Source organism: Coregonus clupeaformis, unplaced genomic scaffold (genome assembly GCF_020615455.1).
Source record: "Coregonus clupeaformis isolate EN_2021a unplaced genomic scaffold, ASM2061545v1 scaf0031, whole genome shotgun sequence".
Taxonomy (NCBI): domain Eukaryota; kingdom Metazoa; phylum Chordata; class Actinopteri; order Salmoniformes; family Salmonidae; genus Coregonus; species Coregonus clupeaformis.
This window is the reverse complement of record NW_025533486.1, coordinates 1123061-1195149: the sequence shown is the minus strand read 5'-3', so window position 1 is coordinate 1195149 and position 72089 is coordinate 1123061. Positions and strand designations below refer to the sequence as shown.

Below are 72089 nucleotides of genomic sequence, written 5' to 3'. Positions count from 1 at the left end.
ACTGTATATCTGTATACCAACTGTATTCCCACTGTACTGTATATCTGTATACCAACTGTATTCCCACTGTACTGTATATCTGTATACCAACTGTATTCCCACTGTACTGTATATCTGTATATCCACTGTATACCCACTGTACTGTATATCTGTATATCAACTGTATTCCCACTGTACTGTATATCTGTATACCAACTGTATTCCCACTGTACTGTATATCTGTATATCCACTGTTCATTCTCTTATAGCTCTATGCTCACTCTTCCTAGTTGTGTATAATGTTGTACAGACATTTGTGTAAACTCTTCTGTCTGTATTCTGTCCCTAAATGTTGTCTGTCACTATCACCATGTAAAATTATGTGTACGGATGTAGGATCTTAATTTGATCACCCTCCACCGCAGAATAACTTTCCAGCATTGCAGGAAATGTAAAACTTGTAGTATATTTGAGGTTTTAAAAGGCTTCTGAAGTTTGTAATTTCCACTTAGAAATGCCAGACTTGAGTTTCTCTTAATAAAAATGGATCAACCGCTACAAAAATGTCCATTAATTATAATTCACATAATAATTCACATTTCCTGTTGCTGCAGTAATATTTTCCTGCTGTAGCAAACTGGCTCAAATTAAGATCCTACATACAGTGGGGAAAAAAAGTATTTAGTCAGCCACCAATTGTACAAGTTCTCCCACTTAAAAAGATGAGAGAGGCCTGTAATTTTCATCATAGGTACACATCAACTATGACAGACAAAATGAGAAAAAAAATTCCAGAAAATCACATTGTAGGATTTTTAATGAATTTATTGGCATATGATGGTGGAAAATAAGTATTTGGTCAATAACAAAAGTTTCTCAATACTTTGTTATATACCCTTTGTTGGCAATGACACAGGTCAAACGTTTTCTGTAAGTCTTCACAAGGTTTTCACACACTGTTGCTGGTATTTTGGCCCATTCCTCCATGCAGATCTCCTCTAGAGCAGTGATGTTTTGGGGCTGTCGCTGGGCAACACAGACTTTCAACTCCCTCCAAAGATTTTCTATGGGGTTGAGATCTGGAGACTGGCTAGGCCACTCCAGGACCTTGAAATGCTTTTTACGAAGCCACTCCTTCGTTGCCCGGGCGGTGTGTTTGGGATCATTGTCATGCTGAAAGACCCAGCCACGTTTCATCTTCAATGCCCTTTCTGATGGAAGGAGGGTTTCACTCAAAATCTCACGATACATGGCCCCATTCATTCTTTCCTTTACACGGATCAGTCGTCCTGGTCCCTTTGCAGAAAAACAGCCCCAAAGCATGATGTTTCCAACCCCATGCTTCACAGTAGGTATGGTGTTCTTTGGATGCAACTCAGCATTCTTTGTCCTCCAAACATGACGAGTTGAGTTTTTACCAAAAAGTTATATTTTGGTTTCATCTGACCATATGACATTCTCCCAATCCTCTTCTGGATCATCCAAATGCACTTCAGACGGGCCTGGACATGTACTGGCTTAAGCAGGGGGACACGTCTCGCACTGCAGGATTTGAGTCCCTGGCGGCGTAGTGTGTTACTGATGGTTGGCTATGTTACTTTGGTCCCAGCTCTCTGCAGGTCATTCACTAGGTCCCCCCGTGTGGTTCTGGGATTTTTGCTCACCGTTCTTGTGATCATTTTGACCCCACGGGGTGAGATCTTGCGTGGAGCCCCAGATCGAGGGAGATTATCAGTGGTCTTGTATGTCTTCCATTTCCTAATAATTGCTCCCACAGTTGATTTCTTCAAACCAAGCTGCTTACCTATTGCAGATTCAGTCTTGCCAGCCTGGTGCAGGTCTACAATTTTGTTTTTGGTGTCCTTTGACAGCTCTTTGGTCTTGGCCATTGTGAAGTTTGGAGTGTGACTGTTTGAGGTTGTGGACAGGTGTATTTTATACTGATAACAAGTTCAAACAGGTGCCATTAATACAGGTAACGAGTGGAGGACAGAGGAGCCTCTGAAAGAAGAAGTTACAGGTCTGTGAGAGCCAGAAATCTTGCTTGTTTGTAGGTGACCAAATACTTATTTTCCACCATAATTTGCAAATAAATTCATTAAAAATCCTACAATGGGATTTTCTGGATTTTTTTTCCTCAATTTGTCTGTCATAGTTGACGTGTACCTATGATGAAAATTACAGGCCTCTCTCATCTTTTTAAGTGGGAGAACTTGCACAATTGGTGGCTGACTAAATACTTTTTTTCCCCACTGTATGTACATGCAAATGTACTTGGCGAATAAAGGTGATTCTGATTCTGCAAAGGTTGAGTCTCTAGATTCCCTTGCTGCTCTGGGGAAATAAAAATTGACAATATGGGCGATTTAAACTGGGACTGATTATCTCCAAACTCTGAGACCATGTCATTTGTTATATTTCACCCAATGGATAAAGGAAGCTAGAAGGCTGAACCCAGAAGACAACTCTAAATAAACACTAACTGATATTATCCTAAAATCCTTTCACTCATATTGTTGTGTCTCTTTGTTCAACGGACGTTTGGTAGCCTGTGATATTAATATTGTATCAAACAGCAAGGCAGGGCAGTGAACCCAGGTCGCTGGCCAATACTAGGTTAACCCTATTGCTGCGATGGGAATTGTAACCTGTCTCACACTGCCCCCTATAAAAGCAAGTCCCGTGCTTCGACTACTCAGACCCCTCACACATCCGGGCCGTGCAATCTGATGGCCTCACAGACACCATACTACTTCTGACACCAATGTAGCAAACAGCGGGGCAGGGAAGCGAACCCAGGTTGCACGTGTAAAAGGCAAACAACCTACGCATCGCACCAATAGGGTTAACCCACATGGTGGGAATTGGAATGTGGCTCACACTGCCCCCTCCGACCAGGAAGTCGACTACTCACACGTCCGGGCCAGTCTGATGGCCTCACAGCCGCCATTCCACTTCTGACACCAATGTAATTCTCTGGCAACAGCTCTGGTGGACATTCCTGCAGTCAGCATGCCAATGGCACGTTCCCTCAAAATCTGAGACATCTGTGGCATTGTGTTTTGTGACAAAACTGCACAGTTTCGAGTGGCCTTTTATTGTCTCCAGCACAAGGTGTACCTGTGTAATGATCATGCTGTTTAATCAGCTTCTTGATATTCCTCCCCTGTCAGGTGGATGGATTATCTTGGCAACAGAGAAATGCTCACTAACAGGGATGTTAACAAATTTGTGCACAAAATTGGAGAGAAATAAGCTTTTTGTGCATATGGAACATTTCTGGGATATTTTATTTCAGCTCATGAAAAATGGGACCAACAATTTACATGTTGTGTATATACACTGCTCAAAAAAATAAAGGGAACACTAAAATAACACATCCTAGATCTGAATGAATGAAATAATCTTATGAAATACTTTTTTCTTTACATAGTTGAATGTGCTGACAACAAAATCACACAAAAAATATCAATGGAAATCAAATTTATCAACCCATGGAGGTCTGGATTTGGAGTCACCCTCAAAATTAAAGTGGAAAACCACACTACAGGCTGATCCAACTTTGATGTAATGTCCTTAAAACAAGTCAAAATGAGGCTCAGTAGTGTGTGTGGCCTCCACGTGCCTGTATGACCTCCCTACAACGCCTGGGCATGCTCCTGATGAGGTGGCGGATGGTCTCCTGAGGGATCTCCTCCCAGACTTGACTAAAGCATCCGCCAACTCCTGGACAGTCTGTGGTGCAACGTGGCGTTGGTGGATGGAGCGAGACATGATGTCCCAGATGTGCTCAATTGGATTCAGGTCTGGGGAACGGGCGGGCCAGTCCATAGCATCAATGCCTTCCTCTTGCAGGAACTGCTGACACACTCCAGCCACATGAGGTCTAGCATTGTCTTGCATTAGGAGGAACCCAGGGCCAACCGCACCAGCATATGGTCTCACAAGGGGTCTGAGGATCTCATCTCGGTACCTAATGGCAGTCAGGCTACCTCTGGCGAGCACATGGAAGGCTGTGCGGCCCCCCAAAGAAATGCCACCCCACACCATGACTGACCCACCGCCAAACCGGTCATGCTGGAGGATGTTGCAGGCAGCAGAACGTTCTCCACAGCGTCCCCAGACTCTGTCACGTCTGTCACATGTGCTCAGTTTGAACCTGCTTTCATCTGTGAAGAGCACAGGGCGCCAGTGGCGAATTTGCCATTCTTGGTGTTCTCTGGCAAATGCCAAACGTCCTGCACGGTGTTGGGCTGTAAGCACAACCCCCACCTGTGGACGTCGGGCCCTCATACCACCCTCATGGAGTCTGTTTCTGACCGTTTGAGCAGACACATGCACATTTGTGGCCTGCTGGAGGTCATTTTGCAGGGCTCTGGCAGTGCTCCTCCTGCCTCCTCCTTGCACAAAGGCGGAGGAAGCAGTCCTGCTGCTGGGTTGTTGCCCTCCTACGGCCTCCTCCACGTCTCCTGATGTACTGGCCTGTCTCCTGGTAGCGCCTCCATGCTCTGGACACTACGCTGACAGACACAGCAAACCTTTTTGCCACAGCTCGCATTGATGTGCCATCCTGGATGAGCTGCACTACCTGAGCCACTTGTGTGGGTTGTGCTACCACTAGAGTGAAAGCACTGCCAGCATTAAAAAATGACCAAAACATCAGCCAGGAAGCATAGGAACTGAGAAATGGTCTGTGGTCACCACCTGCAGAACCACTTCTTTATTGGGTTGTCTTGCTAATTGCCTATAATTTCCACCTGTTGTCTATTCCATTTGCACAACAGCATGTGCAATTTATTGTCAATCAGTGTTGCTTCCTAAGTGGACAGTTTGATTTCACAGAAGTGTGATTGACTTGGAGTTACATTGTGTTGTTTAAGTGTTCCCTTTATTTTTTTGAGCAGTGTATTTTTGTTCAGTATAGATAAAAACACAAAGCTTCCAGCAGAGGTCAGTGCTCTTCTGACAGCTGTCAGATGGTAGTGTGATGTCCGAAGCTTCGACAGTCATCATCACGTAGTATTGTTACTTTGATAGAAGCATTGATACGTTGTGTCGAATCAGTAGTGCTTTGAAAACTGCAACGGCGCATCAGACCTCCGGTTTTAATCGTCCAATCCCTAGTGTCCACTGAATGTTGACTAGCAACAAGAAAGTGGTACCTAAAAGACTCCCACCATGAGTGCCCATTGAAGTGGCTCCAGACGAGGACATCTGAAATAAAAATCCTCCAACTTACAAAATGGAGTAAAAAAACAAGTGGAACCAAACCAAACCAAACCAAACCAGACCAAACCAGACCAAACCAGACCAAACCCTGTGAGATACAAGACAGAAAGACTTTGTTCATCAACTTAAAGAAGCAGAGCTACAAAGAGGTGCCAGTCTTCTAACATCTCTAAGGCCAACCAGAACACTGGACCAGCTGCTCTTAAATATCACATAACAGATGGAAACCTTCTGACAAGCCAGCACAGGCATAAGCTTACTGTCTATTGAGGTGGCGCCAAGAGGTGTGGCCAACGTGCTAACGTCCAACCTCAAAATATAAATGGAAATACCAAAGCCTGTAACAACATGTAGTCGTGTCTGATATCTTTCACCTCATCTCCCTGTTACTGTTTGTTTAGGTAGTTATAGACAGTGCAGCAACACAAGGCCACATTCCTCTCAGCCCTTCCACTCTCTCAGGCTAATGTGTATTGATGAAAAGTAGACTATTTCTTTCAATCTGTTCTTTTCTAAACGTATCTGAGAATGTAGACAGAAGGGCTAAAATGGACATGATTGATCTGAGGGGGATCAGTGATCCGTACAGAAAGGTTTTTTGCAACAAGTCAGAGATTTTATATTATGTAAAGTAGGCTAGGTTTTACTGTATAATAGCAGTTTGTTAGTGATATGCAGATCAAGGTCTATACCTTGGCTATAGCCTACAATATCCTAGATGACCAGCCTAAACCTGTTCAGATCAGTTCACATAGGTTATCAGTAGCAGGTTTGATCACCTACAAATCGGTTTTAACCAGTATATCTAGCTTGCGTCATAGTCCACCCCTCAGGCTACGTTCAGGTTTCAGCATGAGGCAGACATCAACAGCCGAGTTGTAGGCTACTACCTGGGTCATATTCATTAGTTTACACCACAGCCAACAGTTTTAAAATGTTGCACAAACAGTTTACTCCAAACGCTGTACAACGTGACCTAAACAGTTTCCGTTGCCAAACGTTTTTCTACGGTGGGCACGAATTAACATACAAAACCTGTTTTGAGGAAGTGTAAGTTGTTGTTAGTCTTTCCACAGTATTTATTTGTCTCTCTTTCACACAAAATACCTTCCTGAGTGAAAAGAGTTAACAGTAGATTAGAAAGAGAAAATGTTTGTTTGTTGCTTGTTGTGTTTTAAGCCTGTTTTGAGAAGACAAGTCTATAGACCTATGATACAGTACACTCTTAGAAAAAAGAGTTCCAAAAGGGTCCTCTGGCTGTCCCCATAGGAGAACGCTTTTGGGTTCCAGGTAAAACCCTTCTGGCTTCCATGTAGAACCCTCTGTGGAAAGGATTCTTCATGGAACCCAAAAGGGTTCTACCTAGGACCAAAAAGGGTTCTACAAAGGGTTCTCCTATGGGGACAGCCAAAGAACCCTTTTAGATTCTAGATAGTGTAGGAGCGATCACCCTGGGGCACACAGATGGAAACAGAACGAATTCACCCCACGCATCTAATTTATATCCAAAACATTTTAAGGAGAGTAGGCCTATTATAAAACTGTCCACAAAACATATCATCAACTATATGAATACACATAACAATATCATCAACTATATTAATACACATAACAATATCATCAACTATATTAATACACATAACAATATCATCAACTATATGAATACACATAACAATATCATCAACTATATTAATACACATAACAATATCATCAACTATATGAATACACATAACAATATCATCAACTATATGAATACACATAACAATATCATCAACTATATTAATACACATAACAATATCATCAACTATATTAATACACATAACAATATCATCAACTATATGAATACACATAACAATATCATCAACTATATTAATACACATAACAATATCATCAACTATATGAATACACATAACAATATCATCAACTATATTAATACACATAACAATATCATCAACTATATGAATACACATAACAATATCATCAACTATATTAATACACATAACAATATCATCAACTATATGAATACACATAACAATATCATCAACTATATTAATATCATAACAATCGTCGTCTTACCTTTTATATGTCTCTCAATAGAAGTAGAGTCTGGAATGATCATTCGGTGGTGGAAAGTTCCTTTAGTTTGTTCTGCTCATTTCCATATCAGGATCTACCTGTTCTCTCTCCCACTCCCTGTCTCTTTATAGCTCTTACAATGTGCCTTGGCACACATTTCTACAAGTGTCTGGAACTAGAAATTCCATTATTTAGTGTTTTGTTGATGGTTGTCTTCAACTGGGTTGAGACCTGGTGACTGAGACGGCCATGGCATACTGTGAAACATCAGCAAGTTCAGCAGTCTTCATCACTGAAGCTCCTGCCAAACGTGCCCAAACAATCACCAATCGTTAAGCTCTTCCCGAGCAGGGTCGCAGTCTCTCTTCGTTGCAGCTCCTCTCTCCCCAGGGGTATCATCTCCTCTCTCCCCAGGGGTATCAGCTCCTCTCTCCCCAGGGGTAACAGCCCCTCTCTCCCCAGGGGTAGCAACTCCTCTCTCTCCAGGGGTATCAGCTCCTCTCTCCCCAGGGGTATCAGCTCCTCTCTCCCCAGGGGTAGCAGCTCCTCTCTCCCCAGGGGTATCAGCTCCTCTCTCCCCAGGGGTAACAGCTCCTCTCTCCCCAGGGGTAGCAGCTCCTCTCTCCCCAGGGGTAGCAGCTCCTCTCTCCCCAGGGGTAACAGCTCCTCTCTCCCCAGGGGTAGCAGCTCCTCTCTCCCCAGGGGTAGCAGCTCCTCTCTCCCCAGGGGTAGCAGCTCCTCTCTCCCCAGGGGTAACAGCTCCTCTCTCCCCAGGGGTAGCAGCTCCTCTCTCCCCAGGGGTAGCAGATCCTCTCTCCCCAGGGGTAGCAGATCCTCTCTCCTCTAGGATTTGAAGACATCGGTGGCTTAGCCCATAGCAGTAGGGGGGTCCGGGAAGGAATTTCAACAGCTAAATCCATTAATACATCTACAGTGTATTGCCAAAAACCACTCAACCTATTCAAACATAGACTCTGACCTGTCCAATGAGCCAAACTGATTAAAGAATCCCACAGTACCTAAACTCTCTCTCTCTCTCTCTCTCTCTCTCTCTCTCTCTCTCTCTCTCTCTCTCTCGCTCTCTCTCTCTCTCTCTCTCTCTCTCTCTCTCTCTCTCTCTCTCTCTCTCTCTCTCTCTCTCTCTCTCTCTCTCTCTCTCTCTCTCTCTCTCTCTCTCTCTCTCTCTCTCTCTCTCTCTCTCTCTCTCTCTCTCTCTCTCGTCTCTCTCTCTCTCGTGTTATGAGATATTTTTGTCAGATGTTACTATGGTATACTGAAGTATAATTACAAGCATTCCATAAGTGTCAAAGGCTTTTATTGACAATTACATTACGTTTATGCAAAGAGTCAATATTTGCAGTGTTGACCCTTCTTTTTCAAGACCTCTGCAATCCGCCCTGGCATGCTGTCAATTAACTTCTGGGCCACATCCTGACTGATGGCAGCCCATTCTTGCATAATCAATGCTTGGAGTTTGTCAGAATTTGTGGGTTTTTGTTTGTCCACCCGCCTCTTGAGGATTGACCACAAGTTCTCAATGGGATTAAGGTCTGGGGAGTTTCCTGGCCATGGACCAGAAATGTCGATGTTTTGTTCCTCGAGTCACTTAGTTATCACTTTTGCCTTATGGCAAGGTGCTCCATCATGCTGGAAAAGGCATTGGTCATCACCAAACTGTTCTTGGATGGTTGGGAGAAGTTGCTGTCGGAGGATGTGTTGGTACCATTCTTTATTCATGGCTGTGTTCTTAGGCAAAATTGTGAGTGAGCCCACTCCCTTGGCTGAGAAGCAACCCCACACATGAGTGATCTCAGGATGCTTTACTGTTGGCATGACACAGGACTGATGGTAGCGCTCACCTTGTCTTCTCCGGACAAGCTTTTTTCCGGAAGCCCCAAACAATCGGAAAGGGGATTCATCAGAGAAAATGACTCCACTTGAACGGCTCTCCAACTGGTAATTACTAGTGGGAAACTGGTCTATCATCCTGAGCGCCCACTTCTCCCACATGGTGACCTCTGACCTCACCTACTAAGGAAATGGTTTCTATAACCGCATTTTTGGCAGTTAAATGCAACAACAAAACATTATTTATAAAAATCTATCTGTTTTTGAACTCTAGAATTTGGTTACAAACATGATAACTGTACTTTTAGTTCATGGTTGACGATGTTGTTGGCCATTAGCCAACCACCGAATATCAATGAGTTCAAATTAAATGAATGCATCCAACTGCTTTTTACAACTTCAGAACTGGTAAATTCCCAACTTCCACATGGTTACAAACGCAGCATCAGAGTGGAAACTTGAGAGACCAAACATAACAATCCTGTCACAACAGAAAATGCCATTGTGAATGCTGAACAATAGGAATGTTCTTTTAAAGAGTCCTTGGCAGTTTGCACAGTGCAAGAAATCTTTTGGATTTCCATTTGGGAAACTGCTTTGTTTACAAGGACCTATAACACCTTTGCCTTCTCTTATGATTTGCCTGTTGTGTGCTCTGTCCCCACGTTGTCTCAGTATGGTCAATGGGAGCTTCCAGTCTTTGGAGTTCTTTGGGAAAGAAAGGGCCTTTTGCCACTTCAGCTTCACCTTTATGAATAATTTCCAGATGCCGGGCAATTTTTGATTGTGGTTTCTCACAAAAGAGACAGTAATATTTTGATCAATCTTTAGTCTTTGTAACGTGCATGACTTCAAGTGAACTTGCGGATTCTTGCACAGAGGTGTCAGACTCTGTGCAAGTATTTCTATGTCCCTTATAGGCCTTTGTTCTTCCATACAGTAAAGCTCTAAACTGCTCTCGTTGCCACGTTCTGTTCCTGGCACATATTCATCTTCTGTTGTTTCTATGTTGCTGATTGAGTCTTCAGAATCATATCCAAGCATTTGTTTGTTGAGCTGAAATCATAAAAACAATCAGAATTCATACAGTTGTTTTACTGAATACATTGTCTGGTCACTGAAAACATGAACTGTTTTACTCCAACACATCAAATCTTATTTACTAAACCAATAACTGTTCAATCATGTCCTGATTTTTCTGAAAAGGGTTATTTCATATAATCAAGAAAGAAAAACTGTAATCATTCCATTACCTATTTTGTAGGATAATACACAGAATAGTACACCCCAAATCCTATGGGGACAGCCAAAGAACCCTTTTAGGTTCTAGATAGCACTTTTTTTTTCTAAGAGTGTAGAAAGATGATATCCACAGTATTTTGGCCTGAGCTCATGGTCTTCCTCTACCTCTTCTGTGACAGCCAGGGGGAGCAGGAGGCTGACTAGTGGTGGTTATTCAGCATGAAACGTCCGTTGGGGTAGGGGCATGGTAAGACGTCTGTAGCATCCACGTGAGAATGCTATTCATTGACTACAGCTCAGCATTCAACACCATAGTGCCCTCTAAGCTCATCACTAAGCTATGGATCCTGGGACTAAACACCTCCCTCTGCAACTGGATCCTGGACTTCCTGACGGGCCGCCCCCAGGTGGTAAGGGTAGGTAACAACACATCTGCCACACTGATCCTCAACACGGGGGCCCCTCAGGGGTGCGTGCTCAGTCCCCTCCTGTACTCTCTGTTCACCCATGACTGCATGTCCAGGCACGACTCCAACACCATCATTAAGTTTGCCGACGACACAACAGTGGTACGCCTGATCACCGACAACGATGAGACAGCCTATAGGGAGGAGGTCAGAGACCTGGCCGTGTGGTGCCAGGACAACAACCTCTCCCTCAACGTGACCAAGACAAAGGAGATGATTGTGGACTACAGGGAAAAAAAAGAGGACTGAGCACGCCCCCATTCTCATCGACGGGGCTGTAGTGGAACAGGTTGAGAGCTTCAAGTTCCTTGGTGTCCACATCACCAACGAACTATCATGGTCCAAACACACCAAGACAGTCGTGAAGAGGGCACGACAAAGCCTATTCCCCCTCAGGAGACTGAAAAGATTTGTCATGGGTCCTCAGATCCTCAAAAAATTCTACAGCTGCACCATCGAGAGCATCCTGACTGGTTGCATCACCGCCTGATATGGCAACTGCTTGGCCTCCGACCGCAAGGCACTACAGAGGGTAGTGCGTACGGCCCAGTACATCACTGGGGCCAAGCTTCCTGCCATCCAGGACCTCTATACCAGGCGGTGTCAGAGGAAGGCCCTCAAAATTGTCAAAGACTCCAGCCACCCTAGTCGTAGGCTGTTCTCTCTGCTACCGCACGGCAAGCGGTACCGGAGTGCCAAGTCTAGGTCCAAAATACTTCTCAACAGCTTCTACCCCCAAGCCATAAGACTCCTTAACAGCTAATCATGGCTACCCAGACTATTTGCACTGCCCCCCCACCCCATCCTTTTACGCTGCTGCTTCTCTGTTAATTATTTATGCATAGTCACTTTAACTCTACCCACATGTACATATTACTTCAACTACCTCAACTAGCCGGTGCCCCCGCACATTGACTCTGCACCGGTACCCCCCTGTATATATAGCCTCCCTACTGTTATTTTATTTTACTTCTGCTCTATTTTTTTTTCTCAACACTTTTTTTTTTATTTTTTAAATGCACTGTTGGTTAAGGGCTGTAAGTAAGCATTTCACTGTAATGTCTGCACCTGTTGTATTCGGCGCATGTGACCAATAACATTTGATTTGATTTGATTTAGAAAACAACACAATACATTATTTAGCATTCATTTCAATTCGGCACAAAATAATCAGAAATGACCTGAACAAACTGCAAATGCATCCATGGAGTTTGAAGAGTCACAAGCTTGATGTATCCATTGCGTGCTAGGAACATGGGATACATACTACACTTTGGAAGTGAAACAAGTGAAAATAAGCCCCAAAATGGCTGCTGCACAAGTATCCCAAAAACATTTCCCTAACACAAGTGGTTAGTACCTGTGCAAGAATGAAATAATCACAGCCATTTTGTGTTGAGATATAAGGGGTTGGGGTCAATTCCATTTAAATTCCATTCAATTAAAAAAGTTAACCAAATTCCAATTCCACATTTTCCTAATTGAAAACTATTGAAGATACTTGGAATTTCAGTGTACTTCTTGAATTGACTGGAATTGAAATGGAATTGACCCCAACCCTGTGTGATAAACTGTACATTGATATTTACAAATACACTCTCTGTTCTTTCCAGTTGCGGAACCACTTCTCTGGTTGAAACAGATGTATTGTCAATTTTTGGGCTCGACTGAAAAATAAATCAAATAAGAACCATTTCAAGTAATGAAATGACAATCCTCATGTCAGTGACTTGGATCTTATGAGAGGTTGAATTGACTGGCTTCCAAAATAAAAACAGAAGGAAGCAGAGCTCTAGCAAACACATGTCTATGTCACGCACAGAAGAGGACCCAAGAGCGCAAGTTCAAATTCAGAGTTCTTTATTCAAGGTTACAGGCGGGAAGAGGAGTCCCAGGGGTGTCAGGGGTCTTTCAGGGTCCTCCTGTGGGTACCTGTGCTCCGGGGGTCACCAAATGTCCGGGGGTGTCCAGTCCAAGTGCTTAGTGTGTGTGTTCCCCAGTGATGGAGCGGCGTATCGGGCTGAGGGTGGTGAAACGTCTGGGCACGCTCATCTGGTGGTCGGAGACCTGGGGGAACACACACACACAACAGCAATATGAATGGCAGGCAGAAGTACAGATCAGGGCTGGGCAAATATCGTGGTGAGAGACAGAAGGCAGAAACGAGTTACCGGAGGGGCTGAAGATCGGAGAGTAGTCGAGGTCCAGAAGGCAGGTTGGGATAGACGGGGCAGTAGAACAAGGAGGCAGTCAAGAAAGGATCGGTATCACAAACAGGAGTCAGAGCGCAGACAGGCAGGTTACTGGTCCGGGTTTGAAGACGATCTGACAGGGCTTGGCTGAAAACCAGGGCTTGATATACTGGGAGAGGTAGTGGGGAAATGCAGTTCAGCTGGCAGAGTAATTAGAACAGAGTGAGGCAAGGTGAGGATGGTGAGTGGGAAATGCAGTGCAGCTGGCCAGGTAACAAGAGCAGAGCAGGGCAGGTGGAGCTAGTTAGGCTGAGTAGAGAGAGGGAGGTGAGCAGAGTGGAAGATAATTGAATGCAATTAATGTTGCTACCAGGGAGAGAGAGTGCTCATGACAGGACCCCCCCTCCAAGGGACGGCCCCAGAAGTCCCAAGAACAACATCATGCCGGGAGGGTGGAGGGGAGCAGGCGGCGGGTCAGAACTCCTCCGAGCGGTCCGAGTGAATCTCCTCATCCTCAGAAGGAGCTGGAGGGTCACGGTCGGGAGACAGGACAGGCACTGAGACAGGAGCAGGGCGGGCCGGACGGCTAGGAACCCCTCTTGGACGGCCCCCTACGGATTGCAGGCTGATCAGGATGTAGTCGGTGGAAGTCAGTGATAAGGGTCCGGTCCACTATCCTCCTGGCCGGGATCCAGGTCCTCTCCTCTGGACCATATCCCTCCCAATCAACGAGGTACTGGAGACCCCTACCCCTTCGCCTAGAGCGGAGCAGCCGCCGGACGGTGAAGACAGGACCGCCATCTACGAGGCGCGGAGGAGGTGGCGCCGGAGCTGCAGGGACCAGGGGACTTTCATGGACCGGCTTGACCTTGGAGACGTGGAAGGTGGGGTGGACCCGCATGGAAGCGGGCAACTGAAGTCGGACCGCCGTTGGACTGATGACTTTCTGCACAGGAAAAGGACCAATGAAGCGAGGGGCCAGCTTTCGTGATACAACCCGCAGCGGCAGATCCCGGGCAGACAGCCAGACCTTCTGACCAACCCGGTAAGTAGGTGCTGGGGTCCTCCGTCGGTTGGCACCGACGGCGTAGCTGGTTCCAGACTTCAGGAGCACAGTGCGAGCCTGGGCCCAGGGTGCGGCGGCAGCGGCGGGCATACGCAAGAGCAGACGGACAGGTGGCATCCGCCTCCTGGCTGGCAAACAGTGGAGGTTGATACCCGTAGACACACTGAAAGGGGGAGAGCCCGGTGGAGGAACTGGTGAGTGAATTATGGGCATATTCCACCCAGAGCAGGTGTTGAGCCCAGGCCCGGGGATTTTGGGAAGCCACACACCTCAGTGCCTTCTCCAGCTCCTGGTTCATGCGTTCAGTCTGGCCGTTTGACTGCGGGTGGAATCCAGACGATAGGCTGGCGGTGGCCCCAAGGAGATGACAGAATTCCTTCCAAAAGGTTGCTGAGAATTGCGGGCCCCGGTCTGACACTATATCCTGGGGTAGGCCATGGATACGAAACACATGTTCCAGGACCACCTGGGAGGTCTCTTTAGCAGAGGGTAGTTTGGGAAGGGGCACGAAGTGGGTCATCTTACTAAAGCGGTCAACAATGGTAAGGATGACTGTGTGTCCGTCAGAGGGCGGAAGGCCCGTAACAAAGTCCAGTGAAACGTGGGACCAGGGCCTCTTGGGTATGAGTAGGGGTTGCAGCAACCCAGCAGGAGGCTGGTTGGGAGTCTTGTTTCGGTTACAAGTGGGACAAGCTCGGATGAATTCTCGGACATCCCGTCTCATCCCCCGCCACCAGAACCGCTGGCGGACCAGATGAAGGGTGCGAGTGATGCCGGGATGACAGGCCAGACGGGATTCGTGCCCCCACTGAATCACAGGTGACCTGAGATTTGCTGGAACAAACAGACGGTTGGGGGCGCTGGTGCTTGGACCTGGCTGGTCCCGAAGAGCCTCCATGACCTGCTTCTCGATCTCCCAGGTGAGGGCCGCTACGACCAAGTGGCTGGGAAGAATGGGAGCTGTCATGGCGGTGGTCTCGTCCTTCTGAAACATCCGGGAAAGAGCATCAGGTTTGATGTTGCGAGATCCCGGGCGGTAGGAGAGCGTGAAATTGAAGCGCGTAAAGAACAGAGACCACCGCTGTTGACGGGAGTTCAGCCTCCTGGCTGTTTGGATATACTCCAGGTTCTTGTGGTCTGTCCACACTACGAATGGTTCCTTTGACCCCTCTAACCAGTGCCGCCATTCTTCAAGGGCGAGCTTGACAGCCAACAGCTCGCGGTTCCCAATGTCGTAGTTGCATTCGGCAGGGGTTAGCCGACGGGAGTAGAAGGCACAGGGGTGCATCTTGCCATCCTCAGCTGCTCTTTGAGAAAGCACTGCACCCACTCCCACGTCCGAAGCATCTACCTCCACCACAAACTGCCTTGCTGCATCTGGCATCTGGAGGATGGGAGCAGAAGTGAAACATGTCTTGAGGATATTGAAGGCCTTATCAGCAGCTGATGTCCATTGGTACGGTTGTTTAGTGCTGGTTAGCGCCGTGAGGGGTGCAGCCACTGTGCTATAGTTTCTGATGAATCTCCTATAAAAGTTGGCAAAGCCCAGGAACTGTTGCAACTTCTTCCGAGACTCAGGAACTGGCCAGGAAGTGACAGCCGACACCTTCGTGAGATCCATCTGAATGCTGCCCTCGGTCACCACATACCCCAGGAATGAAACGGTCTTGGCATGGAACTCGCACTTCTCTGCCTTCACGAAAAGAGAGTTCTCCAGCAGGCGGCGCAGGACCAACCGGACGTGGTGCGTGTGTTCTGACAGAGTCTTTGAGAATATTAAAATATCGTCAAGGTACACAAATACGAACGTATTTAGCATGTCCCTGAGGATATCATTCACTAGGGCTTGAAAAACTGCTGGGGCATTGGTGAGGCCGAAGGGCATGACGAGATATTCATAGTGGCCGGTTGGTGTGTTGAACGCTGTCTTCCATTCGTCTCCCTCCCTCATCCGCACCAGATGGTAGGCATTGCGAAGGTCCAGCTTAGTGAATACAGTGGCTCCCTGCAGCAGTTCGAAGGCAGACGAAAGTAAGGGCAGTGGGTAGCGATTCTTAACCGTGATGTCGTTCAGACCCCGGTAATCTATGCATGGACGAAGAGAACCGTCCTTCTTGCCGACAAAGAAGAATCCCGCTCCTGCGGGGGAAGACGACGGTCTAATTATCCCGGAGGCAAGAGAGTCATTAATGTAGTCCTCCATGGCCTTTCTTTCCGGGGCTGACAGTGAATACAGACGACCCTTGGGAGGTGCTGTGCCAGGCAGGAGATCAATCGCGCAGTCATAGGGTCTGTGTGGGGGTAGAGATGTCGCCTTGGATTTGTTGAACACCTCTTTCAGGCTGTGGTAACAGGCCGGAACATTGGATATGTCGGAGGTAGCGCTAGATCCTTCCCGGTGAACGGGCAGGGTGGCCCCCCTTAAACAGGTCTGGTGACAACTCCTTCCCCACTCACGGACTGTTCCTGTCTCCCAGTCGATGTGGGGGTTGTGCTGACGGAGCCACGGGTATCCAAGAATGAGTGGTTGGCCAGGTGAGTGTAGGAGGTGAAACTGGATGGACTCCTGGTGGTTTCCTGACAGCAGGATTGTCACAGGGGCGGAGATATGAGTGACAGTGCCAAGATGATGCCCATCCAGGGCTCGTGCAGGAATGGGTTGTGTCAGTTGATGATGGTTCACGCCCAGTTGCTGTGCAAGCTCAGGGTCCATGATGTTTGCTTCGGCCCGGAATCCACAAGGGCGGCCAATGTATGAGTCTTGTCAGAAAGCTGAAGGCGGAGATGAAGCAGGGTCTTTCGGATGGAGGGAGACTGAAGGCTTGTTGAGCTCACCCGGATCTCCCCTACACCTGGTGAGCTGCGGCTTTTGCCGGACAAGTAGCGACACGGTGATTCTCGCCACCACAGTAGAGGCAAAGGTTGGAGCTTAGACGGCGCCGACGCTCCTCGGGAGTCAGAGAGGCACGGCCAATCTCCATGGGCTCAGGCTGATTGAGTTGGCTATGGGACTTGACAGGCAGGGGCTGGACAGAAGCGGTATCGACCCGAGTACGGATGGCAGGTTGACTGAGACGGCCCTTCTCCCTCCTCCGGGTCTGTATACGGCGGTCAATGCGAACGGCAAGGTCAATGGCGGCATCAAGCGTTGAGGGCGGGTCATGGGAAACAAGCTCGTCCCTTGATATAGTCCGCCAGGCTATGGAGGAAGGCTTGCACCAGTGCCTCTGGGTTAAACGAGCTTTGACTGGCCAGGGTACGAAAGTCAATGGAGAAGTCTGCCACTGTCCGATTGCCCTGACGGATGGTGAGCAGAGCTTGTGACGCTTCGGCTGTTGGCGAGCCTAGGTCAAAGACCTTTAACATCTCCTCCTCAAAGGCACTGAAGGAGGCACAGGCTGGGGTTTGCCGGTCGAATTCCGCCGTTCCCCACAACCGAGCTCGACCGGTGAGATGTGTGATGACATACCCCACCTTGGCTCCCTCTGTTGAGAAAGTCCTGGGCTGTAGTGCAAACTGGATTCGGCAGCTGCTCAAGAATGGTCTTACTTGCTTCTGGTTGCCATCAAAAGCGTTCCGGGTTCCCAATCCTTGGTTCAGGAGCGTGGGGATCTGGTGGCAGCACTGCCGGGCCTGCAGCATTGGGACCTCCAGCGGAGGGATGAAGGAGTATCGGTGGTACAGGAACAAAAGGACCAGGGGGGTGCAGGTGGAGTAGCCGGGCTTGAGAGTAGTTGCAGGGCTTGGGCTAGCTGTTGTTGCTGCAGTTGGAACTGTTGTTGCTGCTGGTTGAATAGCTGGAGAAGGGAAGCGATGTCGCCAGCCATCCGATTTATGTCTCCCTCAGAGCGTTCCAGTCGCTGTAGGGCAGTCCTCTCTGGCTCTTCCTCCATCGTGGTCAGGGAGTGCGCTGGGTCCATGATGGTCAGATCGTTCTGTCACGCACAGAAGAGGACCCAAGAGCGCAAGTTCAAATTCAGAGTTCTTTATTCAAGGTTACAGGCGGGAAGAGGAGTCCCAGGGGTGTCAGGGGTCTTTCAGGGTCCTCCTGTGGGTACCTGTGCTCCGGGGGTCACCAAATGTCCGGGGTGTCCAGTCCAAGTGCTTAGTGTGTGTGTTCCCCAGTGATGGAGCGGCGTATCGGGCTGAGGGTGGTGAAACGTCTGGGCACGCTCATCTGGTGGTCGGAGACCTGGGGGAACACACACACACAACAGCAATATGAATGGCAGGCAGAAGTACAGATCAGGGCTGGGCAAATATCGTGGTGAGAGACAGAAGGCAGAAACGAGTTACCGGAGGGGCTGAAGATCGGAGAGTAGTCGAGGTCCAGAAGGCAGGTTGGGATAGACGGGGCAGTAGAACAAGGAGGCAGTCAAGAAAGGATCGGTATCACAAACAGGAGTCAGAGCGCAGACAGGCAGGTTACTGGTCCGGGTTTGAAGACGATCTGACAGGGCTTGGCTGAAAACCAGGGCTTGATATACTGGGAGAGGTAGTGGGGAAATGCAGTTCAGCTGGCAGAGTAATTAGAACAGAGTGAGGCAAGGTGAGGATGGTGAGTGGGAAATGCAGTGCAGCTGGCCAGGTAACAAGAGCAGAGCAGGGCAGGTGGAGCTAGTTAGGCTGAGTAGAGAGAGGGAGGTGAGCAGAGTGGAAGATAATTGAATGCAATTAATGTTGCTACCAGGGAGAGAGAGTGCTCATGACAGTCTAAACATCTAGGTCAGGGCTATTCAACTGGCAGGCCACAGCCAAGATCCATACCATTTATCAATTTAGAATGGCCCTTTGATAAATGCTGAACATTAATTAAAAAGAATCTGCAAAACAATCCCAGTAAAAATGGAATGTTTAGGGCCAAAATGAGCCCTCGTTCAATATTCTCCAATGGGAGAATCTGTTTTCCTATAGTCTTGCCCATTAAGTGCTGTCAATCAATATAAGTAACATACCAGTTGCAGCCAATCAGAGCTGCTAACAGGGGTACAGGGACTGTCTGCCCGCCTACTGGCTCTTTCGCCACTGATAAGACTACACTGCCAGAGCGTGCTTTGGCTAAACTCAGCATTGACTTAAAAAACAATGGACTCAGTTATGGCTATCATAAACTTTATCCGATCAACATTTATCCTTCAACATTAATGTTTCGTGGTCTGCTGAGCATCATGATATACTTTTACATAATGAGGTTCGGTAGCTAAGTGAGGGTAGGCCTAATTCTCTCGAGAGAGTATGTGAGTTTAGGGAGAAGATCATTGCTTTGCTGTAATGAATATGTAGTGAATTATCATTAAGTGATAACAGTCTGGGGGAACAAGGTATGAGGATACCTCTTTCCAAAACATGTCCCCTGGTCACTCCCAGTACATATTATTAAAGGAGCCCAAGGCACCTTGATTACATAGATCACACAGAGGAGCGGTTGTGATTTCTATTAAATGATGTTTTCTAGGTGGAAGGTTTACCCTGTGTATGAGATTAAAATGTATCAGCTGATGATTAGGATTGTTAGATGAACCCACTAAGTTCCTGATGAACTCAACTGGTGAGCCTCTTTAGCAGCTAGTTCCATGGACACACTGATTTCAATGTCCTTTGCCGAGGTCAGATGACTTTCAGTCAACAGTCTCTTTTGTGTAGCTTCACTCCGTAGCCCACAGAGCTCACACCCAGTGGCTCTCCAGGACCAGGTTCAGAGAACACCTGACTCACTGATAATAGTCTAACAGCTGGAAGGACAAGGGATTCACTAAAATTATATTTAGTGGGTTTTAATGAAGGGTTTTAATTGAAGATATTGTTTAAAGATATTGTCCATCATGTTGTGTGCAGAAGAGGCTTTGGCCTTCTGGGCTTGTTCAATGACAAGGCCATTATGGAAAGAGTTGTTCAGCTATAGAGACACATCAACACAGCAATTCAGTATATCTGGTCCTCCATTATGGAAAGAGTTGTTCAGCTGTAGAGACACAACAACACAGTAATTCAGTATATCTGGTCCTCCATTATGGAAAGAGTTGTTCAGCTATAGAGACACAACAACACAGTAATTCAGTATATCTGGTCCTCCATTATGGAAAGAGTTGTTCAGCTGTATAGACACAACAACACAGTAATTCAGTATATCTGGTCCTCCATTATGGAAAGAGTTGATCAGCTGTATAGACACAACACCACAGTAATTCAGTATATCTGGTCCTCCATCATGGAAAGAGTTGTTCAGCTGTAGAGACACATCAACACAGTAATTCAGTATATCTGGTCCTCCATTATGGAAAGAGTTGTTCAGCTGTAGAGACAAAACAACACAGTAATTCAGTATATCTGGTCCTCCATTATGGAAAGAGTTGTTCAGCTGTAGAGACACATCAACACAGTAATTCAGTATATCTGGTCCTCCATTATGGAAAGAGTTGTTCAGCTGTAGAGACACAACAACACAGTAATTCAGTATATCTGGTCCTCCATTATGGAAAGAGTTGTTCAGCTGTATAGACACATCAACACAGTAATTCAGTATATCTGGTCCTCCATTATGGAAAGAGTTGTTCAGCTGTAGAGACACAACAACACAGTAATTCAGTATATCTGGTCCTCCATTATGGAAAGAGTTGTTCAGCTGTAGAGACACAACAACACAGTAATTCAGTATATCTGGTCCTCCATTATGGAAAGAGTTGTTCAGCTGTAGAGACACATCAACACAGTAATTCAGTATATCTGGTCCTCCATTATGGAAAGAGTTGTTCAGCTGTAGAGACACAACAACACAGTAATTCAGTATATCTGGTCCTCCATTATGGAAAGAGTTAATCAGCTGTATAGACACGTCAACACAGTAATTCAGTATATCTGGTCCTCCATTATGGAAAGAGTTGTTCAGCTGTATAGACACATCAACACAGTAATTCAGTATATCTGGTCCTCCATTATGGAAAGAGTTGTTCAGCTGTAGAGACACAACAACACAGTAATTCAGTATATCTGGTCCTCCATTATGGAAAGAGTTAATCAGCTGTATAGACACGTCAACACAGTAATTCAGTATATCTGGTCCTCCATTATGGAAAGAGTTGATCAGCTGTATAGACACAACACCACAGTAATTCAGTATATCTGGTCCTCCATCATGGAAAGAGTTGTTCAGCTGTAGAGACACATCAACACAGTAATTCAGTATATCTGGTCCTCCATTATGGAAAGAGTTGTTCAGCTGTAGAGACAAAACAACACAGTAATTCAGTATATCTGGTCCTCCATTATGGAAAGAGTTGTTCAGCTGTAGAGACACATCAACACAGTAATTCAGTATATCTGGTCCTCCATTATGGAAAGAGTTGTTCAGCTGTAGAGACACAACAACACAGTAATTCAGTATATCTGGTCCTCCATTATGGAAAGAGTTGTTCAGCTGTATAGACACATCAACACAGTAATTCAGTATATCTGGTCCTCCATTATGGAAAGAGTTGTTCAGCTGTAGAGACACAACAACACAGTAATTCAGTATATCTGGTCCTCCATTATGGAAAGAGTTGTTCAGCTGTAGAGACACAACAACACAGTAATTCAGTATATCTGGTCCTCCATTATGGAAAGAGTTGTTCAGCTGTAGAGACACATCAACACAGTAATTCAGTATATCTGGTCCTCCATTATGGAAAGAGTTGTTCAGCTGTAGAGACACAACAACACAGTAATTCAGTATATCTGGTCCTCCATTATGGAAAGAGTTAATCAGCTGTATAGACACGTCAACACAGTAATTCAGTATATCTGGTCCTCCATTATGGAAAGAGTTGTTCAGCTGTATAGACACATCAACACAGTAATTCAGTATATCTGGTCCTCCATTATGGAAAGAGTTGTTCAGCTGTAGAGACACATCAACACAGTAATTCAGTATATCTGGTCCTGGTTGCCATAGTTACAGTAGGAGCCCATGTTGACGAGCTACAGGGATTTAGAATTTTAACACAAAAGCTTAAATGAAGAGAAAAGTTTCCTGTTTCAGGTCAGGGGCTGTATCCACAGATCATCTCAGAGTAGGAGTACTGATCTGGGATCAGTTTAGCCTTTTAGATCATAATGAATAAGACTACATGGACAGATCCTAGATCTGCACTCCTACTATGAGGCCCAGTATCCTGTTTCAGGTCAGTTCTACCTTTCTGTCTGAAAATGGAATGTTCTGAACATCCTGAAATCATAGCTTCATACTAGACTTGGGTAAAGGATTCATAATGTTAGGTACTGTATTTTAGATTAACTTGATTTCCACTGATCTTTGCACCATTGGGACTATTCCATTCCATTTAAACAATAACTCGTAGTTGTGGTGAGAATAAATTGTGGTGTGACAGTGGCACTCTGACTCCACCTAGTGGTGTCCCACAGAGTTATATATGGGGATCCCTCTCCACCTGCCATGTCATATCAACAAATATGGTTGAGGGTTTGCATCACTGGGTTGACTCAGCTGCTGTAGTACAGGACGTGTTCTGGATCTCTTTCTACACTGAGGACAGTCATAGTCTCCTGAAGGAGCAGGTTTCTCCCAGTATCTGCAGAACCCGTGTCCACAGGTGATAGAGACTGGATCCCTCAGCACCTGCTGACACACTGCACACCTGGAGTGATCCTCTGGCAGAGAGCTGAAGGAACATTATAAAAACATTGAGATTGTTCACTGCTATTTCTCAATGAATGTGATGTCATGATGAACTTTTTAACAGAGCAGAGTAAGCAACAGGTACTGATATATAGTTCTGTCCCTTTGTCGCCGACCCAGGAAGTGAACTCAAAACCCTCTGAACAATAAAAGGTACTGTTGAAAGTGCTGTCTCTCTCATATTACCTTTGATCAAATGGCGTAGTTCTGCTGATAAAATGTGGAGATTGTCCATGGACCAGTCACTCTTCATAGAGACAGCTGGGTCCTGGAGACTCTACTCTCTGGGTCTGGTTGGAGTCTCTGACAGCTGGGTACTGGAGGCTCTACTCTCTGGGTCTGGTTGGAGTCTCTGACAGCTGGGTACTGTAGACTCTACTCCCTGGGTCTGGTTGGAGTCTCTGACAGCTGGGTACTGGAGACTCTACTCTCTGGGTCTGGTTGGAGTCTCTGACAGCTGGGTACTGGAGACTCTACTCTCTGGGTCTGGTTGGAGTCTCTGACAGCTGGGTACTGGAGACTCTACTCTCTGGGTCTGGTTGGAGTCTCTGACAGCTGGGTACTGGAGACTCTACTCTCTGGGTCTGGTTGGAGGCTCTGACAGCTGGGTACTGGTGACTCTACTCTCTGGGTCTGGTTGGAGTCTCTGACAGCTGGGTACTGTAGACTCTACTCTCTGCGTCTGGTTGGAGTCTCTGACAGCTGGGTACTGGAGACTCTACTCTCTGGGTCTGGTTGGAGTCTCTGACAGCTGGGTACTGGAGACTCTACTCTCTGGGTCTGGTTGGAGTCTCTGACAGCTGGGTACTGGAGACTCTACTCCCTGGGTCTGGTTGGAGTCTCTGACAGCTGGGTACTGGAGACTCTACTCCCTGGGTCTGGTTGGAGTCTCTGACAGCTGGGTACTGGAGACTCTACTCTCTGGGTCTGGTTGGAGTCTCTGACAGCTGGGTACTGGAGACTCTACTCTCTGGGTCTGGTTGGAGTCTCTGACAGCTGGGTACTGGAGACTCTACTCTCTGGGTCTGGTTGGAGTCTCTGACAGCTGGGTACTGGAGACTCTACTCTCTGGGTCTGGTTGGAGTCTCTGACAGCTGGGTACTGGAGACTCTACTCTCTGGGTCTGGTTGGAGTCTCTGACAGCTGGGTACTGGAGAATCTACTCTCTGGGTCTGGTTGGAGTCTCTGACAGCTGGGTACTGGAGACTCTACTCCCTGGGTCTGGTTGGAGTCTCTGACAGCTGGGTACTGGAGACTCTACTCTCTGGGTCTGGTTGGAGTCTCTGACAGCTGGGTACTGGAGACTCTACTCTCTGGGTCTGGTTGGAGTCTCTGACAGCTGGGTACTGTAGACTCTACTCTCTCGGTCTGGTTGGAGGCTCTGACAGCTGGGTACTGGAGACTCTACTCTCTGGGTCTGGTTGGAGTCTCTGACAGCTGGGTACTGGAGACTCTACTCTCTGGGTCTGGTTGGAGTCTCTGACAGCTGGGTACTGGAGACTCTACTCTCTGGGTCTGGTTGGAGGCTCTGACAGCTGGGTACTGGAGACTCTACTCTCTGGGTCTGGTTGGAGTCTCTGACAGCTGGGTACTGGAGACTCTACTCTCTGGGTCTGGTTGGAGTCTCTGACAGCTGGGTACTGGAAACTCTACTCTCTGGGTCTGGTTGGAGTCTCTGACAGCTGGGTACTGGAGACTCTACTCTCTGGGTCTGGTTGGAGGCTCTGACAGCTGGGTACTGGAGACTCTACTCTCTGGGTCTGGTTGGAGTCTCTGACAGCTGGGTACTGGAGACTCTACTTTCTGGGTCTGGTTGGAGTCTCTGACAGCTGGGTACTGGAGAATCTACTCTCTGGGTCTGGTTGGAGTCTCTGACAGCTGGGTACTGGAGACTCTACTCTCTGGGTCTGGTTGGAGTCTCTGACAGCTGGGTACTGGAGACTCTACTCTCTGGGTCTGGTTGGAGTCTCTGACAGCTGGGTAGTGGAGACTCTACTCTCTGGGTCTGGTTGGAGTCTCTGACAGCTGGGTACTGGAGACTCTACTCTCTGGGTCTGGTTGGAGTCTCTGACAGCTGGGTACTGTAGACTCTACTCTCTGGGTCTGGTTGGAGTCTCTGACAGCTGGGTACTGGAGACTCTACTCTCTGGGTCTGGTTGGAGTCTCTGACAGCTGGGTACTGGAGACTCTACTCTCTGGGTCTGGTTGGAGTCTCTGACAGCTGGGTATTTTTCCCCCATAATATTTTCTAATCAAATAAAATTTTATTTGCCACATGCGCTGAATACAACAGGTGTAGACATTACAGTGAAATGCTTACTTACAAGCCCTTAACCAACAATGCAGTTTTTAAAAGAAACAAATAATATTTCATACAGTAATGTTGATCAGTAGTATTAGAAATCACCCTGGATCATTATTAAACCCCATAGTATTTCATACAGTAATGATGATCAGTAGTATGAGAAATCACCCTGGATCATTATTAAACCCCATAGTATTTCATACAGTAATGATGATCAGTAGTATGAGAAATCACCCTGGATCATTATTAAACCCCATAGTATTTCATACAGTAATGTTGATCAGTAGTATCAGAAATCACCCTGGATCATTATTAAACCCCATAGTATTTCATACAGTAATGATGATCAGTAGTATGAGAAATCACCCTGCATCATTCATCATGTCAGACATTTCCCTCTATTTCTCCCCACATGGAACTGCTGATGTAAAAGGGCTTCATAAATAAATGATTGATATAACGTTGAACTCCCAACCTCCCAACCAGACTACAGTCTGTTACATTCTCACATTCTCCACAGATCTTTGAGGAATTCCCCTTTTATAATCTATAATGTATGGCAGTAATCTTACTTTGGGTCAAAGGGCATTGGTCCACTGATAACATTGAGAGGATTGTACATGGACCAGTCATAGACAGACAGCTGGGTACTGGAGACTGCTCTCTGGGTCTGGGGGTTGGCAGTGCCCCCCTCCTCTCTCTCCTCAGAGACACTCATCTTAGGAGTGTGTTCCAACTTCCAGAATTACAGTGGGATAAAAAGACTCACACACCATTTAGGAGACACACACTTCCTTGATTAAACATATACTTACTAGAGTTTATAGGATATCCTGCTCTGTCCTCTCTCCAGTTTAGAGTTTATAGGATATCCTGCTCTGTCCTCTCTCCAGTTTAGAGTTTATAGGATATCCTGCTCTGTCCTCTCTCCAGTTTAGAGTTTATAGGATATCCTGCTCTGTCCTCTCTCCAGTTTAGAGTTTACAGGATATCCTGCTCTGTCCTCTCTCCAGTTTAGAGTTTACAGGATATCCTGCTCTGTCCTCTCTCCAGTTTAGAGTTTATAGGATATCCTGTTCTGTCCTCTCTCTAGTTAGGGTTTATAGAATATCCTGCTCTGTCATCTAAAAATATTTAATGTCTGGACAAGAACACATATACATTCAGTTTCAGGTATGCTTTCTACACACCATGAGGTTGAACCATTAACCATGAGGTGTAGCTAACTGTTTTCTTTACTAACAACTGGGGTTAGAGACAGACAGAGACTGAGAGACACAGACATCAAATACTCATGATATTTGACCTTCCACCATTTCAGGCTTTTTTCACAGAAATTGCATGGTAACACTTTACATGGCAGATGATAGGCATTAAAATACATTAATAAAGCCCTTGACCATTTTAAATAATAATATTTACATTTTCTAAGTTCAGTCATTTAACATAAAGTAGAAGTCGGAAGTTTACATACACTTAGTTTGGAGTCATTAAAACTTGTTTTTCAACCACTCCACTTATTTCTTGTTAACAAACTATAGTTTTGGCAAGTCGGTTAGGACATCTACTTTGTGCATGACACAAGTAATTTTTCCAACAAATATTTACAGAAAGATTATTTCACTTATAATTCACTGTATCACAATTCCAGTGGGTCAGAAGTTTACATACACTAAGTTGATGGTGACTTTAAGTAGCTTGGAAAATTCCAGAAACTGATGTCATGGCTTTAGAAGACTCTGATAGGCTAATTGACATCATTTGAGTCAATTGGAGGTGTACCTGTGGATGTATTTCAAGGCCTACCTTCAAACTCAGTGCCTCTTTGCTTGACATCATGGGAAAATCAAAAGAAATCAGCCAAGACCTCAGAAAAAAAGGTAGACCTCCACAAGTCTGGTTCATCATTGAGAGCAATTTCCAAACGCCTGAAGGTACCACGTTCATCTATGCAAACAATAGTACGCAAGTATAAACACCATGGGACCACGCAGCCGTCATACCGCTGTCATGAGCCCTCTCACTCCACCGGGTTACCACCTTAATTGGTTTCCACTATCTTCCACTCTGCTCACCTCCCTCTCTCTACTCAGCCTAACTAGCTCCACCTGTCCCTGCTCTGCTCGGCTCTAATTACTCTGCCAGCTGCGCTGCATTACCCACTAACCTCTCCCAGTATTTAAGGCCCTGTCTTTCAGCTCTCCGGTGTCAGATCGTCTGCAAAGCTCACACCCGGAACCTGTTTGCTCGCGCTTCTGGCTCACCCTGGTTTTGTGACCCCGGACCTGCCTGTTTATTGGATACTCTTCTGCCTTAGGAGATCCAGACCTGCTTCTGCCATTTCGACTCCTGACTACTCTTCAATCCCGGTAACTCTGACCAGCCTTCTGCCTTGCTACTACGTTTTTGGATTCCCTTGAACTGTACTGCTGCCTGGTTTCATTCCGCCCTGTTGTGTCTGTGTCTCCCCCCAGGACTTCTGGACCACCCACCACCGGCTTCATAGGACGCATCGCTGCCACTGGGGGGCACAGACCCAGCGCATTGGACGGGATCCCTGTTACCCCTGGAGCCTTCATTCACTCCCTACTTCCCTTTTCCCTTAAGTTTAATAAACTTTCTGGTGTGACGCAATTGTGGTCCTCTGGTCGTCTGTCTGAATCGTGACAGTACGATCTGACCATTATGGACTCAGCGCACACTTTCCCGACATGGAAACCGATGAGCATGAGCAGCAGTTCCAGCAGCAGCAACAACAACTCGCCATGCTCATTCAACTCCTCACCAACCTTACCCCAGCCAGTCTGCCCACCAGCCCAGCCCCCGAGTTACCTGCCCCGGGTCATTGCAGCCGCTGCTCCGAACCCAAGATTGGAAACCCCGAGCGGTTCAACGGCGATTCAACCCAGGTCCGGCCATTCCTGACTAGCTGCCGACTTCAGTTCTCCTTGCAGCCAAGGACCTTCGCCACGGAGGGGGCTAAAGTTGGGTATGCCATCACTCACCTGACGGGCCGAGCTCGACTCTGGGGAACAGCAGAGTTCGAACGTCAAACCCCCGCATGTGCAACCTTCGACCTGTTTGCTGAGGAGATGCTGAAGGTGTTTGACCTGGATTCACCCACCGCAGAGGCGTCTCGTGAACTGTTCAGTATTCGACAAGGCAGACGTACAGTCGCAGACCATTCCATCGACTTCCGAACCCTGGCTAGACGAAGTTCTTGGAACACACCACCGTTGGTGGACGCGTTCTTCCATAGTTTGGCTGACTATATCAAGGACGAGTTGGTCTCCCATGAACTGCCTTCCACTCTTGATGAAGCCATCGCACTGACTGTCAGGATCGACAGAAGGATACAGACCCGTCGTCGTGAGAGGGGGCGCCAAGGTCCACCTACTACCGGCATTCGGAGAGATCCGACTGGGCTCCTGTCATCTACTGCCACTCACCCAGGTCAGCTTGATCAGTCTGAGCCTATGGAGATTGGGCGAGCCTCCCTCACTCCTGCAGAGCGCCAGCGCCGCTTCACCTCAAACCTCTGCCTCTATTGTGGAGGTGATGGACATCGTGTGGTAACCTGCCCTTTAAAGGGCCGAAGCTCACCGGGCGTAGGGGGAGTCCGGTCGAGTTCAATGACCATCCAGTCCTCCGACCGCAAACCCCTGCTGCAAGTTCACCTCCGCCTCTCTGACTCAACTCACACCCTGGCTGCTCTGGTGGATTCTGGCGCCGAAGCCAACATAATGGACGTCAAGCTGGCACGCCAACTGGGACTGGAGAACCTCCGTTTGACACCTCCTATTCCTGCCCGGGCACTGGACGGACACTTACTCGGATCGGTCACTCATGTCACGGCCCCGGTCTCGATGGGTCTGTCCGGAAACCATCAAGAAACTATCCAGTTTCACCTGCTCCCCTCTCCAGGCCAACCCCTCATCCTGGGTTACCCATGGCTCCGCCCGGCACAACCCTCAGCTCGACTGGGTGACCGGGGTGATCAGGGAGTGGGGAGAGGACTGCCACCGAACCTGCCTGCTTGCTGCCGCACTACCCCCTCGGCCAGTACCTACTAACTCCGCTCCGGACCTCTCCAATGTCCCAGAATGCTACCATGGTCTCAGAGAGGTGTTTAACAAAGCAAGAGCCACATCTCTGCCCCCTCACCGACCGTACGACTGTGCCATCGACCTCCTCCCTGGAACAGCTCCTCCAAGGGGTCGTCTTTATTCGTTGTCTGCTCCTGAAAGAAAGTCCATGGAGGACTACATCAATGGCTCTCTGTCCGCAGGATTAATCCGTTCATCTTCATCTCCTGCTGGTGCTGGCTTCTTCTTTGTGGGGAAGAAGGACGGATCTCTTCGCCCCTGCATCGACTACAGGGGACTCAACGACATCACAGTGAAAAACCGTTACCCTCTGCCTCTGCTCACCTCTGCTTTTGAGTTGCTCCAGGGAGCCACTGTTTTTACCAAGTTGGATCTCAGAAACGCTTACCACCTAGTGCGGATCCGGGAGGGAGATGAATGGAAAACCGCATTCAATACACCAACAGGCCACTACGAGTATCTGGTTATGCCTTTTGGCCTCACCAATGCTCCTGCTGTGTTCCAGGCTCTAGTGAATGATGTACTGCGGGACATGTTAAACAAGTTTGTCTTCGTTTACCTGGATGACATCTTAATTTACTCCAGAAACCTGTCTGAACACACCCGCCATGTCCAGCAAGTCCTTCATCGTCTTCTGGAGAATTCCCTCTACGCCAAGGCAGAGAAATGTGAGTTTCACGTCAAGACAGTGGCCTTCCTGGGGTACATAGTGGCAGAAGGAAGTATCCAAATGGATCCTGCCAAAGTATCAGCAGTCACTTCGTGGCCAGTTCCGGAGAACAGAAAGAAGCTGCAACAGTTTCTGGGGTTTGCTAACTTCTATAGGAAGTTTATCCGGAACTACAGTACCGTTGCTGCCCCTCTCACTGCTCTAACCAGCACCAAGCAACCCTTCACCTGGACCCCAGCAGCCGACAAAGCCTTCAGTACCCTCAAGGTGAGGTTCACCTCCGCTCCCATCCTCCAGATGCCTGATGTGGACCGGCAATTCATTGTGGAGGTGGACGCCTCGGATGTGGGAGTTGGTGCTGTGATTTCTCAGTGGGCTGCGGAGGATAGGAAGCTCCATCCCTGTGCCTTTTTCTCACGTCGGTTGTCCCCCTCTGAGTGCAATTACGACATAGGGAACCGTGAGCTGCTGGCTGTGAAGCTTGCCTTGGAGGAGTGGCGTCACTGGCTGGAGGGGTCCACCATTCCATTTCTCGTTTGGACCGATCATAAGAACTTGGAGTACATCCGCACGGCCAAACGGTTGAACTCCAGGCAGTCCCGCTGGGCCCTGTTCTTCACCAGGTTTAATTTCACTCTGTCATACCGGCCTGGATCACGCAACACCAAGCCAGACGCCCTCTCCCGTCAATTCCAGAAGGATGACACCCCCCTCCAAGGACCCTGTGTCGATTCTGCCAAGTCCCTGCATCGTTGCAGCTCTGACCTGGGCTGTTGAGGAACAGGTGCTGGAGGCTCTCCGTAACCAGCCAGGTCCCAGCACTTGCCCAGCTGACCGCCTTTTTGTCCCCGAAGACCTGAGGTCCCAGGTCATTCAGTGGGGACATGACTCCCGCCTAGCTTGTCACCCTGGCTCCACCCGCACTTACAACCTGCTCGCCCAGAGGTTCTGGTGGCCCTCTCTGAGGAAGGATGTACGGGAATTCGTCCAAGCCTGCCCCATCTGCAACCAACACAAGTCGTCCTGCCAGCCCCCAGCCGGATTGCTGCAGCCCCTGCCTGTGCCCAGACGTCCCTGGTCTCACATCGCCCTTGACTTTGTCACGGGGCTGCCCCCTTCAAGTGGCATGACCGTCATTCTCACCATCGTTGACCGTTTCAGCAAGATGGCACACTTCATTCCCCTCCCCAAGCTCCCAACCGCCAAGGAGACCGCCCAGGTGGTCCTGGAACACGTCTTCCGGATCCACGGACTGCCAAGGGATGTTGTTTCTGACCGTGGTCCACAATTCTCCTCCGCTTTTTGGAAGGAGTTCTGTCACCTGCTGGGAGCCACAGTCAGTCTGACTTCCGGATTCCATCCCCAATCCAATGGGCAGTCAGAGCGGGCTAATCAGGAGCTCGAGAAGGCACTGCGATGCATGACTTCACGCAACCCCCACTCCTGGTCGCAGCAATTGACATGGGTGGAGTACGCACACAATTCTCTGACCTGCTCTGCCATCGGTATGTCCCCTTTCCAATGTGTTTATGGATACCAGCCTCCTCTATTTGCCAGCCAGGAGGAGGAGGTTACTTGCCCATCTGCACTTGCTTTTGCCCGTCGATGTCGCCGCACCTGGTCACAAGCCCGAGCCACACTCCTCAGGTCCGTTGCCAGCTACACTACCGGGGCCAACCGTCGGAGAATTCCTGCTCCCACCTACCATGTTGGTCAAAGGGTGTGGTTGTCATCGAAGAACCTGCCACTCAGGGTGGAGTCGCAGAAGCTGGCACCTCGGTTCATTGGCCCATTCCCTATCATAAGAGTGATTAGCCCAACTGCTGTCCGGCTCCAACTGCCTAATTCCCTGAGGGTGCACCCCACTTTCCATGTGTCTAAGATTAAGCCCATCCATGAGAGTCCGCTGGTCCCTGCTGCGCCTGGTCCTCCTCCTCCACGGCTCGTCGATGGTGGTCTGGTTTACACCGTCCGCCGCCTGCTTCGGTCCAGACGGAGGGGTAGGGGTCTCCAGTACCTCATTGACTGGGAGGGCTATGGACCTGAGGAAAGGACCTGGGTGCCAGCTAGTCGGATTGTGGATAGGACTCTCATCACCGCTTTCCACCAACGGCATCCTGATCAACCTGCAATCCGTAGGGGGCCGCCCCAGAGGGGTCCCTAACCGTCCGGCCCGCTCGGCTTCCTGTCCTGTGCCTGATCCTGTCTCGGGACCTGTCCCATCTCCCGACCACGGCCCTCCGGCTTCCTCCGAGGATGAGGACGTTCACTCGGACCGTTCGGAGGAGTTCTAGCCCTCCTCCGGCTCCCCTCCTCCCGCCCGGCGTGGTGTTGCTCTTGGGACTTCTGGGGCCGTCCCTTGGGGGGTTCTGTCATGAGCCCTCTCACTCCACCGGGTTACCACCTTAATTGGTTTCCACTATCTTCCACTCTGCTCACCTCCCTCTCTCTACTCAGCCTAACTAGCTCCACCTGTCCCTGCTCTGCTCGGCTCTAATTACTCTGCCAGCTGCGCTGCATTACCCACTAACCTCTCCCAGTATTTAAGGCCCTGTCTTTCAGCTCTCCGGTGTCAGATCGTCTGCAAAGCTCACACCCGGAACCTGTTTGCTCGCGCTTCTGGCTCACCCTGGTTTTGTGACCCCCGGACCTGCCTGTTTATTGGATACTCTTCTGCCTTAGGAGATCCAGACCTGCTTCTGCCATTTCGACTCCTGACTACTCTTCAATCCCGGTAACTCTGACCAGCCTTCTGCCTTGCTACTACGTTTTTTGGATTCCCTTGAACTGTACTGCTGCCTGGTTTCATTCCGCCCTGTTGTGTCTGTGTCTCCCCCCCCCCAGGACTTCTGGACCACCCACCACCGGCTTCATAGGACGCATCGCTGCCACTGGGAGGGGCACAGACCCAGCGCATTGGACGGGATCCCTGTTACCCCTGGAGCCTTCATTCACTCCCTACTTCCCTTTTCCCTTAAGTTTAATAAACTTTCTGGTGTGACGCAATTGTGGTCCTCTGGTCGTCTGTCTGAATCGTGACAACCGCTCAGGAAGGAGACGCGTTCTGTCTCCTAGAGATTAACGTACTTTGGTGCGAAAAGTGCAAATCAATCCCAGAACAACAGCAAAGGACCTTGTGAATATGCTGGAGGAAACAGGTACAAAAGTATCTATATCCACAGTAAAACAAGTCCTATATCGACATAACCTGAAAGGCCGCTCAGCAAGGAAGAAGCCACTGCTCCAAAACCGCCATAAAAAAGCCAGACTACGGTTTGCAACTTCACCTGGGGACGAAGATCGTACTTTTTGGAGAAATGTCCTCTGGTCTGATGAAACAAAAACAGAACTGTTTGGCCATAATGACCATCGTTATGTTTGGAGCAAAAATGGGGTGGCTTGCAAGCCGAAGAACACCATCCCAACCGTAAAGCATGGGGGTGGCAGCATCATGCTGTGGGGGTGCTATGCTGCAGGATGGACTGATGCACTTCACAAAATAGATTGCATCATGAGGAAGGAAAATTATGTGGATATATTGAAGCAACATCTCAAGACATCAGTCAGGAAGTTAAAGCTTGGTCGCAAATGGGTCTTCCAAATGGACAATGACCCCAAGCATACTTCCAAAGTTGTGGCAAAATGGCATAAGGACAACAAAGTCAAGGTATTGGAGTGGCCATCACAAAGCCCTGACCTCAATCCTATAGAACATTTGTGGGCAGAACTGAAAAAGCGTGTCCGAGCAAGGAGGCCTACAAACCTGACTTAGTTACACTAGCTCTGTCAGCAGGAATGGGCCAAAATTCACCCAACTTATTGTGGGAAGCTTGTGGAAGGCTACCCGAAACGTTTGACCCAAGTTAAACAATTTAAAGGCGATGCTACCAAATACTAATTGAGTGTATGTAAACTTCTGACCCACTGGGAATGTGATGAAAGAAATAAAAGCTGAAATAAATAATTCTCTCTACTATTTTTCTGACATTTCACATTCTTAAAATAAAGTGGTGATCCTAACTGACCTAAAACAGGGAATCTTTACTAGGATTAAATGTCAGGAATTGTGAAAAACTGAGTTTAAATGTATTTGGCTAAGGTCTATGTAAATTTACGATTTCAACTGTATGCTCTTATCCAAAGTGACTAAAGGGCACATCAACAGTTTTTTTACCTAGTCAGCCCAGGGTGTCAAACCAGCGACCTTTCGGTTACTGGCACAACACCCTTAACCGCTAGGCTACCTGCCACCAATGTATGATGGGCATCTTACAACAACTACAGCTGACATTATTGTGGTCATTGAAAGTATTTAGTATTTTATTGTGATCCGCAAATAGACGTTGCCAAGGCAACTGCTACTCTTCCTGGGGTCCAAACAGGAAACTACACAACAATTAAATAATATAATATAATGTAATGATGATCAGTAGTATGAGAAATCACCCTGGATCATTATTAAACCCCATACTATTTCATACAGTAATGATGATCAGTAGTATCAGAAATCACCCTGGATCATTATTAAACCCCATAGTATTTCATACAGTAATGATGATCAGTAGTATCAGAAATCACCCTGGATCAGTATTAAACCCCATAGTATTTCATACAGTAATGATGATCAGTAGTATCAGAAATCACCCTGGATCATTATTAAACCCCATAGTATTTCATACAGTAATGATGATCAGTAGTATCAGAAATCACCCTGGATCATTATTAAACCCCATAGTATTTCATACAGTACTGATGATCAGTAGTATCAGAAATCACCCTGGATCATTATTAAACCCCATAGTATTTCATACAGTAATGATGATCAGTAGTATCAGAAATCACCCTGGATCATTATTAAACCCCATAGTATTTCATACAGTAATGATGATCAGTAGTATCAGAAATCACCCTGGATCAGTATTAAACCCCATAGTATTTCATACAGTAATGATGATCAGTAGTATCAGAAATCACCCTGGATCATTATTAAACCCCATAGTATTTCATACAGTAATGATGATCAGTAGTATCAGAAATCACCCTGGATCATTATTAAACCCCATAGTATTTCATACAGTAATGATGATCAGTAGTATCAGAAATCACCCTGGATCATTATTAAACCCCATAGTATTTCATACAGTAATGATGATCAGTAGTATCAGAAATCACCCTGGATCATTATTAAACCCCATAGTATTTCATACAGTAATGTTGATCAGTAGTATCAGAAATCACCCTGGATCATTATTAAACCCCATAGTATTTCATACAGTAATGATGATCAGTAGTATCAGAAATCACCCTGGATCATTATTAAACCCCATAGTATTTCATACAGTAATGATGATCAGTAGTATCAGAAATCACCCTGGATCATTATTAAACCCCATAGTATTTCATACAGTAATGATGATCAGTAGTATCAGAAATCACCCTGGATCATTATTAAACCTCATAGTATTTCATACAGTAATGATGATCAGTAGTATTAGAAATCACCCTGGATCATTATTAAACCCCATAGTATTTCATACAGTAATGATGATCAGTAGTATTAGAAATCACCCTGGATCATTATTAAACCCCATAGTATTTCATACAGTAATGATGATCAGTAGTATTAGAAATCACCCTGGATCATTATTAAACCCCATAGTATTTCATACAGTAATGATGATCAGTAGTATCAGAAATCATCCTGGATCATTATTAAACCCCATAGTATCTCATACAGTAATGATGATCAGTAGTATCAGAAATCACCCTGGATCATTATTAAACCCCATAGTATTTCATACAGTAATGATGATCAGTAGTATTAGAAATCACCCTGGATCATTATTAAACCCCATAGTATTTCATACTGTAATGATGATCAGTAGTATCAGAAATCACCCTGGATCATTATTAAACCCCATAGTATTTCATACAGTAATGATGATCAGTAGTATCAGAAATCACCCTGGATCATTATTAAACCCCATAGTATTTCATACTGTAATGATGATCAGTAGTATCAGAAATCACCCTGGATCATTATTAAACCCCATAGTATTTCATACAGTAATGATGATCAGTAGTATGAGAAATCACCCTGGATCATTATTAAACCCCATAGTATTTCATACAGTAATGATGATCAGTAGTATCAGAAATCACCCTGGATCATTATTAAACCCCATAGTATTTCATACAGTAATGATGATCAGTAGTATCAGAAATCACCCTGGATCATTATTAAACCCCATAGTATTTCATACAGTAATGATGATCAGTAGTATGAGAAATCACCCTGGATCATTATTAAACCCCATAGTATTTCATACAGTAATTTTGATCAGTAGTATTAGAAATCACCCTGGATCATTATTAAACCCCATAGTATTTCATACAGTAATGATCATCAGTAGTATTAGAAATCACCCTGGATCATTATTAAACCCCATAGTATTTCATACAGTAATGATGATCAGTAGTATTAGAAATCACCCTGGATCATTATTAAACCCCATAGTATTTCATACAGTAATGATGATCAGTAGTATTAGAAATCACCCTGGATCATTATTAAACCCCATAGTATTTCATACAGTAATGATGATCAGTAGTATCAGAAATCACCCTGGATCATTATTAAACCCCCATAGTATTTCATACAGTAATGATGATCAGTAGTATCAGAAATCACCCTGGATCATTATTAAACCCCATAGTATTTCATACAGTAATGATGATCAGTAGTATCAGAAATCACCCTGGATCATTATTAAACCCCATAGTATTTCATACAGTAATGATGATCAGTAGTATCAGAAATCACCCTGGATCATTATTAAACCCCATAGTATTTCATACAGTAATGATGATCAGTAGTATGAGAAATCACCCTGGATCATTATTAAACCCCATAGTATTTCATACAGTAATGATGATCAGTAGTATGAGAAATCACCCTGGATCATTATTAAACCCCATAGTATTTCATACAGTAATGATGATCAGTAGTATCAGAAATCACCCTGGATCATTATTAAACCCCATAGTATTTCATACAGTAATGATGATCAGTAGTATCAGAAATCACCCTGCATCATTCATCATGTCAGACATTTCCCTCTATTTCTCCCCACATGGAACTGCTGATGTAAAAGGGCTTCATAAATAAATGATTGATATAACGTTGAACTCCCAACCTCCCAACCAGACTACAGTCTGTTACATTCTCACATTCTCCACAGATCTTTGAGGAATTCCCCTTTTATAACCTATAATGTATGGCAGTAATCTTACTTTTGGTCAAAGGGCATTGGTCCACTGATAACATTGAGAGGATTGTCCATGGACCAGTCATAGACAGACAGCTGGGTACTGGAGACTGCTCTCTGGGTCTGGGGGTTGGCAGTGCCCCCCTCCTCTCTCTCCTCAGAGACACTCATCTTAGGAGTGGGTTCCAACTTCCAGAATTACAGTGTGATAAAAAGACTCACACACCATTTAGGAGACACACACTTCCTTGATTAAACATGTACTTACTAGAGTTTACAGGATATCCTGCTCTGTCCTCTCTCCAGTTTAGAGTTTATAGGATATCCTGCTCTGTCCTCTCTCCAGTTTAGAGTTTATAGGATATCCTGCTCTGTCCTCTCTCCAGTTTAGAGTTTATAGGATATCCTGCTCTGTCCTCTCTCCAGTTTAGAGTTGATAGGATATCCTGCTCTGTCCTCTCTCCAGTTTAGAGTTTACAGGATATCCTGCTCTGTCATCTCTCCAGTTTAGAGTTTATAGGATATCCTGATCTGTCATCTAAAAATATTTAATGGCTGGACAAGAACAAATATACTTTTATATAGGTATGCTTTCTACACACCATGAGGATAAACCATTAACCATGAGGTGTAGCTAACTGTTTTCATTACTGACAACTGGGGTTGGAGACAGACAGAGACTGACAGAGACACAGACATCAGATAACTGTTTTCTTTACTGACAACTGGGGTTAGAGACAGACAGAGACTGTGAGAGACACAGACATCAAATACTCATGATCTTTGACCTTCCACCATTTCAGGCTTTTTTCACAGAAATTGCATGGTAACACTTTACATGGCAGATGATAGGCATTAAAATACATCCATAAAGCCCTTGACCAATTTAAATAATAGTATTTACATTTTCGTCATTTAACATACGCTCTTATCCAAGGATACTCAAGGGCACATCTACAGTTTTTTTTACCTAGTCAGCTCAGGGTTTTGAACCAGCAACCTTTCGGTTACTGGTCCAACACCCTTTACCGCTAGGCTACCTGCCACCAGTGTATGATGGGCATCTTACAACAACTACAGCTGATATTATTGTGGTCATGTTTAGTATTTAGTTTTTTATTGGGATCCCCAAATAGACGTTGCCATTCTTTTTTATTTTATTCAGGCTGCAAAGTAAGGATCCTACCAGGGATTATTGATGTATGATGTTGGTAGAATGTATACATTGGGATAGTAGTAAGGATCCTACCAGGGATTATTTATGTATGATGTTGGTAGAATGTATACATTGGGATAGTAGTAAGGATCCTACCAGGGATTATTTATGTATGATGTTGGTAGAATGTATACATTGGGATAGTAGTAAGGATCCTACCAGGGATTATTTATGTATGATGTTGGTAGAATGTATACATTGGGATAGTAGTAAGGATCCTACCAGGGATTATTTATGTATGATGTTGGTAGAATGTATACATTGGGATAGTAGTAAGGATCCTACCAGGGATTATTTATGTATGATGTTGGTAGAATGTATACATTGGGATAGTAGTAAGGATCCTACCAGGGATTATTGATGTATGATGTTGGTAGAATGTATACATTGGGAAAGTAGTAAGGATCCTACCAGGGATTATTTATGTATGATGTTGGTAGAATGTATACATTGGGATAGTAGTAAGGATCCTACCAGGGATTATTTATGTATGATGTTGGTAGAATGTATACATTGGGATGGTAGTAAGGATCCTACCAGGGATTATTCATGTATGATGTTGATAGAATGTATACATTGGGACAGTAGTAAGGATCCTACCAGGGATTATTTATGTATGATGTTAGTAGAATGTATACATTGGGATAGTAGTAAGGATCCTACCAGGGATTATTTATGTATGATGTTGGTAGAATGTATACATTGGGATAGTAGTAAGGATCCTACCAGGGATTATTTATGTATGATGTTGGTAGAATGTATACATTGGGATAGTAGTAAGGATCCTACCAGGGATTATTTATGTATGATGTTGGTAGAATGTATACATTGGGATAGTAGTAAGGATCCTACCAGGGATTATTTATATATGATGTTGGTAGAATGTATACATTGGGATAGTAGTAAGGATCCTACCAGGGATTATTTATGTATGATGTTGGTAGAATATATACATTGGGATAGTAGTAAGGATCCTACCAGGGATTATTTATGTATGATGTTGGTAGAATGTATACATTGGGATAGTAGTAAGGATCCTACCAGGGATTATTTATGTATGATGTTGGTAGAATGTATACATTGGGATAGTAGTAAGGATCCTACCAGGGATTATTTATGTATGATGTTGGTAGAATGTATACATTGGGATAGTAGTAAGGATCCTACCAGGGATTATTTATGTATGATGTTGGTAGAATGTATACATTGGGATAGTAGTAAGGATCCTACCAGGGATTATTTATGTATGATGTTGGTAGAATGTATACATTGGGATAGTAGTAAGAGGTTGGTGGGTAAATGACTAAGATTCAAGCCTCCTGTCAATTAGGGAGATTTGTTTCTTTATTGTGTGTTTAGTTGTACCTTCACCTTCCTGTAGTTGGCCATTTGGAAGGATTCTGTATGTAGGAATTGTCTAATATCCCTCCCAATGTGTTCTCACAAGGGAAGTATTGAACGGGGGTGTCAATTTTGACCGCTACTTTTTTGAGAAAACAAGTTTTACTTGTTAAACAAAATCATTATCTGAGCAAATGTATTAGTATAAAATCATTTAATTTACCATATTTTTGAGCATACAATATAGCTCAGTATTTGAATTATTTATTTTATACAGTCATTTTTGCTCATCTTTATCAATGGTGTCAATAATTTGGGACCCCACTGTATGGTTCAAAGTTAGAGATATGTTGAAACTGGATCCATCATAATGATTCAACATTTTATAGTATGCCATGGCCTTTACTGGCCAAAGGTTAAACTACTGTTCTGTTAATGATATACTATGGTGTTGTGCCACTAGACTTTGACCAGATATTATTGCATCCAAAGATCAACTGTACCTAGAACACAGATACAGAGCCACTTGTCATCAGGAAGGTGCTCTCTCAGCACAACGGAAAATATCTCAGTGACTTGACATGTTCTGGTTGTGAATACAGGCTACAAGGTAAGAATCTTCCAAGGGATTATTGTAAAGTGTGTAGGGAAATTAAATATATGGTGTTATTATAGTATAGAGAATGACAGTAAAACACTCAGATCTAACAGTCCATTTCACCTGGGACAGGTACGTGACAGTTCAATCATACAAAATGGCGCTAACTGGGCGTAGGCAAGTCAGATTCAAAAACATATTGTTCATATCTCGTATTATATGATTCGTATATCGTCGTTATTTTACAATTTGTAAAAATGTTAATGTATCATAGTTCTAAATCATCTTTCAGAATATCAGAACATTTGTTGTTTTCTAAATTACAATGAGCTCCTGCTTCCTGTGTAATTTGGTATGAAACCTGAACGTACTTTTCTTAACATTGATATAATGAATTAAATTAAATAATATCATAATTATAGCAGACCTGTTGAACAAAGCAACACACTAGAATGAGTGGAATTATTACAAGAGAAAGTGAGACATTATTATTATTAATATTATATTATTATGTTATTATTATTATTATTATTATTATTATTATTATTATTATTATTGTTATTATTATTACTATTATTATTATTATTATTATTATTATTATTATTATTATTATTATTATTATTATTATTACTATTATTATTATTAGTTCCACTACATGGAGAAAAGGTTAAAATATCAGTCATGACTACGTGTTGATGTGATTGCATTAAATCACCTGACTGTTTGGATGTATCTGTTAGTAAATGTTTGATTTCTAAGAGATAATGAATAAAATAGAACAATTGACCTTCAATAATTAGTTGTCACTGTGTTCACCACAACCAACATGTTGTATCTCTGTTTAGGGGTCAGTGGTCTAAAATGAGTCTCTCTGGGGAGAGAGAGGAGGGGGGACCTGCCTCTAAAATGAGTCTCTCTGGGGAGAGAGAGAAGGGGGGCCCTGCATCTAAAATGAGTCTCTCTGGGGGACATGACACCAAAGCTAAGAGGTGAGATGACAATGTTCTTTAAGGATTTATAAAGAGTAAAACGTTATATCCACAATATGTTTCACATTTGTTATTTTTTGTCAGAAATGATTGCTTATGGGTACCTTCATGTTTCTAAAATGTTGACAATACTACCATTATATCAACACACTCTTCACTCCTGTTTAAACCAAAAAGGGTTCTATTACTTGCTTAATATATGGAACCACTAAAAGTTCTATATAGAAACCTTTTATAGGGTTCTTTAATCAGAACTCTAGAGGTTATTCTTCCCTGAACCATAATGGTTCCATATAGAACCCTGCATGGTGCCATTTATGAATTATGGCTACTATTATTAAATAGGAATATTTTTAGCTAGAATATAATTTATATGAAAATAGGAACGGTTGAAAAATCCCAATATTCATTTAAAATGATCCTTATAAATAGTAGTGCTGGGGGTTTGGAAAGCCATAGTCAGTCAATCAACAATAGAACAATACTCTTATGAAAAATATTGATCTTTAACTTACAGTCTGTGGATACTATGCGACTAGAAAGGTTAAAAATGCATGTAAGAAATCACAGCGCAGCTGAAAAAAATATGGCAGGTGGAAATCAAAAGAGGATGTTCTACGGAGATAGGTGGGCGGGGCTGAGAGTAGCAGAGGGGTGCGATTAAAAAAGATCATGATCGGTAATAGTCATTACTGTAAACACTATAGATGTCTGAGTACTATCTATTAAAAATGTAATGTGTATAATTAATAATTATTATTATTATATATATATAAAAGTAATTACTGTGCAAATGTACCTCAACATTCCCCTCGCTTGCGCTAGAAGGCAGAATAATCGCTGCCGCTGACGGCACAAGCTTTTTATCGGGGGCTGAGTTGGCTACTTGTTCGAGAAGGCAGAGTGCTCGCTGCTGGTTGATGAAATCTGACAATGAATGTACTAGGAAAATACATTTTTCTCGACCAGAGGTGACTCAATTAATGTTAATTGATTGGGTCTAATGGTCGTCTTGTGCTGAACTGCACATGTGCAGGCCGTCAAATCAAAGGCACTCCTTCGATATAAAGTTGTTTTTGACTAACATGAAAATGTGTCAGTTTGTTAAACTACTTAAGACAGAACATTTTCTAAATGAACAACTAAGGAAGTCATTTTTATCTCTAATTGACTTCTCAAACCCCAAACCCTGGCCTGGTCTGCTTCATATGCATTCCCAGAAGACATTTTCTACATCAGCAGTTGTCACAAAGTGCATATATAGAAACCCAGTCTAAAACCCCAAACAGAAAATGAAAAAAAAAACATTTGTCTCTCTGAAATGAAGCCATTAAGTGATTGATTTTAAACAACGTCATTGAACAACACCATCCCATGATTAGCTAGTGAGAAAACACAACAATTTATTTGATAATTTCTTTAAACAATAGAAGCTAATTTACGAACTTTTCTGAATATGGATATATAGCATTTTAGAATGAAACTCTTGTTATGTTTCCAAATCTGAGCTCAGAGTAGATGAGAGACGTAATGTTTGTCTCTGTTGTGTTGAAGCCCAATCAGGCAGGAGAGACCAGCCTCCCCCTGTACCCAGCTGTGTGTCAATGAAGAGTGACCGGTCTATGGATCCTCCTATAAAGTTTAGAGAGGGAGACTTTTCTACTGAACAAAGGTAAGAAGAACTCATGGGTCATGGTCAGTGAGTTAAACAACACTGTCTCTAGTCCTTTCTCCTCTCCCATTTTACCATTTATTTTTGTTGTTTTCATAATCCATAGGCTAATCCTTTTTTCCATTTTCATAGTCCTGAAACAATATTAAACTAACACAACATTCCCTGTGTGTGTGTGTGTGTGTGTGTGAGTGTGTGTGCACTCCCTGGATGAAGAGATGTAATCTCTATCCTGATTGCCTAGTCACTTTTACCCCTACCTACATGTACATATTACCTCAACTACCTGGTACCCCTGCACATTGACTCAGTACTGGTACTCCTTGTATATAGTCTAGTTATTACCTCAACTACCTGGTACCCCTGCACATTGACTCAGTACTCCTTATAGCCTCATTATTGTTATTTTATTATGTTACTATTTCCTTTTTTTATTTAGCTAATTTTTGTTACTTTTTAACTAAATTGTTGGGAAAGGGCTCGTAAGTAAGCATTTCACGGTAAAGTGTTCCACTGTTGTATTCGGCGCATGTGACATACAATTTCATTAAATTTAATTTGAAGGTCATGCGTAAAAACATGTCATCAGGTCGAGCAGTCGTCTCACGCCGAACGGTCGTCTCACGCCGAACTGCGCATGTGCAGGCCGTCAAATCAAAGGCACTCCTTCCATATAAAGTTGTTTTTGACTAACATGAAAACGTGTCAGTTTGTCACTTTCACGAGGTTGAAGTAATAATGTGTTCAACTATTAAAGACAGAACATTTATAAAATGAACAAATCAATCAATCCAAATTAGATTTGTCACATGCTCCTAATACAACAGGTGTAGACCTTACTGTGAAATGCTTACTTACGAGCCCTTAACCAACAATGCTGAGTTTAAAAAAAATTAACTAACAACTAAGGAAGTCATTTTTACTTCTTTGACTTCTCAAACCCTAAACCCTGGCCTGGTCTGCTTCATATGCGTACCACAATTATATTTCTTTTACATCAGCAGTTGTCACAAAGTGCTTATATAGAAACCCAGTCTAAACCCCCCAAAGAGCAAGCAATGCAGATGTAGAAGCACGGTGGCTAGGAAAAACTCCCTAGAAAGGCAGGAACCTAGGAAGAAACCTAGAGAGGAACCAGGCTCTGAGGGGTGGCCAGTCCTCTTCTGGCTGTGCTGGGGGAGATTATTAGAGGATATGGCCATTAAGTACAGATCGTTCTTCAAGATTTTCAATTGTGCATAGATGACCAGCAGGGTCAAATAATAATCACTGTGGTTATAGAGGGTGCAACACGTCAGCACCTCAGGAGTAAATGTCAGTTGGCTTTTCATAGCCGAGCATTCAGAGGTCGAGACAGCAGGAGTGGTAGAGAGAGAGAGAGTGGATCGAAACAGCAGGTTCGGGACAAGGTTGCACGTCCGGTGAACAGGTCAGAGTTCCAGATCCGCAGGCAGACCAGCAGAAACTGGATCAGTCACGTCCGGTGGAGCATGTATCGACACTGATAGGATCGAAAGAAGGGGAGCGCAGCTCTCGGATCAGTTTTCTCCATTAAAATCATTCCTTAACATTATAATTATTTCACAATACTGACCACGGAACAGCTTCTAGAAAGATATTACTACCTACGGCTGCAAATATTGAGGTAGTTTATTCTAATGCTTACACAATAAAAATGCACTAAAACACAGATTCGGCACATCATTGGGCACATGTTAGGCTACACATCATGAAATATATTGAGACAAATTACAGACAGTAGCCTACAAGTAGCAAAATAAAACTAAATATATTGAACATTGAATATATTTCAATATGATTGAAATAGGCCTATAGCCTACTGTTTATATTTTAATGCAGTTATCTCGGTTTATATTTGAAGTATAATTTGTGTACTTCCCTTGTTTGAATCAATTGCAAAGACATTGGCAACTTTGTATTTGAAGTCAACTTTGTTCTGAATTTATCGGTGGTCAAAAAGAGACGGATAAACCATGTGATTCTATGTTTAGCGGAGATCTTCTGTGTATAATGTGACGCGGGAGGGCAAATAAGCATCTAACGACGCACTTGGCTGTTCTACAAGTGGTCTGAGGCAGGTGTTAGATTATGAGCGTTTTCAAGTGCAACGTTAATAACGATGGTTTGGGGAAACAGCTCAGAGATTTAACAATGCTCCTACGAAGGTTCTAATGATGAACTTGGCCTTAAGATACTTTTTGGGAATCCGGACCCTGAATAACAAACATCTGCTAAATGTTAAATGACTACAAAATAAAATGTAAATGTTTTACATACAGATCTCATATTACTGTATTTATTATTATTTTTTAAATATATTTAAATATTGATGTCACAAGTGTATCATTTGTACAGTTCTTTATTAAAAATGTAGTTATTTGTTACATTTAACTGTGTAAAATCTATTAGTACTACTTATTTCTCTGAGAGTGAGGCAAATATATAGCATTTTGCAAAAAAAACATTTGTCTCTCTGAAATGAAGCCATTAAGTGATTGATTTTAATGAAACACATGCCTGTCATTGAACAACACCATGCCATGATTAGCTAGTGAAAAAACACAACCATTTATTTGATAATTTCTTCAAACAATAGAAGCTAATTTACGAACATTTATGAAAATGGATATATAGCATTTTGGAATGACACTCTTGTTTCCCCATCTGAGCTCAGAGTAGATGAAAGATGTAATGTTTGTCTCTGTTGTGTTGAAGCCCAATCAAGCAGGAGAGACCAGCCTCCCCTGTACCCAGCTGTGTGTCCATGAAGAGTGACCGGTCTATGGCTGAACCCGTAAAGTTTAGAGAGGGAGACTTTTCTAGTGAACAAAGGTAAGAAGAACTCATGGGTCATGGTCAGTGAGTTAAACAACACTGTCTCTAGTCATTTCTCCTCTCCCATTTTCCCAATTCTTTTTGTTGTTTTCATAATCCATAGGCTAATACTTTTTTCCATTTTCATAGTCCTAAAACAATATTAAACCAACACTACATTCCCTCTGTGTGTGTGTGTGTGTGTGTGTGTGTGTGTGTGTGTGTGTGTGTGTGTGTGTGTGTGTGTGTGTGTGTGTGTGTGTGTGTGTGTGTGTGTGTGTGTGTGTGTGTGTGTGTGTGTGTGTGTGTGTGTGTGTGAGTGTGAGTGTACTCCCTGGATGAGGAGATGTAATCTCATGTTTTGTCTACAGAAACCAACAGGAGAGATCAGAGTCAGAGATTCTCAGTGGTCAGTCTTCCCAGAGTCATCAAACAGACCTGGACTCCATATTCAGTGTATGTGGTCCTGTTATGTACATTTGTTTTTGTTTACCTCAAGTAAAGTTGATCTGTCAATCATTCATTAATGTGTTAATGAGAAAGCATTTAGTCTCTTGCTTAACTTATTTACTTGATTTATTTCAGTTGCTTGAAGAGAATATTATGACATTTGTGAAGAAGGAGCTGAAGATGTTCAAGAGGATTCTTAGTCCAGAACTCCCAGAAGGCTTTGAGAGTCAGAAGCAGGATAAGGAAGTGGTGGATGCTGAAGATGAGAAGCAGGAGAGCAGTGCCAGAGAGGGGGCTCTGAAGATCACACTGCACGTCCTGAGGAAAATGAACCAGAAGGAGCTTGCTGACACACTGGAGAAAAGTAAGAGCTGTCTGCCTCATGTTGAATGCTGTTTTAGAACATTTAAAAGCTGTAGCTAAAGTACAGCTAAAGTAGCTGTGTAACTAAATGATATTGTAGCTGCCTTAACACAACACCTAGTGACCTCATCGAGTAGCAGCAGGGATGTGTTGTGGTGATTAATTTAGACAGAGAGGAGAGAGAGAGAGAGAGAGAGAGAGAGAGAGAGAGAGAGAGAGAGAGAGAGAGAGAGAGAGAGAGAGAGAGAGAGAGAGAGAGAGAGAGACAATAATAATATAATCAGTCACACCAGTCTGTAATGCATTATGAAAACATTTACAGATTTATACAGACAGTTAAGAGAATGAATTATTATAATTTAAACTTTATAACACAGTTTTACAAAACTGTAGGCATTAAATCAGACGTAATATTAATATCCTCTGTGTTATTTCTTCATTCAGATGAGCTTGCTGTGATTTGCCAACGTGAACTCAAATCTAATCTAAAGAAGAAGTTTCAATGTGTATTTGAGGGGATCGCTAAACAAGGAAACCCAACACTTCTCAATAAGATCTACACAGAGCTCTACATCACAGAGGGTGGAACAGGAGAGGTCAATAATGAACATGAGCTGAGACAGATTGAGACAACAACCAGGAAGCAAGCAAGACCAGAGACTGCAATCAAATGTAACGACATCTTCAAACCCTTAACTGGACAAGACAAACATATCAGAACTGTGCTGACAAAGGGAGTCGCTGGCATTGGAAAAACAGTCTCTGTGCAGAAGTTCATTCTGGACTGGGCTGAAGGAAAAGCAAATCAGGATGCCCAATTTGTATTTTCATTCCCTTTTCGGGGAGCTGAATTTGATGAACGGGGATGAACACACTTTGATTAAACTTCTCAATCACTTCTCAAGGGAAACCAAAGAATCAAGAATCTCCAACTACGACAAGTACAAAGTTCTGTTCATCTTTGATGGTCTGGATGAGTGCCGACTGCCCCTAGACTTCCAGAAGAACAAGATCTGTTGTGACGTCACAGAGTCAACCTCAGTGGATGTTCTGCTGACAAATCTCATCAAGGGAAATCTGCTTCCCTCTGCTCTCCTCTGGATAACTACCCGACCTGCAGCAGCCAATCAGATCCCTTCAGGGTGTGTTGACCAGGTGACAGAGGTACGAGGGTTCAATGACCCACAGAAGGAGGAGTACTTCAGGAAGAGATTCAGTGATGAGGACCTGGCCAGCAGAATCATCTCACACATAAAGACATCAAGGAGCCTCCACATCATGTGCCACATTCCAGTCTTCTGTTGGATTTCTGCAACAGTCCTTGAACACATGCTGAAACATAAGAGAGAAGAGATGCCCAAGACTCTGACTGAGATGTACTCACACCTTGTGGTGTTTCATACCAAACAGAAGAATGAAAAGTATCTTGGGAAAGAAGAGACAGGTCCACACTGGAATAAAGAGAGCATTCTGTCACTGGGAAAACTGGCTTTTCAACAGCTTGTGAATGGCAATCTGATTTTCTATGAAGAAGACCTGAAAGAGGCTGGCATTGATGGCAATGAAGCCTCTGTGTACTCAGGATTGTGCACACAGCTCTTTAAAGAGGAATGTGTGCTGTACCATGACAAGGTGTATTGCTTCGTGCATCTGAGCATTCAGGAGTTTCTGGCTGCTGTATATGTGTTCCTCTCATTCATCAACAACAATTTGAATCTAATGGCTAAACCTCAATCAACCAGGAACTTTTTTGCACTGTTCAGAGACAAGCCTGAAGTTACTTTCTACAAGAGTGCTGTGGATAAAGCCTTACAAAGTGAGACGGGAAACCTGGACCTGTTCCTCCGCTTCCTTCTGGGCCTCTCACTGGAGTCCAATCAGAAGCACTTACGAGGTCTACTGACAAAGACAAGAAGCAGCAAACAGAGCCATGAAGAAACAGTCAAGTACATCAAGGAGAAGATCAGGGAGAATCCCTCTCCAGAGAGGTGCATCAATCTGTTCCACTGTCTGAATGAACTGAATGACCATTCTCTAGTGGAAGAAATCCAAAGCTACCTGAGATCAGGAAGTCTCTCAAAAGCCAAACTGTCACCTGGACATTGGTCAGCTCTGGTCTTTGTGTTGCTGACTTCAGAAAAGGAGCTGGATGTGTTTGACCTGAAGAAATACTCCAGATCAGAGGAAGGTCTTCTGAGGCTGCTGCCAGTGGTCAAAGCCTCCAGAGCTGCTATGTGAGTAAATACAAGTATATTTAAGTACTAATCATCCGTTTAGAGAAAAATATATATTATAGTATGTATATAATATTATATTGAAAAACATATTGAATCACTGCATTGATGTTCACATTAGTATAACAATATGACCATACAATTCTAGGAGACTAAACCAAATGCTGCTCGTGTTAAATTAACAGTGTGTTTGTGAAATCATGATGATGTCTTTGCAGGCTGTCAGGCTGTGGAGTCACAGAGGAAGGCTGTGCTTCTCTGGTCTCAGCTCTGAAGTCAAACCCCTCACACCTGAGAGAGCTGGACCTGAGTAACAATGACCTGAAGGATTCAGGAGTGAAGCTGCTCTCTGCTGGACTGGGGAATCCCCACTGTAAACTGGAGACTCTGAGGTCAGTATTCCTGTATCACTCAATGAACACACACACACACACACAGGACACACATACTATACACACACACACACACACACACCCACACACACTGGACACACACACACTAGACACAACCTGGACACACACACATACACACACTGGACACACACACACACACACACTGGACACACACTCATTGGACAACACACACTGGACACACACAGGACACACACACACACACACACACAAGGATTAATTTAGTAGTGTTTAGAACAGGGGTGTCAAACTCATTTTAGCTCAGGGGCCACATGGAGGAAAATCTATTCCCAAGTGGGCCGGACCGGAAAAATCATGGTATATATAACTCAAAAACAACAACTTCAGATTGTTTTCTTTGTTTTAATACGATCAACATACAACATAAAGCTGGAGCCTGAGGACAGTGTGTCCAAAATAGTACAAGCACAACATCACTATTAATCATAAAACACGTCAAGTTTATTTGAAAATTCTAAAGAAAAAGAACACACAAACACACAATGCCTCAGTGATTAACAGAACTGTTTCACAGATCACAGAACTATATCAGGGTGTCATTTCTCAGGCAGAAATGTAGATAAAAATAATGAAATCCTGTTCCCCAAACAAGTGCAAGAACCACAGAGTCAAGAATAGGTTAAATATACAAATAAAATAAAATCAATTAAAAACAATAGCACATCAACATAAAAACATATAAACATAATCTGAAAGCGTTTCTCAAACTCCCGTAACAGTCCAGTTATTTTATCTTTGAACCGCTTCATGTCTGCCACATGATGGGTCGCGCACACATTTTTCAGACAGGGGAAGTGAGCTGCATCACCACCGGCAAGTTGCGTCTCCCACAATGACAACTTCAACTTGAAAGAACGTATGCTGTCATAATACTGCGTGACAACTTTGTTGCGCCCTTGCAGCTGTTTGTTCAAGTTATTCAGGTGCTCTGTAACATCCACCATAAATGCAAGGTCCGGCATCCATTCTGCGGAATGAAATTCTAACACTGGTTTGCCCTTTTCTTCCATGAACTGTTCAATTTCTTCTCGTAAATCAAAGAAACGCCTCAGCACAGCACCTCGGCTTAACCATCTTACCTCAGTGTGGTATGGCAGGCCATAGATGTGGTCTTTCTCTCTGAGAAGGCTGTCAAACTGACGGTGATTCAGGCTTCTGGATCGGATGAAATTAACAGTTTGGATGACCACCTTCATGACGTTATCCATCTTTAATGACTTGCAACACAAAGCCTCCTGGTGCAAAATACAGTGAAAAGTCAAAAATCACGTCCTCCATTTGCAGATTGCACTTTCTCTCTGAACTTTGTCACAACGCCTGCTTTTTTTCCCGATCATTGAGGGCGCACCATCTGTAGCCAGGCTGACAGCGCGGGACCAGTCCACTCCGACCCTGTCCAGCACGCCGACGAGTGCGGTAAAAATATCAGCTGCTGTCGTTGTATCTGTCATCGGCACCAACTCCACAAACTCCTCGGTGACGGTCAATGTGTCATCAACTCCGCGGATGAAAAAATGGCCAGTTGTGCAACATCTGTAATGTCCGTGCTTTCATCAATTGCAACCGAAAACGCAATAAATGACTTTACTTTTTGCTTCAACTGGCTGTCCAAATCCACTGAAAGATTGGAAATCCTGTCTGCAACTGTGTTTCTTGTCATGCTGATATTTGCAAAAGCCTGCCGCTTTTCAGGGCACACAATCTCCGCTGCCTTCATCATGCATGTTTTTACAAATTCACCCTCACTAAATGGTTTTGAAGCCACTGCGATTTCATTAGCAATGAGGTAGCTAGCTTTCACTGCAGCGTCACTGATGTCTCGGCTGTGAGTAAACACAGACTGCTGTTTCTTCAGACCCGCCAACAGTTCATTCACCTTCTCATCTCCACTGTCCTTGAAAGTTGTCATATTTGTAGGCATGAAGACTCACATAGTGGCGACGAAGGTTATATTCTTTCAGCACTGCAACATGCTCTGAACACACCAAACATACAGCTTTCCCATTCAATTTCGTGAATAAATAGGATTACCATTTTTCTTGGAACACTCTGCACTCTGCGTCCACTTTTCTCTTTTTTGACAGAGACATATTGGGGCAATGAGGGTGCCAAAGCACATAATGTTAAAAGTAGAAGCCGTAATAAATATCGCGGGCAAAACAAAGTAGCTCATTGGCTGCACGTGCTTGACCTACTTGCTCTGCCCTGGTATAAACAGTTTGCTTGCTTAACACAATTGCTATTGCGCCATCCAGGGGACGCAATTGGAACAGCAGTTTATTTTATTGAAAAATTGCAGCGCATTTTTATACTTAATTATTATTATTTATTTTTTTATTTTTTTATCATCTCGCGGGCCGGATTAAACCCGTTTGCGGGCCTGATCCGGCCCGTGGGCCGTACGTTTGACACCCCTGGTTTAGAAACATGTTATCTACTGTTAATAATGATAAATTCATTCATTTATATACAGTACCAGTCAAAAGTTTGGACACACCTACTCATTCAAGTTTTTTTCTTTATTTTTACTATTTTTTCCATTGTAGAATAATAGTAAAGACATCAAAACTATGAAATAACACATATGGAATAATGTAGTAACCAAAAAAGTGTGAAACAAATCAAAATATATTTTATATTTGAAATTCTTCAAATAGCCACCCTTTGCCTTGATGACAGCTTTGCACACTCTTGGCATTTTCTCAACCAGCTTCACCTGGAATGCTTTTCTATCAGTCTTGAAGGAGTTCCCACATATGCTGAGCACTTGTTGGCTGCTTTTCCTTCACTCTGTGATCCAACTCATCCCAAAGCATCTCAATTGGGTTGAGGTTGGGTGATTGTGGAGGCCAGGTCATCTGATGCAGCACTCAATCCCTCTCCTTACACAGTCTGGAAGTGTGTTGGGTCATTGTCCTGTTGAAAAACAAATGATAGTCCCACTAAGCCTAAACCAGATTTTGATGGTGTGACGCTGCAGAATGCTGTGGTAGCCATGCTGGTTAAGTGTGGTTAAATTCAAAATAAATCACAGACAGTGTCACCAGCAAAGCACCCCCACATCATAACACCTCCTCCTCCATGCTTTACGGTGGGAACTACACATGCAGAGATCATCCGTTCACCCACACCGCTTCTCACAAAGACACGGCGGTTGGAACCAAAAATCTCAAATTTGGACTCCAGGCCAAAGGACAAATGTCCACCGGTGTAATGTCCATTGCTCGTGTTTCTTGGCTCAAGCAGGTCTCTTCTTCTTATTGGTGTCCTTTAGTAGTGATTCCTTTACAGCAATTCGACCATGAAGGCCTGATTCACACAGTCTCCTCTGAACAGTTGACGTAGAGATGTGTCTGTGACTTGAAATCTGTGAAGCATTTATTTGGGCTGCAATTTCTGAGGCTGGTAACTCTAATGAACTTATCCCCTGCAGCAGAGTTAACTCTGGGTCTTCCATTCCTGTGGCGTTCCTCATGAGAGCCAGTTTCATCATAGTGCTTGATGGTTTTTGCGACATCACTTGAAGAAACTTTCAAAGTTCTTGAAATGTTCCGTATTGACTGACCTTCATGTCTTAAAGTAATGATGGACTGTCGTTTCTCTTTGCTTATTTGATGGCAGGTGTCAGTGTGCAGCGGTAGGACGGAGTCAGGCGCAGGACACAGAACTGAGTAAATAACGAACTTTACTCGGAAAAACAACAAATCTAATTTCCACGCAGGGAAACATAACAGCTCACAGCAGTATAGAAAAATAAACGTAGATCGGTGGCAGCTAGAAAGCCGGTGACGACGACCGCCGATAGCCGCCCGCACAAGGAGAGGCACCAACTTCGGTGGAAATCGTGACATTTGAGCTGTTCTTGCCATAATATGGACTTGGTCTTTTACCAAATAGGGCTATCTTCTGAATACCCCCTCCCCCTAACTTGTCACAACACAACTGATTGGCTCAAACGCATTAATAAGGAAATACATTCCACAAATTAACTTTTAAGAAGGCACACCAGTTAATTGAAATGCATTCCAGGTGACTACCTCATGAAGCTGGTTGAGAGAATGCCAAAAGTGTGCAAAGCTGTCATCAAGGCAAAGGGTGGCTATTTGAAGAATCTCAAATATAACATATTTTAATTTGTTTAACACTTCTTTGGTTACTACATGATTCCATATGTGTTATTTCATAGTTTTGATGTCTTCACTATTATTCTACAGTGTAAAAATTAGTTGTTGTTTTTTTTTACAAATTTGAATGAGTAGGTGTGTTCAAACTTTTGACTGATAGTGTATATATACATATATGAATAGATATGGCAGGTTTCAGGACTCTGATGTATCTGAAAATGTTTAAAAAATATATTTTCACCACCAAAGAATAGCAGTGTGATTTTAATATGATTTGACTCTTTGCAGGCTGTCACGCTGTCTAGTCACAGAGGAAGGCTGTGCTTCTCTGGTCTCAGCTCTGAAGTCAAACCCCTCACACCTGAGAGAGCTGGATCTGAGTAACAATGACCTGAAGGATTCAGGAGTGAAGCTGCTCTCTGCTGGACTGGGGAATCCCCACTGTAAACTGGAGACTCTGAGGTCAGTATTCCTGTATCACTCAATGAACACACACACACAGGACACACATACTATACACACACACACACACACACACACTGGACAGACACACACTAGACACACAACCTGGACACACACACATACACACACTGGACACACAAACACACACACTGGACACACACTCATTGGACAACACACACTGGACACACACAGGACACACACACACACAAACACACACAATGATTAATTTAGTAGTGTTTAGAAACATGTTATCTACTGTTAATAATGATACATTCATTCATTTATATACAGTACCAGTCAAAAGTTTGGACACACCTACTCATTCAAGGGTTTTTCTTTATTTTTACTAATTCTTAAATTGTAGAATAATATTGAAGACATCAAAACTATGAAATAACACATATGGAATCATGTAGTAACCAAAAAAGTGTTAAACAAATCAAAATATATTTTATATTTGAAATTCTTCAAATAGCCACCCTTTGCCTTGATGACAGCTTTGCACACTCTTGGCATTCTCTCAACCAGCTTCACCTGGAATGCTTTTCCAACAGTCTTGAAGGAGTTCCCACATATGCTGAGCACTTGTTGGCTGCTTTTCCTTCACTCTGTGATCCAACTCATACCAAACCATCTCAATTGGGTTGAGGTTGGGTGATTGTGGAGGCCAGGTCATCTGATGCAGCACTCAATCCCTCTCCTTACACAGTCTGGAAGTGTGTTGGGTCATTGTCCTGTTGAAAAACAAATGATAGTCCCACTAAGCCTAAACCAGATGGGATGGCGTGACGCTGCAGAATGCTGTGGTAGCCATGCTGGTTAAGTGTGGTTAAATTCAAAATAAATCACAGACAGTGTCACCAGCAAAGCACCCCCACATCATAACACCTCCTCCTCCATGCTTTACGGTGGGAGCTACACATGCAGAGATCATCCGTTCACCCACACCGCTTCTCACAAAGACACAACGGTTGGAACCAAAAATCTCAAATTTGGACTCCAGGCCAAAGGACAAATGTCACCGGTGTAATGTCCATTGCTCGTGTTTCTTGGCTCAAGCAGGTCTCTTCTTCTTATTGGTGTCCTTTAGTAGTGATTTCTTTACAGCAATTCGACCATGAAGGCCTGATTCACACAGTCTCCTCTGAACAGTTGACGTAGAGATGTGTCTGTGACTTGAAATCTGTGAAGCATTTATTTGGGCTGCAATTTCTGAGGCTGGTAACTCTAATGAACTTATCCTCTGCAGCAGAGGTAACTCTGGGTCTTCCATTCCTGTGGCGGTCCTCATGAGAGCCAGTTTCATCATAGCGCTTGATGGTTTTTGCGACTTCACTTGAAGAAACTTTCAAAGTTCTTGAAATGTTCCGTATTGACTGACCTTCATGTCTTAAAGTAATGATGGACTGTCGTTTCTCTTTGCTTATTTGATGTCAGGTGTCAGTGTGCAGCGGTAGGACGGAGTCAGGCGCAGGACACAGAACTGAGTAAATAACGAACTTTACTCTGAAAAACAACAAATCTAATTTCCACGCAGGGAAACATAACAGCTCACAGCAGTATAGAAAAATAAACGTAGATCGGTGGCAGCTAGAAAGCCGGTGACGACGACCGCCGATAGCCGCCCGCACAAGGAGAGGCACCAACTTCGGTGGAAATCGTGACATTTGAGCTAATCTTGCCATAATATGGACTTGGTCTTTTACCAAATAGGGCTATCTTCTGAATACCCCCTCCCCCTAACTTGTCACAACACAACTGATTGGCTCAAATGCATTAATAAGGAAATAAATTCCACAAATTAACTTTTAATTGAAATGCATTCCAGGTGACTACCTCATGAAGCTGGTTGAGAGAATGCCAAAAGTGTGCAAAGCTGTCATCAAGGCAAAGGGTGGCTATTTGAATAATCTCAAATATAACATATATTTTAATTTGTTTAACACTTCTTTGGTTACTACATGATTCCATATGTGTTATTTCATAGTTTTGATGTCTTCGCTATTATTCTACAATGTAAAAATTAGTTTTTTTTTTTTTTTTTTTACAAATTTGAATGAGTAGGTGTGTTCAAACATTTGACTGATAGTGTATATATACATATATGAATAGATATGGCAGGTTTCAGGACTCTGATGTATCTGAAAATGTTAAAAAAATATATGTTCACCACCAAAGAATAGCAGTGTGGTTTTAATATGATTTGACTCTTTGCAGGCTGTCAGGCTGTCAAGTCACAGAGGAAGGCTGTGCTTCTCTGGTCTCAGCTCTTAAGTCAAACCCCTCACACAAGAGAGAGCTGGATCTGAGTAACAATGACCTGAAGGATTCAGGAGTAAAGCTGCTCTCTGCTGGACTGGGGAATCCCCACTGTAAACTGGAGACTCTGAGGTCAGTATTCCTGTATCACTCAATGAACACACACACACACACAGGACACACATACTATACACACACACACACACACAAACACACACTGGACACACACACACACTAGACACACAACCTGGACACACACACATACACACACTGGACACACACACACACACACACTGGACACACACTCATTGGACAACACACACTGGACACACACAGGACACACACACACACACACACACAATGATTAATTTAGTAGTGTTTAGAAACATGTTATCTACTGTTAATAATGATAAATTCATTAATTTATATACAGTACCAGTCAAAAGTTTGGACACACCTACTCAGTCAAGGGCTTTTCTTTATTTTTACTATTTTTTCCATTGTAGAATAATAGTGAAGACATCAACACTATGAAATAACACATATGGAATCACGTAGTAACCAAAAAAGTGTTAAACAAATCAAAATATATTTTATATTTGAAATTCTTCAAATAGCCACCCTTTGCCTTGATGACAGCTTTGCACACTCTTGGCATTCTCTCAACCAGCTTCACCTGGAATGCTTTTTCAACAGTCTTGAAGGAGTTACCACATATTCTGAGCACTTGTTGGCTGCTTTTCCTTCACTCTGTGATCCAACTCATCCCAAACCATCTCAATTGGGTTGAGGTTGGGTGATTGTGGAGGCCAGGTCATCTGATGCAGCACTCAATCCCTCTCCTTACACAGTCTGGAAGTGTGTTGGGTCATTGTCCTGTTGAAAAACAAATGATAGTCCCACTAAGCCTAAACCAGATTTTGATGGCGTGACGCTGCAGAATGCTGTGGTAGCCATGCTGGTTAAGTGTGGTTAAATTCAAAATAAATCACAGACAGTGTCACCAGCAAAGCACCACCACATCATAACACCTCCTCCTCCATGCTTTACGGTGGGAACTACACATGCAGAGATCATCCGTTCACCCACACCGCTTCTCACAAAGACATGGCGGTTGGAACCAAAAATCTCAAATTTGGACTCCAGGCCAAAGGACAAATGTCCACCGGTGTAATGTCCATTGCTTGTGTTTCTTGGCTCAAGCAGGTCTCTTCTTCTTATTGGTGTCCTTTAGTAGTGATTTCTTTACAGCAATTCGACCATGAAGGCCTGATTCACACAGTCCCCTCTGAACAGTTGACGTTGAGATGTGTCTGTGACTTGAACTCTGTGAAGCATTTATTTGGGCTGCAATTTCTGAGGCTGGTAACTCTAATGAACTTATCCTCTGCAGCAGAAGAAACTTTCAAAGTTCTTGAAATGTTCCGTATTGACTGACCTTCATGTCTTAAAGTAATGATGGACTGTCGTTTCTCTTTGCTTATTTGATGTCAGGTGTCAGTGTGCAGCGGTAGGACGGAGTCAGGCGCAGGACACAGAACTGAGTAAATAATCGAACTTTACTCTGAAAAACAACAAATCTAATTTCCACGCAGGGAAACATAACAGCTCACAGCAGTATACAACACCAAACAAAGAACAATCACGCACAAAACCATGAGGGAAGCAGTGGGTTAAATAGGGAAATAATCATAATTCGATGGGAACCAGGTGTGTACAATCAAGACAAAACAAATAGAAAAAGAAACGTAGATCGGTGGCAGCTAGAAAGCCGGTGACGACGACCGCCAATAGCCGCCCGCACAAGGCGGCAGGTAGCTTAGTGGTTAAGAGCGTTGTGCCAGTAACCGAAAGGTTGCTGGTTCTAATCCCCGAGCCAACTAGGTGAAAAATCTGTCGATGTGCCCTTGAGCAAGGCACTTAATCCTAATTGCTCCTGTAAGTCGCTCTGGATAAGAGTGTCTGCTAAATGACAAAAAATAAAAATAAAAGAAGAGGCACCAACTTCGGCGGAAATCGTGACATTTCCTGTGGCGGTCCTCATGAGAGCCATTTTCATCATATCGCTTGATGGTTTTTGCGACTGCACTTGAAGAAACTTTTAACAGTTCTTAAAATGTTCCTTATTGACTGACCTTCATGTCTTAAAGTAATGATGGACTGTTGTTTCTCTTTGCTTATTTGAGCTGTTCTTGCCATAATATGGACTTGGTCTTTTACCAAAAAGGGCTATCTTCTGTATACCCCACTACCTTGTCACGACACAACTGATTGGCTCAAACGCATTACGAAGGGAATAAATTCCACAAATTAACTTTTAAGAAGGCACACCTGTTAATTGAAATGCATTCCAGGTGACTACCTCATGAAGCTGGTTGAGAGAATGCCAAGAGTGTGCAAAGCTGTCATCAAGGCAAAGGGTGGCTATTTGAAGAATCTCAAATATAACATATATTTTAATTTGTTTAACACTTCTTTGGTTACTACATGATTCCATATGTGTTATTTCATAGTTTTGATGTCTTCACTATTATTCTACAATGTAAAAATTAGTTTTTTTGTGTTTTTTTTACAAATTTGAATGAGTGGGTGTGTTCAAACTTTTGACTGATAGTGTATATATACATATATGAATAGATATGGCAGGTTGCAGGACTCTGATGTATCTGAAAAAGTTTAAAATATATATTTTCACCACCAAAGAATAGCAGTGTGGTTTTAATATGATTTTACTCTTGCAGGCTGTCAGGCTGTCTAGTCACAGAGGAAGGCTGTGCTTCTCTGGTCTCAGCTCTGAAGTCAAACCCCTCACACCTGAGAGAGCTGGATCTGAGTAACAATGACCTGAAGGATTCAGGAGTGAAGCTGCTCTCTGCTGGACTGGGGAATCCCCACTGTAAACTGGAGACTCTGAGGTCAGTATTCCTGTAGTTGTTCAACAAGTGATAACTGTTCACAAGATCCACATGTGTTTACCAGGCACACATAGTCCACACCATATGTGTTTGGACAGTGAAGCTTACAGTTTTAAATTTGGTGCTATGCTCCAGCATTTTGGATTTGAGATATAATGTTTCATATTAGGCAACAATACAGAATGTCACCTTTTATTTGATGTTAATGGTGAGAGGTTAGCATGTTTTGTTGTAGCCTCTGTAACTTTCTCATTCATTATTATTCATGATTCATTCATGATCTTTCTCAATCATGGCAGTCACAGGCTTGATGTAGGCATTGCATTCAAAGAATATGGGATCAAATACTAAACTTTTGACTACTTTAATACACTATAAGTGAATTGGTCAGAATACTTACTAATTCTTCAAATGTGGGGAATAGATACATAAAGTGCTTTCATTTCTAAATGGTGAAACAGATATGTATGAAAATACCCTCAAATAAAAGGTGACATTATATACTGTCACCTCATATGAAACATTTGATCTCAAATCCAAAATGCTGGAGTACAGAGACACATTTAAAATGTAAGCTTCACTGTCAAAATAGATATGGTGTGGACTGTATACTCAATACAATCTAAATCTGATACCTCACTGTCTGTCTTTTGACTGATACTGCTTTTTAAACTGCTCTGGTCAGTCTACTCAAATATTTGTACTATACATTTTTCTCTCTACAATCAATATATGATCATTTCTAATAATGAAACATTCATTAATTTATGAATAGATATGGCAGGTTTCAGGACACTGATATATCTGAATATGTTGAAAAAAATGTACTGCCACTATTTTCACCACCAAAGAATAGCAGTGTGATTTTAATATGATTTGACTCTTTGCAGGCTGTCAGGCTGTCTAGTCACAGAGGAAGGCTGTGCTTCTCTGGTCTCAGCTCTGAATTCAAACACCTCACACCTGAGAGAGCTGGATCTGAGTAACAATGACCTGTGACCTGTGTGTGTCTAGTTCTCCCATTTGAAGAAGTCGTAATTATTTGGACAAATTCATTTAGTCAGAAGTTTAGTATTTGGTCCCATATTCCTTACCCATAGTGATTACATCAAGCTTGTGATTCTACAAACTTTTGAATGCATTTGCAGTTTGTCTTGGTTGTGTTTTGGATGATGTTTTTCCCAATAGAAACTGAATGGTGAATAATGTGGCAGGTAGCTTAGTGGTTAAGAGCTTTGTGCCAGTAACCGAAAGGTCGCTGGTTATAACCCCCTAGCCAACTAGGTGAAAAATCTGTCGATGTGCCCTTGAGCAAGGCACTTAACCCTAATTGCTCCTGTAAGTCGCTCTGGATAAGAGCGTCTGCTAAATGACTAAAATGTAAATGTAATGTCCTGTCATTTTGGAGTCACTTCACTTGTATTGTCAGTAAGAATAGAAGATGTTTCTGAACACTTCTACATTCATGTGGATGCTACCATGATTATGAATAATCATGAATGAATCGTAAATGATGATGAATGAGAAAGTTACAGAGGAACAAGGATCATACCCCCTCTGTTATTGGTAATGGTGAGAGGTTAGCATGTTTTGTTGTAGCCTCTGCAGGGACGGCCTGTTCAATAGGGCGATATGGGCGACGCACTGCCAAACGGGAAAAGGAAGGGATTTTTTTCTAATCAATTATATCACGGCAACAGTAGTTATCAGTGTTGTAATCTGATCTGACTGCCACTAAATGTCAAATCAGGCTAAAGTCGTGCTTCAAATGGCCCCGCCCGTTTTTGGGGCGATTTCAGTCAGGTTGAAAATCGCCCAGAAGTCTCTCATAGCCTGTCATGTAAAATCTATTTTTTTCAAATTTCAAAGCTTTCAATACATTCTCTATGGGTGTCTGTGGGCTTGCACTTACGCGCTTTCGTCATACGTGACGTAACCATGAACGTAACTAAGTAAATAGCGGCTAGCAGCGTCTCTGTTGCGACCTGCAGTGTGGCGTTATTTTATGTTTTTAATTTGTAGACTTAGTTTACAAACATTCTGCCAACCATGGATTTCGGACTGATCTTGTTGATTGTGTACATACCCGCTACGAACGGACTAAATAATGAAAACGCTGCTGGCAGCGGAATCCAATACAGCTGGGAGACTTGGCTGGATGACAGAGTCCCGGACAGAGAAGTGGAGCCGGCCGGCTTCACCCTGGTCAGAGCGGACCGCGATCCTGGTAAGAGAGCGACTCTGTACCCCCGACATTGAACTGCTTTCTGTGTCACTGCAACCTTACTATCTGCCCCGTGAGTTCCCCCAATTGTTTGTTACCGTTGTGTACTGTTGATAATCACAAGTTTACTGGAGAACTGAGACCAAGTAGAGACTTTGGACAGGGTGGATATGGTATAATAAAGGCAGTTTATTCAGAGGTAAAGATATCTGGAATCGCGTGCAAGGACCCGTTCGTCAAACTCTTAGGGAGCTATCTGAAGAGAGCCCCGAAAACATTGTGTGCAGACATTTTATACAATAAATGATGTAGGTTGAATCTAGTAGTTCTGATCTTCTGATTGGTCCTGATGAGTTGGGCGAGGTCCCCTCCACTGTTGCATTGGCTCTGAGTCGGGTTCTCTGTCTTCAAATGTTCAGCCTAAAGAGAGGGGATTTTTGTGTGTGTGTGTGTGTGTGTTTAAATGTGATGATGTGTGTGTGTGTGTGTGTTATCAGTGATGATGTGTGTGTGTGTGTGTGTGTGTGTGTGTGTGTGTCCTCAGAGCAAGAACTCGTGAGTTGGAAGAACTGAGAGACCTATGGCGTGGGTGTTGTCCTTGGCCACCTGCTGACAAGGCTGACAAGATAGGACTCTTTTGTCCATTGTTATAGGATAGGAACAGCATTGATTGAAAACAAACGCCCAACACAAAATGGGTCATGCACAAGATTTTTGTCAGACCAAGCTATAACATTATATATTTACTACGACAGTACATTCAACCAAAAGCTAATATAACAAAGGCATCAGAGATTATTTATAATCTGTCACAGAAACTGGAATCCATCTCCCCAGATCAGTCAATAAATGCTTCTGGTATTGACTTATATGCTGCCCCTGTCTTCATGTTGTTGCTGGACATATCTTTTTTAAAATGTGTGTAGGTCACCTAAATCATTAGAAAAATTGCCCCTCCTGAGAATTTTTTCAGGAGCCGCCACTGAACCTCTGTAACTTTCTCACTCATTATTATTCATGATTCATTCATGATCTTTCGCAATCATGGCAGTCACAGGCTTGATTTAGTGAAGCTGCTCTCTGCTGGACTGGGGAATCCCCACTGTAAACTGGAGACTCTGAGGTCAGTATTCCTGTAGTTGGTCAACAAGTGATAACTGTTCACCAGATCCACATGTGTTTATCAGGCACACATAGTCCACACCATATGTGTTTGGACAGTGAAGTTTACAGTTTTAAATTTGGTACTATGCTCCAGCATTTTGGATTTGAGATCAAATGTTTCATATGAGGTGACAGTATGTGATGTCACCTTTTATTTGAGGTTTTTCATACATATCTGTGTTACTGATTAGAAATGAAAGCACTTTATGTATCTATTTCTCCCATTTGAAAAAGTCTTAATAATTTGGACTACTTAAAGTAGTCTTAAGTTTAGTATTTGGTCCAATATTCCTTACCTGCAGTGATTACATCAAGCTTGTGATTCTACAAACGTGTTGAATGCATTTGCAGTTTGTCTTGGTTGTATTTTGGATTATGTTTTTCCCAATAGAAACTGAATGGTGAATAATGTCCTGTCATTTTGGAGTCACTTCACTTGTATTGTCAGTAAGAATAGAAGATGTTTCTGAACACTTCTACATTCATGTGGATGCTACCATGATTATGAATAATCATGAATGAATCGTGAATGATGATGAATGAGAAAGTTACAGAGGAACAAGGATCATACCCCCTCTGTTATTGGTAATGGTGAGAGGTTAGCATGTTTTGTTGTAGCCTCTGTAACTTTCTCACTCATTATTTTTCATGATTCATTCATGATTTTTCTTAATCATGGCATCATCAGGATTAATTTAGTAGTGTTTAGAAACATGTTATCTACTCACATAGACAGAAAATTACTCCAGTCATCATCCACCATTCAGTTACTATCGGGCAAAACATAACCCAAAACACAACCAAAACAAACTGCAAATGCAACCAACGAGTTTGAGTCACAAGCTTGATGTAGTCATTGTTTTGAAGGAATATCAGACCAATACATATGACTTCTTCAAATGGGGGGACTAGATACATAATGTGCTTTCATTTCTAAACGGTGAAACAGATATGTATTAAAATACCCTCAAATAAAAGGTGACATTATATACTGTCACCTCATATGAAACATTTGATCTCAAATCCAAAATGCTGGAGTATAGAGCCACATTTAAAATGTTATCTTTGTCAAAATAGATACGGTGATGACTGTATACTCAATACAATCTAAATCTGATACCTCACTGTCTGTCTTTTGACTGATATTGCTTTTTAAACTGCTCTGGTCAGTCTACTCAAATATTTGTACTATACATTTTTCTATCTACAAGCATTACTTTGATAATTTGTCATTTTTAATAATGATACATTAAGTTATGAATAGATATGGCAGGTTTCAGGACACTGATGTATCTGAACATTTAGAAAAAATATACTACCACTATTTTTACTACTAAAAAATAGCAGTGTGGTTTTAATATGAGTTGACTCTTTGCAGGCTGTCAGGCTGTCTAGTCACAGAGGAAGGCTGTGCTTCTCTGGTCTCAGCTCTGAAGTCAAACCCCTCACACCTGAGAGAGCTGGACCTGAGCTACAATCACCCAGGAGACTCAGGAGTCAGACTGCTCTCTGCTGGACTGGAGGATCCACTCTGCAGACTGGAGAAACTCAAGTATGTAGAGGGTTTTTGTCAATGTTCATATCAGACATGTTGGAGTTATCACGCTAGTTAAGACAAACATTCTGACCACCACTTGGACTAAGTTATATAAAGACTGTGTGTGTGTGTGTGTGTGTGTGTCCAGTGTGTGTCCAGTGTGTGTGTGTCATTTGTGTGTGGTGTCCAGTGTGTGTGTGTGTCCAGTGTGTGTCCAGTGTATGTGTGTGTGTGTCCAGTGTGTGTGTGTCCAGTGTGTGTGTGTCCAGTGTGTGTGTGTGTGTGTGTGTCCAGTGTCTGTGTGTGTTTGTCGAGTGTTTGTGTGTCCTGTGTATGTATGTGTGTGTGTGTGTGTCCAGTGCGTTTCCAATGTGTGTGTGACACACACACACACTGGACACACACTGGACAAACACACACACACACACACACACAGAAACACACTGGACAGACACACACACTCTCACATACTGGACACCCACACACACACACTTGAAACACACACACACACTGGACACACACATTCACTTGACAAACACACACAAACTGAAGACACAAACACACACACACTGGACACACACACACCAGACACACACTGGACACACACACTGGACACTGGACATACACACACACACTGGACATACACACACACACACACTGGACACACACACACACACACACACACTGGACAAACATTCTTACCACCACAAAGTTATTTGCTGAATGTGTGTGTGTGTGTGTGTGTGTGTGTGTGTGTGTGTGTGTGTGTGTGTGTGTGTGTGTGTGTGTGTGTGTGTGTGTGTGTGTGTGTGTGTGTGTGTGTGAGAGAGTTCAGGTGTATCCCTCAATGACTGTCTGTTCTTCTGCTTACCGCTACAGTGTGGAACATGGTGGAGAGAACACAATGAAACCTGGACTTAGAAAATGTGAGTGTTGACTGCTGTGAAGAATATGACTAAGAATAAGTCTTAATTTAAGTGAAGTCAAAGTCAAAGACCACCATCATTACTTACTTGGTCATATTAAATATCAGCTGTAGTTCTACAGAAGCACAAATCAGGGACACCAAAGTTTACTAAGAGTTGCTTTGACAATGTGTGTGTCTGTGTGTGTGGCGTGTTCCTGTTACGTTAGAAATGTGTGTGTGTGTGTGTGTGTGTTCAGTGTGTGTGTGTGTGTGTGTTCAGGATGTGTGTGTGTGTATGTGTGTGTGTGTGTGTGTGTGTGTGTGTGTGTGTGTGTGTGTGTGTGTGTGTGTGTGTGTGTGTGTTCAGTTTGTCTGTGTGTGTGTGTGTGTGTTCAGGATGTGTGTGTATGTGTGTAATTAATGGGAATAAGTGTGTTTTATATTACCATACAGTATAACATATGATCATTCAACAAGTCTCAAGTTACCTTAACTTCTCCTTTTGATACCTAGAAACATTTACATTAAATTAATTAGTGAAAAGTGAGTTAACATTCTAATGTGAATGATGATGATTTCTAATATTATGTCTGGTTTCATCCGTCAGATGTCTGTGATCTCACACTGGACCTAAACACAGTAAACAGACGCCTCTCTCTGTCTGAGGAGAACAGAAAGGTGACATGGGGGAGAGAGAAGCAGCCGTATCCTGATCACCCAGAGAGATTTGAGGGCTTTAGTCAGGTGCTGTGTAGAGAGGGTCTGACTGGGCGCTTTTACTGGGAGGTAGAGTGGAGTGGGAGAGGGGCTGATATAGGAGTGACATATAAAGGAATCAGCAGGAGAGGAAGGGGTAATGACTGTTGGATTGGAGCCAATGACAAGTCCTGGAGTCTGAGCTGCTCTGACAACCGTTACTCTGCCTGTCACAATAATAAGAACACTACCATAGACGTCCCCTCCTACAGCCCCCACAGAGTAGGAGTGTATCTGGACTGGCCAGCCGGCACTCTGTCCTTCTACAGAGTCTCCTCTGACACACTGACCCACCTGAACACATTCCACTCCACATTCACTGAGCCCCTCTATCCAGGGTTTAGGGTTTGGGTTGACTCCTCAGTGTCCCTGTAAATAATAACCATGGTAACACTGGACACACACACACTGGACACACACACACACTGGACAAACACACTAGACACACACACACACACACTAGATTCACACACACACTGGACACACACACACACACACACTGGACACACACACACACTGGACACATACACACACACTGGACACACACACACACACACTAGACACACTGGACACACACACACACACACACACACACACACACACTGGACACACACAAACACTGGACACACACACACACACTGGACACACACACACACATACTGAACACACACACACACACACACTGGACACACACACTGAACACACACTCACCGGACAAACACACACTGGACACACACACACACACAAACACACACACTGATCACACCCACACACTGGACACACACACAAAATGGACACACACATTCTGGACACACACACACACTGGACACACACACACACACACTGAACACACACACACTGGACACACACACACTGGACACACACACACACACACACACACAGAGGACACACACACACTGGATACACACACTGGACACACACACACACACACACACACACTGGACACAAACACACACACAGGATACACACTGGACACACACACATTCACAATGGAAACACACACAGAGGACACACACATACACACTGGACACACAAAAACACTTTATACAAACACACTGTACACACTGTACACACTGTACACACACACACACACACACACACACACACACACACACACACACACACACTGAACAAACACACTGAACACACACTCACCGGACAAACACACACTGGACACACACACACACACACACACTGATCACACACACACACTGGACACACACTGGACAAACACACCCACACACTGGACACACACACACAATGGACACACACACATTCTGGACACACACACACACTGGACACACACACACACACACTGAACACACACACACTGGACACACACACAGAGGACACACACACACTGGACACACACACTGGACACACACACACACACACACACACACACACACACACACACACTGGACACACACACACACACACAGGATACACACTCATACACACTGGACACACACACATACACACTGGACACACACACACCTGACACACACACACACAGGACACACACACAGGACACACACACACACACTGGACACAAACACCACACTGGACACACACACTCACACACACTGGAAACACACACACACACACACACACACACACACACACACACACACACACACACACACCTGACACACCTGACACACACACACACACAGGACAAACACACACACTGAACACACACACACACACCTGACACACACACACACACAGGACACACACACAGGACACACACACACAATGGACACACACACACACACACACACACACACACACCTGACACACACACACAGGACACACACACACACTGGACATACACACACACCTGACACACACACAGGACACATTAGACCAAGAGGTAATGCCTTATTGACTTGAGGGTGACACTGAGTTTGAAGTTGAAGGCAGGACTACATCATTACCAGATCATGAGACAGACTCATGTTTTCTACACACATGGGATAGTGTAAAAGGAACTTTGCCTAGGAAGCCCATGCTAGAAGTGTTAGGAGGTGGAAGTTAGAGAATTAGTCCAGTAACTGAAAGGTCACTGGTTTGAGTCCTGAGCCAGACAACAAAACATGGGATTTGATCTGAACTGGCAGATCTGTGACCAACCCCTTCAGAAAGACAAATTCCCTTTGTTCCCTGTAACATGGACTAATAAAGTTGTACTGTACTGTGCTGCACTTTATTGAACAGAACCTGAGAGTCCAGCATGTCAGGGGATGGGGTGGGGGGTGGGGGGTGAGAGCAGCAGTGGGGGATGGGTAGCTAGTCCTTGATTGGCTGTAGACCTGGGAGCCACAACTGCCAAGAGAAATTCAATCTACCCTTTTTATCAGCCAAGCCAACATACTGTTTTACACACCCTTTTTGTGGACTGTTAATGTTTATATTTAAAATCAACACTGAGCATTTCATGTTATAATCTGTTATTTATCAAATCTGATATTGAAACCATATACAATATGCACTAGAAATGGTTGTAATGAAAACCTGGGACACTCCTATAGACCTATGGAATTATGAGGAGGGGAAAATTATGTATTTCTGAAAGATATCAAGTAATTTAGGATTTGAAGTCAATTCTTGCGTGGGAAACTGCAGTCTGGTTTGTTTGTCTGAGTGAACAGAGCAGTTGGGGGAAGGGAATACACATACAATGTTTCAATCTCCAACTGTCTTGTTTCACAGACTCCTGTGAGAGAGAATATAGTAGACGGTTGCTGTCAAAAAGTGATTGGTGAGTTTTCCTGTGTCCTGTGTTTATGACCTTTTAAGGACATCCTGTCCGGACGTTCTCTTCACTATTTAGGGTGTGCTTATGTAACTTGATAGTGCATCTGTTTCTTTGAAGTAAAGCACGTTGATGAGGAATATATGATATATTATGCTGTGAGAGAAAGAGCACATATTTACCTGATTTGTTAAATATTAATAGTTAACAATAAATATGATTAACAATAGTAGAGACATTTCTTAACTACCAATGCTGTGCTTTTGGTAAGGATGGTTCCCTCTAGCTCCCTGCAGCTGGTCTGGGCGTGTAGTCAAGGACATGGGATAGAGATCAACTGGAGGAACAGGTAGACCTGGATTGTTTCAATTTCTCGTTGCTTCCACACAGCCACAAGAAGAAAACATGGTGGCTCCTGATCTGCCAGGGAGGGGCGTGCTTGGATGAAAAGCAGAGATTGTTTTGGACAATTTGCAGAACTTATGAAGAGCTATACAAATCCTGTTGACTCTGTATTAACTTCTGCCTGCAATTGCATAACTAAGGATATTTGACATATACTCAGAAGCCGTTGTCTGTGTCATTTTCTAAAGTTTAAAGTTTGTTTAAGAATAAGAGAATATCAGCACTGTGCAAAGAACCCTCTACAACATGTTTGAAATAAAAAGTAATGGCCTGGTGATTGATGTGTCGTGTACTGACCTAGTTGAACTTAAAGTTTGAAAAATATGAAACAGTTGGGAATTTTTGTAGTGAACTTATGGAGCTGCTGTGTAGTGAGCTTGTGACCCCTTGTAGAATGAAAAAGTAATTTCTGGGTAGGTCTGCCTGAGTACAAGTAAGTGTTAGACTTGTCCTGTGAACACTACGAGCGACAAGAAACCTCAAGAGAGATCAACCACAGAAAACTCCAGAAAACACGTCTCCTAGACCAATTCTAGGTGTGTTGTGTCCTTCATGTCTGGGCCACAAGGACAAAACCATCGATGCCATTCTTTGTGATGCACCTGATTGTTTTAATGGTGGGATTGATATGAGTGGAGGCCAACCGGACGATTCAACAGTGAAGATTTTCACACACAACTGTCTCAACAACCTTTTTCAGCCAAAAACCGGGAGTTTTTCTCACATGAGGGAATGGCTTAAGATAAGATTTACTCTATGTCAGATCTAAAAAGCCCTGAATGGAAAGGCCCTGAATCTCTCTCTCTCTCTCTCTCTCTCTCTCTCTCTCTCTCTCTCTCTCTCTCTCTCTCTCTCTCTCTCTCTCTCTCTCTCTCGCTCTCACTCACTCACTCACTCACTCACTCACTCTCTCTCTCTCTCTACTCGGGAATGTCCGGGAGGCGTCCGAGGATGGAATGTGCAGTGGATGTCTCAGTCAATTAAAAACAAAAAAGGTAATTGTATTCTTAAAGATGTCCCGTTTTACTGCTGACCTAAACAGATCCATTTGACCCCATAAAAGAGCGTCCGTGGGATGTCTCAGTCAACCAAGAAAAAAGACCCAGAGGACCAGAAGGCCTGAAGACATACATCTTAAAGAGACTCCTTGAATCATTTATTCCTCATGGAGCATTTTGAAGGTGAGTTGAATTTTCAATATGATGGCTTCTATATCTAACTATTCATATATATATATATATATATATATATATATATATTATTTTGTTGTATATTATACATGAATGTTTTTAATAATGTATTGTATAAAATATATAGTATATAATGAATGAGATGTTGTGTTATTGATTTTTTTAAACGAGAATGGACTCTACCTACATATGTATATATCCTACTGTTTATACCAAACAAATGTCAATTTTATGTGACATGTCTCAAGGTGTCTCAGAACCCATGAAAATGCATGCCAAACCAAGTCTCTACTCAAGAGTGGACCACTGGCTCCACCTAGTTGATATACAGTTACATCACAGTTATAGAAAAATTACTAGTCAATTGATTATGTGTGTGTGTGTGTGTGTGTGTGTGTGTGCGTGTGTGTGTGTGTGTGTGTGTGTGTGTGTATCTAGAATGTTAGTTGAATATTATATATCTACCTACAAATGTATTTATCCTACTGTTTTTACCAAACAAATTTCTATTTTATGTGAAGTGTCTAATCAAGAGTGGACCATTGGCTCCTCCTAGTGGATGTTCAGTTACATCAAAGTTGTAGAAAATAATTACCCAGCACGATAGTATACTATTCTATATCCCTCTCTCAATGGATAACTATTCACTCAATGTATAACAATGTTTTTTAAATTTTTTTAACAGTATTTCAATATTTGGTTTTTGCACACATTTTAAGACTGGATGACATACAATTTTCAGGTAATTAATATTATTATTTTATTAATTAGTTTTTTTTAAGGGGGTAGATCAGCTTAATATTGCAGATAGATTGTATCTTCCATCAATGTAATTGTCTGCATCACTTCCAATCCCCCATGTTTTATATATACACACACACACATATTTACATTTACGTCATTTAGCAGACGCTCTTATCCAGAGTGAGTGCATACATTATTTTATTTTTTTCTCCATACTGCCCCCCCTGTGGGAATCGAACCCACAACCCTGGCGTTGCAAACGCCATGCTCTATCAACTGAGCTACATCCCTGCCGGCCATTCCCTCCCCTACCCTGGACAATGCTGGGCCAATTGTGCGCCGCCCATGAGTCTCCCGGTCGCGGCCGGCTGCGACAGAGCCTGGATTCGAACCAGGATCTCTAGTGGCACAGTTAGCACTGCGATGCAGTGCCTTAGACCACTGCCTTAGACCACTGTGCCACTATTTATACAATTCATCCTTTAAAATTGTTCACCTGAGCACCTGGCTAGTTATATTATTATTATAATACTTTTTTTCATTTGTACTTTGTCAAAATAAACTGTAAATGGACTTGATTAACTCCATTACTAATTGAATCTACAAATACAGTTGATTAAATGGTTTACACTGTAATGTTTTTATTGTAAGGGAAACAGAAATAGGCAATAGGCCTATTTTGTACAATTAACTATTGTTGTTATTTTTTTATTGATATATTTCCACAAATATTTCTTCATGCAATTAATCCTTTACAATACATGATGCACTATTTATCAAGCGTTTATTTAACAAACCATGTTTGCACACCTTGCACCTTGCTGGTTGATATGCATCTGATGCATATGCTAAAGTGGACGCCTGGTAACTTTCTCTAGCGGGTTCTTATATGCTGAAAGAACAGGCGGTTCTAGTGTTAAGGACTGGTAGATGGGTGTTGCTCATGCATTCACTCATGCTGACCGGCTCCAGTACTTTGTTGTTGACTAAAGCCTCCAAGTCAGCCTTGACTTTTGGTCTGATAGCATAAGGTACAGGTCCTGCTTTCAGAAACGTTGGTTTGCTGTCTGGCTTAATGCTAAGCTTCCCTGCAATGTCGTTCATACTACCCAGCTGTCCATTAAAGACTTCTCCATGTTTCTTTAAGATGGCAGGTAGGTCTGTGTCTCCATGTGTCATTTTATGCACTGATGGCCAGTCCAGTGTGATTTTCTCCAACTATGAACATCCCAGTAGTGATGCATAGTCTCCTTTCACAATATAGAGTGGCAGCTTTTCAGTTTGTCTGTTTACCTGAACTGTCACATCAGTGATGTCTCTCACAGCAAGAGATTAACCTGTGTAAGTCTTTAACACGAGGTGCGCTGGTTGA

The 72089-nt window shown here is 43.6% G+C and overlaps 1 protein-coding gene across 1 annotated transcript; it reads left to right on the top strand.

Annotated features, from left to right (window-relative positions):
* Window positions 1-46367: 46367 nt before the first annotated feature.
* Window positions 46368-65935, top strand: LOC123483123 (NLR family CARD domain-containing protein 3-like; the record flags this gene model as incomplete). The annotated part of the gene is given in 7 exon segments (XM_045212610.1): window positions 46368-46587; window positions 47031-47428; window positions 47430-48820; window positions 49039-49212; window positions 58838-58961; window positions 60266-60272; window positions 65451-65935. Coding segments are annotated over 7 exon segments (2799 nt in total), but the record flags the coding sequence as incomplete, so codon positions are not given.
* Between the last annotated feature and the right edge of the window lie 6154 nt (window positions 65936-72089).